The sequence below is a fragment of the Phyllobates terribilis genome, unplaced genomic scaffold (assembly GCF_046119375.1).
Source record: "Phyllobates terribilis strain yellow unplaced genomic scaffold, ASM4611937v1 Scaffold_1__5_contigs__length_1240528914, whole genome shotgun sequence".
Taxonomy (NCBI): Eukaryota; Metazoa; Chordata; class Amphibia; order Anura; family Dendrobatidae; genus Phyllobates; species Phyllobates terribilis.
Genome location: NW_027362761.1, coordinates 1,000,905,104 through 1,000,977,192, shown reverse-complemented (window position 1 = coordinate 1,000,977,192; position 72,089 = coordinate 1,000,905,104). Strand labels below are relative to the sequence as shown.

Sequence of the window (72,089 nt, the reverse complement as noted above, 5' to 3'; positions counted from 1 at the left end):
TCGCTACACCCGCTAGGAAGGCACCACATAGGGTCAGGGAAACTGGCGCCAAGTTTACCAAGAGGAGGCCCGAGGCAGCCGGACAGAAGGGTTGGTAAGAAAGGCCAGACAAAGGACACACAAAGGGGGTCCTGTGAAGCGCTCCAAAGTTATCTGGGAGTTGTCTGAGCCCCTCACCTGGTGAGCACAGTACGACGTGGGCAGCCGTTACCTGCAGACGTGGTCTGGATAATAAGAACTGTGAGTAAAGGCCCTGGACTGCATCACTGACTCCGTGTCGTTACTGCTGCTGCCCTGCACCATCACCCCCATCCTCCGCATACACTGCCCTGAGGCTATACTCCTCCCGTGGGGAGTTAAGCTACGCTCTGCTGCACCCACAACACCAGCCTCAGCGGTCTGCCCTGGAGCGGCGGTTCACTCTGACCGCAATCCATGGGTGGCGTAGTCGGACATTTAAACATCAAAACCACATAAATAGTTCCGCCACTGGTTTGACCGCCCTGAGCCACGGAACCGGGTCGCCGCCACGGAGACTACAACCACCAGCATCCACCAAAAAGGGTCCGGCTCCGGGTGTCCCAAGGCCCAGGGGGCGCGTCAGAACATTTTCATCACCTTTCACAATCACCAATGGGACAAGGCAGGGATGTTCTCTGTCCCCTCTCTTATACATCCTAGTGACGGAGCACCTGCTCTCATCAATTCGCCATAACCCCAATATTAGGTGGATTGAGGTGGGAGGCACCGAGTACAAGTGCTCTCTATTTGCTGATGATGTCCTAGTATATATCACTCAATCACATATATCCATCCATGCTGTTATGGCTGAAATAGATCACTTTGTTACATGGTCAAATTTTAAAATCAATGCAGCGAAGTCTGAGGCCCTCGATGTCTCCCTCCCCAAATCCATATAGGATTCCATCCAGTCCAACTTTCCCTTTGCCTAGTCCTCACAGGGTATCAAATACTTAGGAATTCCTATTCATAGAGACCTCTCCCATCTATGTTATCTTAATTTTGGGCCCTTTATTGAACAACTCCATACAGACCACGGTTGGCAAGTTAGAACTGTAAGATTCACTACGTGAACCACTGGTGTTTTGTGGAAAAGCACATGTACACTGTGTTCCAAATTATTATGCAAAAAGTGTTTAGGAGTGATAAGGGAAGAATTTGTTTGTTTGTCAGTTAAACTCATTGATGGTGATGTGTGTCAGTGCTCTTTATATCACTGTAAGCAATTGCAGACACCTGTGCTAATTAGTTTGGCAGGTGTGTCCAATGAAAGGCAAGACTACTTAAGAAGGCTGTCTCACATTATTAAGCAGCCTACATTTTCTGCCAAAATGGGAAAGAAAAAGGATGTGTCGGCTGCTGAGAAGCAACAAATTGTGGAGTGTTTAGGTCAAGGCATGACTACAATCAACATTGTGCGATGATCAGGATGAAGTGTCTTGGCAATCAAGAAGTATGTAGCTGATTCACAGTACACACGTGTGCGTGCTGATAAGGGCAAATTGAGGACTCTTTCCTACAGGCAATTACGTCAGGTTGAAAGAGCAGCGGCAAAAAAGCCTTGTCATAGCAGCAGACAAGTTTTTGAAGCTGCTGGTGCCTCCAACGTCCCCCGAACAACAAGATGCAGGGTCCTTCAGATGTTTGCAGCTGTGCATACGCCATCCTGTCGACCTCCTCTATCCACTTCACACAAGCAGAAACGGCTCCAGTGGGCCAAACATTACATGAAGACTGATTTCAAAACTGTTTTGTTCACGGATGAGTGCCGTGCAGCGCTCAATGGTCCAGATGGATGGAGTGGAGGATGGCTGGTTGATGGACACCCCACGCAAACACGGCTACAGTGCCAACAAGGAGGAGGTGGAGTAATGTTTTGGGCTGGAATCATGGGGAGAGAGATTGTCGGCCCCTTTAGGATCCCTGAAGGCGCTAAAGATGAACTCCATAATGTATGTGGATTTTCTCAAACAGCACTTCCTGCCATGGTTCAAGAAGAAGAACCGTGTATTTCACAGCAAGATCATTTTTTTGCATGATAATGTACCATCTCATGCTGCACATAAAACATCTGCATCTCTGGCTGATATGGGCATAAAAGGGGACAAACTTATGGTGTGACCCCCATGCTCCCCTGACCTCTACCCCATTCAGAACCTTTGGAGCATCATTAAAAGGAGTGTCTATGATGGCGGGAGGCAGTTCACATCTAAGCAACAGCTCTGGGAGGGTATTCTGTCCTCATGCAAAACAATTGAAGCAGAAACCATCCAAAACCTGACAAATTCAATGGACGAGAGAGTTCAGAAGCTCCTTTCGAACAAGGGGTCCTATGTGAAAATGTAACATCACCTACAATAAAGTTTTGAGTTGAAAACTGTTTGATTTCAGTTTCTAACAACCTGCTAATGCTTATAATTTCAAAAATGACCATTTTTTTGGTCTTTATTAAAATGAAAAGGTTGATCGAAAAGTTTGGGGGATCTAAGAGTGTGGCAACCCAGTAGTCATGATTACTTCGAATTCTGACAATATGAGGGTCATGCTGCAGGTAGTGCAGCAAGAAGGCACTTATGTGTCTTGCGCATCTCGGAGCCCCAAAATTATTTTCCGGGCTAGATGCAGCTAAAAATTATTATTAATTTTAAATCTGGTGAAGCTTTAGTATAGATGGCCTAATAGGATCAGTGCTGCACACTGCTACAAAGCCCAAATTATTTTCCAGTCAAGATACAGATAAACATGATTAGTAATTTTAAATCTGGTGGAGCTTATTATAGATGGCCTAATAGAATCAGTGCTGCACACTGCTACAAAGCCCAAATTATTTTCCAGCCAAGATACAGATAAACATGATTAGTAATTTGAAAGCTTAAAACGGTTGGTAGGGTGATTTTAACCAATCATCAAGCTTTTGCTCTCCCCAGGATGACACAGGGGTAGAAAAGTCGTTTCGGATCCATGATTTGTTCATCTTTATGAACGTGAGTCTGTCTACATTATCAGTGGAGAGCCGCGTGCGCTTATCTGTCAGCACACCACCAGCAGCGCTGAACACACGTTCAGACAGAACGCTGGCTGCGGGGCATGACAAGATCTCCAAGGCGTAAGTGGCTAGCTCCGGCCATTTATCCAGATTGGAAGCCCAAAAAGAGCAAGGGTCCAGTGACACAGTCATGGCTTCAATGTTTACTTGGAGATACTCCTGTACCATCGTCTCTAGGCGTTGACTATGTGTCAGACTTCTTGTCTCCTGTGGCCTTGCAAAGGATGGGCTAAAAAAGTGGTGAAATGATTCCGCAAAATTGATGTTACCAGCAGATACTGTGGTTCTGTTACGGTTTGAGTGCTGAACACTTGACGGTCCCACGGTTGGCAAGTTGGAACTGTGAGATTCACTACGTGCACCACTGGTATTTTGTGGAAAAGCACATGTAAGATTCTGCAACAGTCTCTGCTGATACTCCTGCATGCGTGCATCCCTTTCTATGGCAGGAATAATTTCTGCAAATTTACTTTTGTACCGGGGATCTAACAGTGTGGCAACCCAGTAGTCAGGATTATTTCTAATTCTCACAATTCGAGGGTCATGTTGCAGGTAGTGCAGCAAGAAGGCACTCATGTGTGTTGCGCATCCAGGAGCACCAAGTCCCTGTTGTGTTGGTGGCGAGGTAACAATCATGCTTCCTTCCTCTGTCCTCTCCCCCCAACCTCGCACAACAGAAATGTGATCAAGGTCTCCCTCATCTGATGAGTCTTCCATCAGTTCGTCCTCCACTTCTTCCTGGGCTCCTGCACCTTCCTCACTAGTTTGGCTGCTACCATGCGCCCTGGTAAAACCATCTCCCCCACCCTCACATGCCTGCCGCCTTGGTGCTGCCGACCGTCTGGACCTTGCAGATGTTAGCCCTTCCGCATACAACTCCTCCTCCTCTACTTCCTCCACCTCCTCTTGTGCCACCACCTGACTCCGAATTCTGTTTAACATGTGCTCCAGCATGTAAATCACCGGAATAGTCATGCTGATAATGGCATCGTCAGCACTAAACATCTTCGTCGCCATTTCAAAACTGTGCAGAAGGGTGCATAGGTCCCTGATCTGAGACCACTCCTCCAGCGTGATTTGCCCCACCTCTGGATATCGTTGGCCCAGGCTATACGTCAGAACGTATTGCACCAGGGCTTGTCGGTGCTGCCACAGTCGCTGCAACATGTGCAGAGTTGAATTCCACCGGGTAGGCACATCGCATTTTAGCCGGTGAAGTGGCAGGCCCAACGACTTCTGTAGAGATGTAAGTCGCTGAGCTGCGGGATGCGAACGGCGGAAGTGAGCACACAGCGACCGTGCCCTCTGCAGAAGGCCATCTAGTCTGGGATAGTGGGCTAAAAATTGCTGGACAACCAGGTTCAACACGTGAGCCATACAAGGCACGTGTGTGACATTGCCCCGGCGAAGGGCCGCACCCAGGTTTGCAGCATTGTCGCACACGGCCTTCCCTGGTTTCAGGTCCAGTGGAGACAACCATTCATAAAATTGGTTCTCCAGAGCTGACCACAACTCCTCAGCTGTGTGACTCACATTTCCCAGACATTTCAATGTAAAAACCGCCTGATGACGTTGAGCCCTACTGCCAGCATAGTAAGGAGGTGTGCAGGATCCCTTCTGCGCAGTTAGAAAGCTTGTGGCATGACCAGACAGGCTTTGGGTGCAGGTGGAAGACCGAGAGGAGGTTGAGGAGGCAGAAGCAGTGGAGGAACTTTGACATAAAGAGGATTGACGCACAACTCGTGGGGACGGCAAGACTTGGACAGCAGCCCCTTGTCCTGCTGTCACCATAGTTACCCAGTGCCCAGTCAGCGACATGTAACGCCCCTGTCCATGCCTACTCGTCCAAGTGTCTGTGGTGAAATGCACCCTGTCACACACAGAGTTTCTCAAAGAAGCGGTGATGTTGTGTGCGACATGCTGGTGGAGCGCAGGCACACCTTTCTTTGAGAAGTAGTGCCGACTGGGCATCTGGTACTGGGGCACTGCGACGGACATAAGGTCTCGAAAATCCTCTGTGTCCACCAGGCGGAAAGGCAGCATTTCTGTAGCCAAGAGCTTGCAGATGGTGAAATTCAACCTCTTAGCTTTCTCATGGCTAGGAGGAAATGGTCTTTTACTTGTCCACATCTGAGGGACCGAGGGCTGGCTATTGTGCTTAGACGGGGTTGATAAGGGTGTCCCCGGCAAACTGCCGGTCTGTGAGGAAGATGCAGGCGGACATGTTAGGTTGCCTTGATCCAAAGGTGGTGCTATCGATGTCGGACAGCGCTCAACACCAGCTGGTGTTACCACCTCCAAAGAAAATGATGACCTGCCAATCACGCTGGCTATTGCGGGTAAAGAGGTGGCAGGTCTGCGCCCCAAAACAGGTGTGACTGCTGTCCCCCCAGTCACAGAGGATGAAGAGGCCGCGGATGCACAAGATATGGCAGACGGTGGTTGGCCCGGCCGGCTAGGCCGCATTGTAGCACACTGAGCTTCCCACTGCAACTTATGCTTCATGTCCATGTGCCGGTTCATGCATGAAGTACTCAAACTATGTATTTTTTGGCCTCTACTTAGCTTTTGCTGACAAATGCTACAGATAACACGAGTTGGGTCATCTTTATCGATCTGAAAAAATGCCCAGGCTATGCAAGGCTTAGCACCCATGCGACCTGAAGAGCCACCACGACTTGTGGTGAGAGGCAGAGTTGTGTTTGAGGATGCAGTTGTTGACGTGCTTCCAGTACTACGTCTCTGTCCAGGAAGGCGCAACCTGACCTCGTCGTCACTAGCATCTTCCTCCACCTCCTCTGCTGACCTCATCTCTTGGCTGACTGTGGGTTGACAGTAAGTGGGATCTCCAACCTCATCATCATCACCCTGTGCGTTATCACACCCGTCGTCCTCAGAGCCAACCTGTTCCTGCCCTGACAAAAAACTAAAGTTGTCGCTCCAATCAGGTATTTGAGTCTTATCATCGTCTTCCTCATTGTCTCCACCAACAGGAGTTACAGTTTGGGAATGAGGGTCTACATTATGGTCAGAACCTTCTGCGTCTGGTCCTGGATCCGACTCATAAAGATTCTGGGCATCAGTGCAGATCATTTCCTCGTCTGGATTCACAGAAGCGCTGGAGTCGACCTCTGATTCCCAGGCTATAGTATGAGTAAACAGCTCTGCAGACTCAACCATCTGTTCTACCTCATACTCAGATGGGCAGCTGGAGATTTGGGAGCTGTGAGGAAGCAAGTGCGATTGGGGTGACACCTTTGAGGACTGGAGTATTTGTGATGTTGAAGTTGATGTGGAGGAGAGCCCACTTAAAGGAGCACTTGATATCCGTTGAAGCACCTGCTGTTTTTGTGCCTCATCTGGAATTTGTAGCGATTGGCGTGGCCGTAAGAAAGGGATCTTATCACATTGTCCGTTAAAAGAAGTAGACATTTTAGTTTGGCTGGAAGATGGTCTTTCTTCTGCAGATGTTACTGTTGCTTTAACACCTACCCCACGGACACAACCTTTTTTACCCTTCCCAACACGCCTATTCCCCTTTCCACCAGCAGCAGGCCTTTTTCCACTCATTTTGGTGGTTAACTAATTCACAACTCTGGAGTTGTTTGCACCAAAAAACAATGGATGGGAACCGAGCAGAGCTGAGTGGCCAAACTGTGGTATTAGGCCAAAACTATTGGCTGGGTTAGATGCAGAAAAAAATTATATTCAATTTGCAACCTGATGGAGGTCAGTATAGATGGACTAATAGAACAAGTCCCACACACAGCTAGAAGCCCAAATATTTTTTCAGAGGTAGATGCAGAAAATTTTTTCATTCAGTTTGCAACCTGATGGAGGTCTGTATAGATGGATTAATAGAACAAGTCACACACACAGCTACAAGCCCAATATTTTTTCAGAGGTAGATGTAGAAAAAAAATATATTCAGTTTGCAACGTGATGGAGGTCTGTATAGATGGATTAATAGAACAAGTCCCACACACAGCTAGAAGCCCAAATATTTTTTCAGAGGTAGATGCAGATAAAAATTATTTTTAATTTGCAACCTGATGGAGGTCAGTATAGATGGACTAATAGAGAAAGTCCCACACACTGCTAGAAGGCCAAATATTTTTTCAGAGCTAGATGCAGATAAAAATTATTTTTAATTTGCAACCTGATGGAGGTCAGTATAGATGGAGTAATGCAACAAGTCCCACACACAGCTAGAAGCCCAATATTTTTTCAGAGGTAGATGCAGAAAAAAATATATTCAGTTTGCAACCTGATGGAGGTCAGTATAGATGGAGTAATAGAACAAGTCCCACACACAGCTAGAAGCCCAAATATTTTTTCAGTGGTAGATGCAGATAAAAATTATTTTTAATTTGCAACCTGATGGAGGTTAGTATAGATGGACTAATAGAGAAAGTCCCACACACTGCTAGAAGGCCAAATATTTTTTCAGAGCTAGATGCAGATAAAAATTATATTCAATTTGCAACCTGATGGAGGTCAGTATAGATGGACTAATAGAAAAAGTCCCACACACTGCTAGAAGGCCAAATATTTTTTCAGAGCTAGATGCAGATAAAAATTATATTCAATTTGCAACCTGATGGAGGTCAGTATAGATGGACTAATAGAACAAGTCCCACACACAGCTAGAAGCCCAAATATTTTTTCAGAGGTACTGTAGATGCAGATAAAAATTATTTTTAATTTGCAACCTGATGGAGGTCAGTATAGATGGACTAATAGAGAAAGTCCCACACACTGCTAGAAGGCCAAATATTTTTTCAGAGCTAGATGCAGAAAAAAATTATATTCAGTTTGCAACCTGATGGAGGTCAGTATAGATGGACTAATAGAGAAAGTCCCACACACTGCTAGAAGGCCACATATTTTTTCAGAGGTAGATGCAGAAAAAAATATATTCAGTTTGCAACCTGATGGAGGTCTGTATAGATGGATTAATAGAACAAGTCCCACACACAGCTAGAAGCCCAATATTTTTTCAGAGGTAGATGCAGAAAAAAATATATTCAGTTTGCAACCTGATGGAGGTCAGTATAGATGGACTAATACAACAAGTCCCACACACAGCTAGAAGCCCAATATTTTTTCAGAGGTAGATGCAGAAAAAAATATATTCAGTTTGCAACCTGATTGAGGTCTGTATAGATGGATTAATAGAACAAGTCCCACACACAGCTAGAAGCCCAATATTTTTTCAGAGGTAGATGCAGAAAAAAATATATTCAGTTTGCAACCTGATGGAGGTCAGTATAGATGGACTAATACAACAAGTCCCACACACAGCTAGAAGCCCAATATTTTTTCAGAGCTAGATGCAGAAAAAAATTATATTCAATTTGCAACCTGATGGAGGTCAGTATAGATGGACTAATAGAATGATGCTATGCCCAAAAGATTTTACTTCACTAGGTGCAGTAAAAAAATTGGTATTCTATACACAGGTGGTATATCTTGCAACACAGATAGGCTACTCCACTGACTAACACACTCTGCAATAGGCCAAAAAGGATTAGCTTTGCTAGATTCAGCCAAATGCTGTGAAAAAAACTTGCACAGCACTGGCACAGACCTGCCTGGCAAAAACTGATAGGAACTGATGTAACCTAGTCCTGAAAAGGACTCCAATTACAATTAGTCTTTACTCCCACAATCTATCTATTTAAGAGCACAGACCTGCCTGATAAAAGTCGTAGGAAATGCTGTAACCTAGTCCTTAAAAGGACTGCAATCACAACTATTCCCTACTCCCAAGGTATCTGTAGATTTGTGCGAAAATTGGCTTGAAATTAACAAGGTATAGCGCACACAGCAACAGCGGTGCCGTCTAACACGCAGCTGCAGCAGTGAGAAAATGGTGGCGACGGGGAAAATGGCTGGGTCTTATAGGGCAAGGACATGTGACATACACTGCCAATGACACATGCCCTTGCTTGTGTGAAAAAAAGCACTTCGCTCCGTGTGTGCGCTGCTGATAGGCTGACAGATTGCACCTCCCCACTGTAAATGCGGGAAAGTGAAAAAAAAAATGGAGATCTTCATTGTTAATGCAGAGATCCATCCCCTGCCCCTCCCCCCACCCCGCTGTACACTCAAACTGCGTATTAACATTAATTTTCATCATTACTGAGAAAAAATCCAGTTATGATTTTGGTGCACGAACAGTTATCGAACATAACCTCGAACAGCCGAATTTTTCTCAAATTGTTCGTGTTCGCCGAACGGCTCGAACACCGCCCAAAACAGCTCGAATTTGAGATTGGCGAACAGTTCGAGTAGAACAACGCTCATCTCTAGTTGAGATATGTCTGCACAACATTTATGAAGGAGAAGAAGGTTGTTTATCCAGCAGCAACTATAGCGGCTGCTGGATGAACAACCTTGTCTCCTGCATATTCAACCCAGGAATCCGCCTGGGGCTTATCCGTGCACTGCACCACACCGCATCCTCCTTCACTGGTGAGCTGATGATTTTTCCTTTTTTCCCCTTCCTCACATTATTTTGATCATTTATGAAGTCTGTTAGCTGAGGTGCTGTCAATTTACAGTTCCTGAGGCTGATAACACTGACGAACTTATCCTCTGTAGCAGGGATTCTTGGTATTCTTTTCCTGGGACAGTCCTCGTGAGAGCCCGTTTCATGGATTGATGGGTTTCATTGCTGCACTTGAGGTCTTCAAAGTTCTAGCAATTTTTTGGACTGACTGACCTTCATGTCTTAAAATAATGATGGACTATCTTTTCTCTTTACTTAGTTAAATGTTTCTTTCCAGTTTTTGAATAGGGCTCAGCACTGTATGTAACCATGTACCAACATTGCCCCTGTGAGACACATCAGATGGTTGCGAACACATTCTGAAGGCAGATGATATCACAAATTAAATCTTGATGAGGCATTCTTATTCAATGGAAGCCTATCCAGGTGATTACCTTGTGAAGTTGCTTGAGAGAAAGCCAAGGCTATAAAAAATTGTTTCAGGAGAGTAAATGAGAGGGGGGTGGACTTTGAGGAATCTAGGGTTTAACACATACACCGCATGCAGAATTATTAGGCAAATGCGTATTTTGATCACTTTGATACTTTTTATACATGTTGTCCTACTCCAAGCTGCATAGGCTTGAGAGCCAACTACCAATTAAGTAAATCTGGTGATGTGCATCTCTGTAATGAGGAGGGGTGTTGACTAATGACATCAACACCCTATATAAAGTGTGCTTAATTATTAGACAACTTCCTTTCCTTTGGCAAAATGGGTCAGAAGAGAGTTTTGACGGGCTCTGAAATGTCCAAAATTGTGAGATGTTTTGCAGAGGGATGCAGCAGTCTTGAAATTTCCAAACTTTTGAATCGTGATCACCGAACAATCAAGCGTTTCATGGCAAATAGCCAACAGGGTCGCAAGAAATGTGTTGGCCAAAAAAGGCGCAAAATAACTGCCCATGAATTGAGGAAAATCAAGCGTGAAGTTGCCAAGATGCCATTCGTCACCAGTTTTGCCATATTTCAGAGCTGCAACATTACTGGAGTATCAAAAAGCACAAGGTGTGCGATACTCAGGGACATGGCCAAGGTAAGGAAGGCTGAAAAACGACCACCTTTGAACAAGAAACATAAGATAAAACGTCAAGAATAGGTCAAAAAATATCTTAAGACTGATTTTTCAAAGGGTTTATGGACTAATGAAATGAGAGTGACTCTTGATGGGCCAGATGGATGGGCCAGATGCTGGATCAATAAAGGGCAGAGAGCTCCACTCCGACTCAGACGCCAGCAAGGTGGAGGTGGGGTACTTGTATGGTCTGGTATCATCAAAGATGAACTTGTGGGACCTTTTCGGGTTGAGGATGGAGTGAAGCTCAACTCCCAGACCTACTGCCAGTTTGTGGAAGACAACTTCTTCAAGCAGTGGTACAGGAAGAAGTCAGTATCGTTCAAGAAAAACATGATTTTCATGCAGGACAATGCTCCATCACATGCATCCAACTACTCCACAGCGTGGCTGGCCAGTAAAGGTCTAAAAGAAGAAAAATTAATAACATGGCGCCCTTGTTCACCTGATCTGAACCCCATAGAGAACCTGTGGTCCATCATAAAATGTGAGATCTACAGGGAGGGAAAATAGTACACCTCTGGGATCAGTGTCTGGGAGGCTGTGGTGGCTGCTGCACGCAATGTTGATCGAAAACAGATCAAGCAACTGACAGAATCTATGGATGGAAGGCTGTTGAGTGTCATCATAAAGAAAGGTGGCTATATTGATCACTCATTTTTTTATTTTTTGTTTTTGCATGTCAGAAATGTTTATTTCTAAATTTTGTGCACTGATATTGGTTTACCTGGTGAAAATAAACAAGTGAGATGGGATTATATTTGGTTTTTATTAAGTTGCCTAATAATTCGGCACAGTAATAGTTACCTGCACAAACAGATATCCTCCTAAGATAGCCAAATCTAAAAAAAAAAACACTCCAACTTCCAAAAATATTAAGCTTGGATATTTATGAGTCTTTTCAGTTGATTGAGAACATAGTTGTTGATCAATAATAAAAATAATCCTCTAAAATACAACTTGCCTACTAATTCTGCACACAGTGTATTCTGGTTTATGTTCCTACATGGTTTTCTGCCTTCAGTCAAAATTTCTGAAAATATTTCTCCACAGGCCAGTGAAAAAACATTAATTTATTAAATTATAATGTTCACCAAATTGCAAACATCAACAGTGGTTATAATTTTTCAACAGAAATTGTGCATTTTATCAGCTCTGTGGCTTTTTGAAGATTTAATCTCTTTCCTTCAGAAATGTTTAACAGTTTTGCATTGGGACATTGTCTGAATGAGGAAATAAAATTATGTAAAAAGCGAACAGCCGTAGAACAGAAGTACCAGACACAGAAAGTCGACCAGAGAATCAGAAATCCCATCAGGTGAGGTGGTTTATCTAGAAGCCTAGAAAAACAGTGTTTGTAAGAATAGTCTTTAACTAAATATATGAACTATAATATTACTATTATTATTACTTACATTTCCTGCAAAACTGTGCACCTATTTTCAATGAGCTAGCTATTTGTAGTTCATCTCTAATAATGCTGTGGAAAGGCACTGTAAAATTTAGTAAGTTACAGAAAATTTGCAAAACGTATAGACCTAGACTTTTTTGTCTTGTCTTGTGTGTAGTTTTAATATGTACAATTAAAAACTCAACGCACATGCATGAGAAATTGACATGTTGCGGATTTGAAACACGAACCGCAGGTCAGTTTATGCAGAGTAAAAAAGAAGCACAGTGGGCATGAGATTTCTATAAATCGTATCCACTTTGCTGGAGCTCTAATACACAGCGCTTTGGGTGCAGTATGAAAAACTCACCAAGAACTCATCGTGGAAATACAGCCTTAAGCAATTTGCATCACTATGAAGATTAGTTATATGTTTATGCAAGTCTATGGGTCCATGAATAAGTCGGACATTACTCAGATGCCATTTTTGTGCTGCTTTTTGCAGACTACTTGATAGAAGAAGCTTGAGAAACCTCCATCATTTTTTTTTGCATGCATAAAAAAACTGATGAAACTCTGATGGTAAAAATTGGCATACTAACCAAGTACTGTTGAAAATCTGATCAGAAACACTCATGAAAAGCCAACCATTTTTTTGCATATGAGAAAAATTACTGACGCCTGAATGAGCCCTTACTCTTCTTCATAAAAATAGTGAGGGAAAAGCCTTTTCACCTTACACAGACCTCAACATGGCTGTGCATTCATTATACTATAAATCTAATAAAAATTTAAGAGGAACTTCTGACTATACCTTTCTTTTGCAGATATAAAGAATATAAAATGATTAATTGGAAGATATTTGTGCTCATCCTTCTTACCTTTCACATGAATATTCTTCTGGCACAGGTATTGTACCAAATTTTTAATTTGTAACACATAGAATATTTAATAACCCTACAGGTATATATCATCAACCTACTAATGCAGGAAAATGAGAGGAAAAGGTTAAAGAGGGTGAACTGTGTACTGATATATAACCCAATTAAAATATCACTTTTATTGGTTACAATTCAATTATGTTATCACATCACTCTAATTACACATACTAGATACTCTTTATATACTAGGCTATAGATATCTTCGGCGTCAATGCGTGTTGAGCACCCATTACCAGTTTACTAGTTGCATATTACCTTACAAAATTCACTATTTTTGAGAGGATCTGCTTCAGCCATCTACACATTTCAATCAGACCAGGGGCGGACACTGACACTGGAGGGCCTCTGTGTAAGAAGTGTGCTTGGGATCCCCTCCTTTCAATACCAAATCTTCAAAATATACATACATACGGTATTTACAGATGTACAAATTGTAAACTTGCTGTTGTCTCAGACGTGCAGTTTGAAGTACTACAAATCTATATGTAAAGTAGCCTTATTCAATGGGGATACTCTGCATGTAGCATGTGTGCTATTCCCTGCACAGAATCCACCTCAATAGGTGACCTGTCACTAGGGCAGGGCATTTAAAGAGGCTTTTCAGTACCTTAGGATTTGAAATCAATTACAGATCGGTGTGGGTGTGACGCCCGCTGATCAGCAACCACCAATCAACTGTTCCTGGGACCAGCGGCAGCCGGAAGGGCTAAGTTGCTGAGCAAAACAGTACAGCTCGTTAAATGTATAGTGTCCACGACTGGGTACTGCACATCTGCCTCTATTCTAATCTAAATAGGTGCATCTGCAGTACCTGGCCGTGACCACTAGAAAATTGACAGAGCTGTACTGTTCTGCTCAGCAACTGCACAAATATACCGATGCAGGCCATGGTCTTCTGCAGATTGTGACCTGCCAGATTTCTACAATGTTTATGGGTGAGCTGGAGGTCACGTTTCAGTGACAGAACGAGGCTCATAGACTTACATTGAGAGCTTGTGACCATTACCTATGACATCCGGTTAGTCAGAAGTCATGATCACAAGAAGAGCAGAAGACAGAGGCTGGTTAGTATATTACCAGGGGCAGGGAACTTACATTAGTGATACCACTTTGGCAGTGAAATAAATAAAATGCTGGAGTGGTGCTTTACAGAACTGACTGGTGACCATAAAATACATTAGGGTTATCCACTGCCATGTCCATCTGGCTTCTCCTAGCATGAATCCAGTTGATTGACAGGTACACACATGAAAGATCTGTTGGGCAGCATGATGGCTCAGTGGATAGCACTGCAGCCTTGCAGCTGTGGGGTCCCACCAAGGACAACATCTGCAAGGAGATTGTGTGGGTTTCATCCCACACGCCAAAGACATATTGATGGGGAATCTAGATTGTGAGCCCCAATGGGGACAGTGTCGATAATGTCTGTAAAGCACTGTGGAATTAATGGCGCTATATAAGGGAGTAACATAAATAAATAAATAAAATCTAGTGAAATGGGGGGAGAAGCCGGCCATTAAGCTATGTTTTCTCTGAAACTCTGCATTGTTTCAGAAAAAAATATATCTGACTGCAATCACGAAGTCAGGCTGATTCATGCTGCCCGTGGTCTGGTCAGCATGAATCGCATGGCAGATTCCCTTTAACGATCAAATTAACTATTTAGAAAAAAAATCAATTGTACACAATATTTAGTATTGCAAAAAGTATTGGTGTATTCTCAGATACCATGGGGAGCTCAAGTGAGATGACTCTATATTTGTACACTGACACTACTGGAGCTTTCAGACACAGTGGGTTAATGAGGGGCGTCTGTTATCTATAGGGTATTGTGGTAATCACTTGGGTTCTTTTACAGGGTAGTGTTCTAAACCTCTTTTTGTGCGTTATGCTTATTGGCCAGACCGAGAGCAAATAACACTCTTCAGCAGGGGCGGACACTGACTGCTTGGGGCCCCTGTGCAAGAAATGTGTCTGGGCCCCCCACCTTTTATGGCGACAAAGCTACAGATGTATATGTAGCACCCTGAGGATTCGGCTGCTACAGGGGTATTGCACCTCAACCCAGAGGTGTGATATTCCACTCCCGGGTAAGGATGGAGTGTGGAACTGAGCTCGGTAGGCTGCATGCACTACATACATCCCATTTCCGAGGAACAGGCCGACGGTACTCCCACTTAGAAATGTGCAGGTACGACCGAGTCTGTTCCTGGCTGGAGTGGGAGGGGGGTGGTACATCCCATGTAGTGTAGGGGCAGATAGGGGGAGCAGCCTGGGTAAAGTTAGGAGCTCATTGGGTGCTGGTCACCTGAGCTCACACATAGAGGGTGTATATAAGGTGGGCACCATCAAAGAACAGGGTCAGATGCAGAGGGTCAGATGCAGAGAGTCAGCTGCAGAGAACAAGTCAGGAGCAGAGGAGAGAAGAAAGACAAAGACCCAGAGTGAGAGAGGAGAAAAGAGAGAGACCCAGAGCACAGAAGAGAAGGACTCTGAGATCCCAACTAAAAGCACCGGGTGAAGAGTCGGCATCAGGGTACCGGAACCCAAGCTGGTGGGGGTAAAAACATTCCCCAGCCAGAGACCGGAGACCGTGGGCAGCGTTTGCCACGGTCACCCATCACATCCACCCCGAAGGCACACCACATGAAGGGTCAGGGAACCCAGGGCCAAGGGTGTCCCAACAGAAGGCCCGAGGGAGCTGGACCTAGGTGGATTACTGGTGGGGACGGCCAGAGTACGGGACAGAAAGAGAGCTCAGGGCCACGCTCCGGACTTGTTTGGGGGTTGGCTGGATCCAGGACCTGGTGGACGCAGCACGGCTCGGGTGGTCACTCGAAGCTGGAGTGACCAGCACAACATCTGCAGTAAGTAAACACCCTTAACTGCACAACCCGACTCTGTCTTCACTGCCGTCTGCACTACACCACCACAACCCCCATCCTCTGCGCCTGTCCCCTCTGAGGCTATACCCCTCCCGTTGGGGGTTATTCCACCAAGCTGCGCACCCACCATCAGCCTCAGCGGACCCTGCTGCAGCGGCGGCCACAGTGACCGCATCACAACGGGTGGCGTAGTCGACACAAAAGAACTCTTAATAACATCTGTAGGACTGCCACATAACACTGAGCTTGACGCCCTGGGCACGGGCCGGGTCACAGCCGCTCGGAGACTACAACCCCCCCCATCTGATCCGGTGCCGGGTATTCCCCTCAAAGAGGAATATGTCCCAGGGGGCGCGTCATATATATAGCAACACACGTGTATATACCTCTTACATAGCCTCCTATTTTATGTATATTGCTGTCCCTTATTATAGAGTGCCCTCTTTTGTTATGTACAGCACCGTCCCTAACATATTGGATTATCTATAGCGCCCTGTTCTTTATTATATACTGTCCTCTCTTGTTAGATATATAATGCAATGACGGCAGATGGAGCATGGGAAAGCTGCTTTGCTGATGGAGGAGCTGATGGACTGGTCTTCTGGTCACCGGCTGCTCCATCAGCAGTCATTTTATATGTAACAAAAGACGACTACTTAATAAAAGAGGACTCTGTGACTGACAAAAATAACAAGAATACGCTATGTAAGGGACAATGCTGTACATAACAGCAGAGGAAGCTATATAATAAGAGACGGCATCATATATAGCTATAGAGGATGGTACGTAATAAAGGAGGGTGTTATACATAACATAATAAGGCTATATTCATGTGCTAAGTGCACACGATGCAGATTTGAAGCAGAAATTTCCTGAGCGTTTTTGTCTCTCCTTGACAGAAAAAACACATGCGGTTTTTACTTGCGCTTTGACGCGTTTTTGATGCGTTTTTGCATGCATTTTTCATGCATTTTTTAAGCATTTTTTTAAGCGTTTTTGAGCATCAGCGAGTGATTTTTGGAGCTAAATAAAGTTGGTGGGACATTGCTTAAGCCCTTGGATTACCATAAGAACTGGGGTGAGTATATTGATTAATTTAAATGATTAAAGAATGGGTCTGCATTCAGAGAGAAGCCGCCGGACAGGTGAATATAACTTTATTTGTTGTTTTATTTTTTTTTTACAGGTACAATGGTACCCAGGTCTGGATGAGAGTCTCCTCTCCTCCAGAATTGGGTACCATCCGCACATAGAGACGCATAGAAGCCGCTTGTACAAATGTACAGTCGCGGTTTCTATGCGTTTCAATGCAAGTCAATGGCGGGAGTTCCGCTGCGCTTCCGCAAAATTAAATGACATGCTGCGGATTTTTGTACGCAGCATAAACGCTGCGGAAAAATCCGCAGCATGTGCATAGAACATGCGGAATCCCCTTGGGGACCATGGGGTGCGGATTACCTAGCGTTTAACAAGCGTTTACGCTGCGGAAATTCCGCAGCATAAACGCTTGAAAAACGCTACGTGGGCACCCAGCCTTAGCCTGGGAATGTGACACTAGGCAAACATTTTCCCTGGCCATAATTAACATCTCACAGCTGGTTCGTTAGCCCCTACGTCCCCCCTCCCCGATCAGCGCTCAGCAGCGCTTTGGACACAACGTATTTATGTTGCGTCCAAAACGCGGAGTAATAATGCCGCACTTTTGTTGTCGGTAAATGTGAATCCACCGCATATAATGACGCTCCAATTGGTCAAAATCTGCAGTGGAGACTAGCGTGTCCGCTACAGACGTTGATATGCTGCGGGTGAGTTTGGGTATGTGGCCACTGCAGGTTTGACGCTGCATGTATATACAGCGTCAAACATACAGCGTCCAGATGTTACAGCATAGTGGATGGGATCTCTAGAAATCCCATGTCCGCTATGCGTACATATGAGGCTGCGAATCACCCGCGGACACTGACATGCGGTGCGTCTTTCAGGACCCCAGCATTTCAAATTCTCTTGTGGAGTCGCTAGTCTCCACAACAGAAATGTGACCACTAGAAAGTATTGAATGCGGTAAATCCGCATGGTTAAGTGAACATGTGGATTTACCTGCATTCAATAGAATGCAACGGTTTGGAAGCAGCAAAAATTTGTGTCCAAAGTGCTGCTACGTCCGAATTCTGGGCACAAAGCCTAAAAAAAAAATGCCGTGGGCTTCCGCATCATTTTTATAACCAGCAGAGGGAAAGCCGACCACTGGGGACTGATATTAGTAGCGGTGAAAGGGGCCATTAGTGAACAATGTTCCATAGCTATTAATATCAGCCCACAGCTGTTTGTTCAGCCTTTACTGGATAGATTACAGGGGACCCCAGAAAAAAATTGACGTGGGGTCCCCCTATAAAATCTAGCCATCAAAGGCTAAACTAAACAGCTGCGGGCTGATATTAATAGCCATGGAAGGGGCCATCAATACTAGCCCCCTCTGCGGCTATTAATATCATCCCTCAGCAGTCCCAGAAATCCGTGATTTTCATGGATGTGTGAATGGATCTATAAAACTCTACGAGTCCGTGGACCATCCGATAAAAAAATCTGGCAGCACACGGACATTTCACACAAATGTGAGAATGCAGCTTTAGAGATTTTACAGATAACATTATCACTCCAAGTCACACAGTGCAGATGCGGAATAATATTTACATCCAGGCACTTACCGCTGACGTCTCATCTGATCAGAGTCGGTTTCTGCTGTTTCTTCTCCATCTGGTCAGACCTTCATGTCTACATCTCCCAGCCATGACTCATCTTGTCACGATGATCTCCAGCCTAGGAAATAACAAGGTCACATATATTGTATACATACATGTGTCTCTCCCGCACTGCATCCCTGAATACATATGCACCCCCCCATTAATATACTATTAGCCACTTACTAATCAAAATATAAAGTGATAAGCAGCACTGTGTCCCCATTAACTATAATCTCCACTGGCCAATAATATAAATTATTCAATTTCTGTGACTCTCCCCAATTAACTGTAAGGCTATGTACATACGGAAAATATACAGGGCTTTACAGTACAAGCAAACTGAAACCCCCATCATTGCTCTCTCCCAGCACCCCGTCATTGCTCTCTCCCAGCACCCCCATCATTGCTCTCTCCCAGCACCCCCATCATTGCTCTCTCCCAGCACCTGTGTCATTGCTCTCTCCCAGCACCCCCATCATTGCTCTCTCCCAGCACCTCCGTCATTGCTCTCTCCCAGCACCCCCGTCATTGCTCTCTCCCAGAACCCCCGTCATTGCTCTCTCCCAGCACCCTCATCATTGCTCTCTCCCAGCACCCCATCATTGCTCTCTCCCAGCACCCCCATCATTGCTCTCTTCCAGCACCTCCATCATTGCTCTCTCCCAGCACCCCCGTCATTGCTCTCTCCCAGAACCCCCGTCATTGCTCTCTCCCAGCACCCCCATCATTGCTCTCTCCCAGCACCCCATCATTGCTCTCTCCCATCAACTCCCATCATTGCTCTCTCCCAGCCCCCACGTCAATGCTCTCTCCCAGCACCTCCATCATTGCTCTCTCCGAGCACCCCATCATTGCTCTCCCCAGCCTCATCATTGCTCTCCCCATCCTCATCATTGATATCCCCAACCCCACCATCCTCATCATTGCTCTCCCCATCCCCACCATCCCCATCATTGCTCTCCCTATCCTCATCATTGCTCTCCCTATCCCCACCATCCTCATCATTGCTCTTACCATCCTCACCATCCCTATCACTGCTCTCCCCATCCCCATAATTGCTCTCCCCAGCCCCATCATTGCTCTCCCCATCCCCATCATTGCTCTTCCCAGCCCCATCATTGCTCTCCCCATCGCCACCATCCCCATCATCCATTATTGCTCTCCCCATCCCCACCATCCTCATCATTGCTCTCCCCATCGCCACCATCCGCATCATTGCTCTCCCCATCGCCACCATCCCCATCATTCCTCTCCCCATCGCCACCATTCCCATTATTGCTCTCCCCATCGCCACCATTCCCATCATTGCTCTCCTCATTGCCACCATCCCCATCATTGCTCTCCCCCACCTCCCCTCATTCCCCTGTTCCTCTCCCCAGCATTTCAGTATATTAAAAAAAAAAAAAAACTTACCTCTCAGCATGCTTCCCTGCAGCAACCTCCTAGTTGCCGGCAACTTTCTCCCTGACCCAGGCGCGCGCTGCATGATGACGTCATCAAGCTGTGTGCATCTGAGTCAGGGAGGAAGCGTCAGGCAGGAAGCAGAGGATGGATCCTTCCAGCTTCTCTGCCATTTTCCTCCTGTCAGCAGCAGAGCTGAAGGGATCGCTCCCTGCCCGCCGCATATGATGAGGGCAATCTGGCCATGGGTCCCCCGGAGCCTGGGGCTCCAAGAAGCAGGCAGCAGCAGGGAAGCAAAAGGCCAGAAAAAGCCATACAGCTGACAAATACTATTAAGATCTCTGCTACTGGAAGTGGAAAGGAAGAACAAAGACAAAACAATTTAAATAATAAAAATATGGGAGGAAGAGAAACCAATCACAAACTAAAATGTTTTTATACAAATGCACAAAGCATGGGCAACAAACAAGGAGAATTGGAACTACTAATGCAGGAAAAGGAATATGATGTCATTGGAATCACTGAAACTTGGTGGGACGATACACATGATTGGAATAAAAGGCTAAAAGGATACAACTTATTTGCAAGAAACAGACTTGATAAACGAGGAGGAGGTGTTGCATTGTATGTTAGAAAAGCGTATATCTGCACAGAGATTGAAGCTTCAGAGACTGGGAGTTCTGTGGAAACTGTTTGGGTAAGAATACAAGGAGAGAACAACGGAAAGGACACCATTGTAGGCATTTACTACAGGCCACCTGGGCAAGCTGAAGATATGGATGAACTCTTTATGTATCAAATGACCAAGTTCTCCAAAAAATATGACGTAGTGGTCATGGGAGATTTCAACTATCCAGACATTTGTTGGGAATCTCTCTCAAGTAAAACTAACAGGTCAAGCAAATTCTTATCCTCTCTTGCTGACAACTTTATCTTCCAAAAGGTAGGGGAGAAAACAAGGGGATCTGCTACTTTGGATCTAATCCTTATAAACAGGGAGGAAATGGTTGAGGAGGTAAAGGTGGCTGGGACCCTAGGAGGCAGCGATCATGCTATTATAGAATTTTGGATAACTAGAGGAGGAAGACATGTGAAGACTCAAACTTCAAGGTTAGATTTTAGAAAGGCAGATTTTAAGAGACTCAGAAAGAGAATAGGAGGGATCCAATGGCTGGATGTCCTTAAGGACAAAAATGTCCAGGAAGGATGGGAAATTTTTAAAAATGAGATTCTCAAAGCACAATCGTTAACAATCCCGAAAAGTAGGAAGAATGGGAAGCATTTAAGGAAACCAGGATGGATGAACACAGAACATGCTAAAAAGAAAGAAAGAAAGAAATGTTTATTAAATGGAAAGAGGGAGGCATATCTAAAGAAGATTATAATGCAGTCTGCAGATCCTGTAGGGCACGTATCAGGTTAGCTAAAGCTGACAATGAATTAAGGCTTGCAAGAGATGTCAAAAGCAATAAAAAAGGATTTTGGGGGTATGTCAAAAGTAAAAGAAAAGTCAAAGATGCTATAGGATTTTTACAGGATGAAAATGGAGAAATGGTAAGAGAGGATGTTGAGAAGGCCGAACTTTTTAATTCCTATTTTGCATCTGTTTTCTCTCAGAAAGAAAATGTAACATCAACTGATCTTCACTGTCCTTTTAAAGGAATAGAGGAATCCAAGTTATCTGTAAACATGTAAACAGAAAGATTGTGAGGGAATATTTAGCTAACATAAATGAGTTCAAGTCTCCAGGTCCAGATGAATTACACCCCAGAGTACTGAAGGAGATCGTAGAAGAAATTTTAGAACCACTCTCCATAATCTTTGAAAATTCTTGGAGAACAGGAGAAGTCCCAGAAGACTGGAGAAGAGCAAATGTTGCTCCTATCTTCAAAAAGGGGAAGAAGGTGGACCCAGGGAACTATAGGCCGGTGAGTCTGACTTCTATACCAGGAAAGATCTTTGAACAAATTATTAAACAACATGTATGTAAGTACATGGATAAGAATGAAGTGATTAACCAGAGTCAGCATGGGTTTGTAACTAACAAGTCATGTAAGACTAACTTAATTTCCTTCTATGACAGAATCACTGACTGGGTGGATCAGGGAAATGCTGTAGATATAGTATATCTTGACTTCAGCAAAGCATTTGACAAAGTATCTCACACCATCCTTATTGAAAAAATGACCAAGTATGCAATGGACCAGGCAACTGTTAGGTGGATTCATAACTGGCTTAGTGATCGGACTCAAAGGGTGGTTGTAAATGGCTTCATATCCAGCTGGATGAATGTCTCAAGTGGGGTACCACAGGGCTCCGTCCTGGGACCTGTATTGTTCAACATCTTTATCAATGATTTAGATGAAGGAATTGAGGGTAAACTGATTAAATTTGCTGATGACACAAAGCTAGGAGGGATAGCTAATACTAGAGAAGAGAGAGAGAGGATTCAAAAAGACCTAAATAAACTGGAGCAGTGGGCAGCAACCAACAGAATGGTTTTTAACAGGGAAAAATGCAAAGTACTACATCTGGGCAATAAAAATGAAAAAAGCATATACAGAATGGAAGGAATAGAGCTAAGCAACAGTACATGTGAAAAAGACTTAGGTATACTAATAGATCATAGACTGAACATGAGTCAACAGTGTGATGCAGCAGCAAAAAAGGCAAATACAATTCTGGGATGTATTAACAGAAGCATACAGTCTAGATCACGTGAAGTCATTATCGGTCTTTACTCCTCTTTGGTCAGACCTCATCTGGAATACTGTGTACAGTTTTGGGCACCACATTTTAAAAAAGACATAGACAAACTGGAGCAAGTTCAGAGAAGAGCGACCAGAATGGTGACTGGTCTGCAAACCATGTCCTATGAGGAACGGTTGCAGGATTTGGGAATGTTTAGCTTGCAAAAAAGAAGACTGAGAGGAGACTTAATAGCTGTCTACAAATATGTCAAGGGCTGTCACATTGTAGAAGGATCATCTTTATTCTCATTTGCACAAGGAAAGACTAGAAGCAATGGGATGAAACTAAATGGGAGGAGACACAGATTAGATATTAGAAAATTTTTTTTGACAGTTAGGGTGATTAATGAGTGGAACAGGCTGCCACGAGAGGTGGTGAGTTCCCCTTCAATGGACGTCTTCAAACAGAGGCTGGACAGACATCTGTCTGAGATGATCTAGTGAATCCTGCTTTGAGCAGGGGGTTGGACCAGATGACCCAGGAGGTCCCTTCCAACTCTACCATTCTATGATTCTATGATTCTATGACTGCCCTCAATATTAGCCTCTCGGCAAGGGCCCCCCTGCACCACCGGGCCCTGGTGCAGTTGCACCGGCTGCACCCCGGCGGTATGTCCGCCCCTGCTCTTCGGGCCTCCATCTGGCAATACAAGGCTATTGACATATTTAGCACTTTTCAAACATACATGCTAAACATGGATGAAAACAGCATGTGAATAGGGCCTAATGGTCATGAAACTCTGGCCACCAGGTACAAAAAGCTACGGTATAAAATCTTCATGTAAAACCACAATCATACATACACAGGAATGCAGATACATAGCCACATACAATCATTTACACAGAGAAAAGCACACATTATAAATGTACACAGCTTATACACATACAGTATATACACATACTAATACATTTACTTATTTAAGAGCATCTCACACAGTCTCTGGAGCAGCGGGGGCCTCACAACACATGTTGCACAGAAGCCATAACCAGGTATATACAGAAAGGAGGACACAGCACAGAATGGAGAGGACTGAAACTGGACCCCTCTCTTCTTGTCCTGTCTGGCTCTGCAGACCCTTTGACCACCATCCCTCTTTCTCCCTTTCTCCTTCTGTTCCAACAGCCTCCAGTTCCGGAATGCTGCCACCTGCTGGCCAACGTAATTATGTCTCAAACATAGGAGACATAATAATGAACTTTCTGGTGATGGGCCTCCCTCCCCCTCTGGGCCCCTGTGCAGCTGCATCGGCTGCAAAGGCTGTTTGCCCGTCCCTGAATCAGACCCTTATCAATGTCACCATGATCCTTACGCTTGCCCATTTTTTCTGCTTCCAATGCATCAACTTCAAGAATTGACTATTCATTTACTGAAAAGTGTGTTCCACCCATTGATAGGTGTAATCAGAGGCAGATCTAGGTTTTCCGGTACCATTGGCAAGAACTCAGTTGGGCGCCCTCCTCCTATACGCAACTTAAGCGGTTTGAGTAGTCATCATGTGACCAGTCATATGCGATTTGCATACTCACAAACACGTGCCGACTAGCTGCTCTTCATAATTCTCTCAATTTTCTGTGAAATACTAGAGCTCCATCTTCATTGAGAGAAGCAGGATGAGAAGCTAGTGGCCGTAAGTATGAAAATCACAAATGAATGGTCATGTTATGACAGCTGGAACTGGCAAGCAGAGCCAAATCTTGACAGTGAGTATATTACATGCTGTTATAATTAAAAGGGTCCAAGTTTGTGATGAAAGTCTGCAGTCACACAATCACATCTAGGGAGACGCTGCTCCCTTTTTCATATAGCCAAACATATTAGTGTCTAAAAGACGCAAATATATTTGAACACTGTGTCCAGAGCAGAGTTACCCAACGTGCAGCAATGTGATTGTGATGATGTCAGCACGCTACTGACATCATCACACTGCAGTCGTGGCTGCAGAACAGGTAAGGACGCGGCAGGTATTGATAAGCGCTCCGTGGAGCAACTGAAGATGAAATGTGCTTTAATTTTAGATGAGGGGGCCGGGGATGGGAGATAAGAGTGGGGGTTACTGCGGGGTTACATCATGGGGCAATGGTTCATATTATGGGGCAATTGGAGGATTGTGAAAGCGTGTATAGTATAGCAAGGGACAGTGGGGATATTATGGAGAGGGCCATTGTGGGTGAGATATTTTTAAGGGTATCATGTCAGGAAGTGCTGCTGTATACAGAAAAGAGGGAAATCTACAGAGACGAGCTTTGGGTGTGGAATCTCATCATGGTGCCTGGACAAAATGGAGAAGAAAAGAAGGAGAAAGACTCCAATCAGAGAAGATGTCGTCTATAAGGTAACTGGATGTAAATGTTTGTGATAAGTAATATGTCTCATCAATTCTATAGTTCCTGTATGGTCTGCAGTCTGATGATGACTGATAACAACAACTCCCAGTATCTCCTTACTATTCTGAAAGACACAGTGGGAATCATAGGTTCATGTGATATAATTGTATATGGGCTGATCTGACATTGCAATTGATCGCTGTAATAAGCTTGGTGCTATATACATGTACTGACGGTCGTCTGGCGCTGCATTCATGTACTGCCGGTGTTTCTGGTGCTGCATTCATTTACTGATGGTGGCTCTAGCGCTGCATTCATATACTGACTGTGGTTCTGATGCTGCATTCATGTACTGACGGTAGCTCTGGTGCTGCATTTATCTACTAATGGTGGTTCTGGCGCCACACTCATGTGCTGACAAAAGTTTTGATTTTGTACACATGTAGCAATCCATAACATGTTTCATGGCTATGTTAGAACTTACAAATCATCAGAACTTAAAGATTTGAGATTATGAGGAGGATTTGGCAAGTTTCTGCTACCAAAACTCAGTTTGAGTTAGTGTAGTTTTTTTTAGCAGAAACTCTCCAAATCCTCCACAAATACTCAAAGCTTGGCTCTGGTGATGTATTAACCCCTTCATGACCTTGTGATTTTCCGTTTTTGCGCTTTCATTTTTTGCTCCCTTTCTTCCCAGAGCCATCAATTTTTTCTTTTTCTGTCAATTTAGCTATAAGAGGGCTTGTTTTTTTGGGGATGAGTTGTACTTTTGAATGACACCATTGATTTTACTATATAACATACTGAAAAACAGGAAAAAAATTCAAGTGTGGTGAAATTGCAAAAAAAAGTTCCACAATAGGTCTTTGAATTTTTTATTTTCCATGTTCACTAAATGCTAAAATTGACCTGGCAATATGATTCCGCAGGTCAATATGAGTATGCAGATACCAAATATGTATAGGTTCTTTTTTATTTGGTGAAAAAAAAATCCGAAATTTGTAAGAAAAAAAATTAGAGACCCGTAGCATCTCCATTTTTTGGGATCTGGGGCTGGCTGATGGCTTATTTTTGCTCCCTGAGCTGACATTTTTATTAATACCATTTTAGGGGAGATACAATGTTATTACATCTTATTGCAATGTTGCGGCAGCCAAAAAAACGTAATTCTGGCGTTTCACCTTTTTTCTCGTTACGTTATTTACCGTTTAAATGAATTTAATATTTATATTTTGATAGATCAGACATTTCTGAATGCAGTGATAACAAATATGTGTATTTTTTTATTATTTTATTTTCCATGGAGCAAAAGAGAGGTATTTGAACTATTGTGCTTTTTTAAAAAATTTTTTTATATTTTTTAAAACTTTTTTTTTACTTTTTACTGGCTTTAATCAGTTTCAGCACTGCTACAACACGTGTTGCAGAAATCATGATCTCCCATGAACGCTGGCCACAGTCCGGCATTCATAGGAGATTCACAATGACAGGCATGGAGTCTTCTGCAGACCCCCGACTGTCATGTCAATCCATCGGTGACCCAAAATAACATGACAGGGGCTCGAATGGGCAAGACTTGTGACGTGATTCAGGCCTGCGCTGGTTAAATGCTGCTGTCAGTGATTTAATAATAATAATAATAATAATAATTTTTATTTATATAGCGCCAACATATTCCGCTGCACTTTACAATTAAGCGGGGACATGTACAAACAATAAATTCAATACAAGGTGAGACAGTTTAAACAGTTACATTAGGAGTGAGGTCCCTGCTCACAAGCTTACATTCTACAAGGAAATGGGGGGACACAATAGGTGGAAAGTGCTTGTTTATTTCAGGTCTGGCAATTATAATAAGTCGGGATTATCATATAAAGCTGTATGATCCGGTCATCAGCCTGTATGTTCAAGTGCAATACTTAATTACTGAGTGCAGTTATCGTGTGCATGGAGGGTGGGGAGACAGATGAACAGTAGGGAGCAGATTCTGAATAGTATTTAGGAGGGAACAGGGGAAAATTAGTTTACTTGGTATTTGAGGTGGTAGGCTTGTTTAAAGAGATGGGTTTTTAACGCGCGCTTGAAGACATCGGGGCTAGGCATCAATCCGATCGTCTGGGGTAGAGCATTCCAGAGAACTGGCGCAGCATGAGAGAAGTCTTGGAGACGGAGATGCGAGGTTCGGATTATGGGGGATGTTAGTCTTAGGTCATTTGTGGAACGGAGGGCACGTGTAGGACGATAGACTGAGATGAGAGAGGAGATATAAGGTGGTGCAGAACTGTGGAGAGCTTTGTGGGTGAGAGCAATGAGTTTATATTGGATCCTGTAGCGAATGGGTAACCAGTGTAATGACTGGCACAAGGTGGAGGCATCGGTGAAGCGGCTGGACAGAAATACGACCCTGGCTGCCGCATTCAGGATGGATTGGAGAGGGGAAATTTTGGTAACAGGGAGACCGATCAGAAGAGAGTTGCAGTAGTCCAGACAAGAGTGAATAAGAGCGACAGTAGGAGTTTTAGCAGTTTCAAAAGTGAGAAAAGATAGGATTCTGGAGATGTTTTTAAGATGCAGGTGACAAGAGCGAGTGAGTGATCGGATATAGGGAGTAAAGGAAAGGTTAGTGTCGAATATGACCCCAAGGCAGCGGGCGTGCTGCTTGGGAGTTATGGTTGAACCTTCCAAGGTAATTTCGATGTTAGGTACAGTTAGGTTAGTAGAGGGGGGAAACACAAGAAGTTCAGTTTTGGAGAGATTCACTTTAAGATAGAGGGAGGACATGATGTTAGACACAGCAGACAAACAATCCTTGGTATTTTGTATTAGGGTAGGGGTGATGTCAGGGGAAGAAGTGTATAATTGGGTGTCGTCAGCATAGAGATGATACTGGAACCCAAATCTGCTGATTGTTTGTCCAATAGGGGCAGTGTATAGAGAGAAGAGGAGGGGGCCTAGGACTGAGCCCTGCGGAACCCCGATAGTAAGGGGATGAGGAGAGGAAGAGGAGCCGGCAAAAGATACAGTGAAGGAGCGGTCAGAGAGGTAGGAGGAGAACCAGGAGAGAACGGTTTCTTTGAGGCCTATAGAGCGGAGCATAGTGAGGAGGAGCTGGTGATCCACAGTGTCAAATGCTGCAGAGAGATCCAGGAGAATCAGCAGGGAGCAGTGACCTTTGGATTTGGCTGTTAGTAGATCATTAGAGACTTTAATGAGGGCAGTTTCAGTGGAATGTAAGGAGCGGAAACCAGATTGTAGAGGGTCGAGGAGAGAGTTATCTGAGAGATAGCGGATTAGACGGGAGTGGACCAGGCGTTCCAGAGGTTTAGAGATGAAGGGAAGATTAGAGACAGGTCTGTAGTTAGCAGTGCAGGTCTGGTCCAGGGATGGCTTTTTAAGTAAAGGGGTTATGATGGCATGTTTAAATGAGGAGGGAAAGATACCTGAAGAAAGAGAGAGGTTAAATATTTTAGTCAGGTGAGTGGTGACCACCGGTGAGAGGGACTGCAGGAGATGTGAAGGAATGGGGTCACTGTTGCAGGTTGTAGGCCGAGAAGAAGCGAGGAGCTGGGTAACTTCTTTTTCTGTAACAGGCTCAAAGATGGCAAGTGAGCTTGAAGTGCGGCAGGGAAGGGGATCCAGGCACTGAGGAGATTGGGCTGAGATGTCCTGATGGATGTGGTTGATTTTTTCAAAGGAATAAGTGGCCAGATCCTCCCCGCTGAGGTTGGTGGTGGGGGCCTGTGCTTTAGGTTTCAGGAGGGAGTTTAAGGTTTCAAAAAGTCGTTTTGGATTGTTGGATATTGAAGTGATGAGGGTGGTGAGGTAGGATTGTTTGGCCAGATGAAGGGCAGAGTTGTAGGTTTTGAGCATGAATTTATTGTGGATGAAGTCCTCTGCTAAAAGAGATTTTCTCCACTGACGCTCAGCACACCTTGAGCACCGTTTAAGAAAATGTGTTTGCATCGTGTGCCAGGGCTGCCGTTGTCTGTGTCGGGTCTTTCTGTGTGTAGAAGGTGCGGCTTCATCTAGGGCACTCTGCAGTGTCTTATTATAGTGCTACTACAGTGCTAAGTCTGGACAGGAGAAGGAGGAGATGGGGGCTAAAGATGTGTGGAGATTGTCCATAAGCTGCTGGGTATTAATGGTACGTGTATTCCTATAAGTGTGGTAAGTGGGGGTGTCCCGGGTGAGGAGACAATTCTTAACAGAGAAGGAAGGAAGGTTGTGGTCTGAGAGCGGGAGAGGGGAGTTGGTAAAGTCATCCAGCGAGAAGAGACTGGAAAAAAACAGGTCCAGAGTATTCCCGTCTTCATGGGTAGTAGAATTAGTAAACTGTGAGAGACGGAATGAAGAGGTTAGAGAAAATAGATGAGAGGCAGATTGGGAGAGGGGATCATCGATGGGGATGTTAAAGTCGCCCATGATGAGGGTGGGGATGTCGCAGGATAGAAAGTGAGGAAGCCAGGTGGCAAAGTGATCCAAGAACTGGTGGGAGGAGCCTGGAGGGCGATACACAACCGCCACTCGCAGGGAAAAGGGTTTAAAGAGTCTGATGGTGTGGACTTCAAAGGAAGGAAACATAAGTGAGGGAACCGGGGGGATGACCTGGAAAGCACATTGTGAGGAAAGGAGCAGACCAACACCTCCACCCTGTCTGTTGCCTGGTCTGGCGGTATGTGAAAATTTCAGCCCACCAAACGAGAGAGCGGCAGCTGCGGTGGTGTCTGGCTGCTGAATCCAGGTTTCTGTGATAGCCAGAAGGTTAAGGGAATTAGAGAGGAAAAAATCATGGATGTAAGTTAGTTTGTTACACACAGACTGTGCGTTGCAGAGAGCACAATGGAAATCGATAGGAGAGGGCATGCACTGAACGTTAATAAGATTAGCAGGGTTTCTATATGCAGCTGGAGAAGAGTGGTGTATGCTAGTGGAGGGGGGCCCAGGGTTGGAGGAGATGTCGCCTGCGACTAGTAAAAGGAGAAGAGAAAGAGCAGGCGGTGCAATGATTTGTATGAACGTTTTGAGTGCTGTATGGAGGTAGAGGATGGTTTGTGGGTGAGGAATGTCAGTAGAGCCTCAGAGTTATACATGGGAGAGGGGAGAAGGGAGGGGTTGATATAGAGTGAGTGCACAGAATGTGTTAAATAAATAGCAGATTGATAAGACTAATGCATAATGCATTATGACTGACCGAAAAGCATGTTTGTATGAATATCTTATGCACGTTACCTGTCTCCTGCCCTGTCCAACTGCCATTGTATAACTGCAATTTTAACTATTGCACTTCAAATCTATTGCACGCGTGACTGGTTAATAGCTGTGGGTGATCTAGTTTCCACCCGTGGCTGTTAGAGGCACATGATAGCTGATCAGATCAGCTGTCATGTGCGGGGAAAGATGCGTAGTCAGCATTGGAGCCTGCATCAAAGACAGGGACATGATCTTTGACGTACCTATACGTCAAAGTTCACAAAGGGTTTAATGTACAGATTGTGGTTTTGGTGATGTATTCATGTAAGTGCGCCTTTAAAATGTTTGTGGCCCTTGGGATTGACTGAGTATGGTAATGTGGCCCTTGGACCAAAAAATGTTTTGCACTCCTGGTGTACAGGATCAGAACCAATAGCTGTACAGGAATACATCATCAAAGCCACGTCACCGAAACCACCAGCAGTACAGAAATACAGAATTAAAATCCTTATCAGTACAGAAATACGGCATCACAACCTCCATCAGTACAGAAATACATCACCAGAACCATCATCAGTACAGGAATACATCACCAAAACCACCATCAGTACAAAAATACATTACCAGATCCACCATCAGTACAGAAATACACCATCAGAACCACCATCAGTACTTAAATTCATCACCAGAACTATCATCACTACATAAATTCATCACCAAAACCACCATCAGTACAGACGATTGAGAAAACCATAAGAAATCATTAAGTTTTTAAGTGATATATGTCTACAGCCCATAGTTCTGATATGACGCATTTTCTGCAAACTGTAAAATGCTGATTATTAGTCATCATAATCTGCACAAGTTTCTCCAGCTTTAAAAAAATCATGGATGCATCAAATTTTTTTTATGGATGGGCGAAAAATGCATCCCATTTTTATGGACTGACAAGGAATTTTTGGATGGTTTGCTACCCTGGTCATCAATGTTATTCATCTCATCTGTCAGTGTTTTTACTGTTATGACAGATGGGTGTATGAAGCCATTACCATGCAGCCTTTATGTCAAGTTTCATGTCCACATGGGATGCAAAATTGGATAATTGATAAGTGTCTGATGGTTGGAGGTCCCATAGCTGAAACTCCTGGCAGTCACTAGAATGGGTGTCCTAAGCCCTCCGTACATCTTTACTGCATGATTCATGCGCCCTACACTCTATTGAGGACAGCAATATAATGTCTCCCTCTGCTGTTGGAGTAGTTGGGTACATGCGTGACCATTACTCAATTTAATCTGCTCTTCCATGTGATCACTGCATTGAGAAAGAATAAGGCTCATGTTTTAGTGATTGTGGGGTCCCAATGGTGGGGTAACAACATTCAGACTTATACTGTGGAAAGGTGATAATTTTTTATATTGTGGCATAATCCTGTTAAAGGGAATGAGATATTTAACTAATCAGAGTATAAAGCGGATTGTACCTCATTATAAAGTTAAGGCCCCCACATACATTCTATAAAAGTTGTTCGGATCACGATAGACCAACCATCTACTGTGTATGATGACATGATCTCAACTGTCCCCGACATTTCTGGGAACATAAGAATCAGACATTTGGAATTCAATAACCTGATTCTTTTTTTCTGTAGTGAGATAAGCCACTGCCAGATAATTCTAGCAGCAGGTCTCTAGTAGAGAACATATGTACACTTCTCTGAGATGAGCACTCTGGTGTATTGGTTAGTTGGGAGAGAGAACTGTCGAGCAATAGTTTTGCTGACAGATATCTCATGTGTATATCCAGCTGTCGTTGTGCTGTGGGCATATAATGGCAGCTTTTTCAGCCTTTAGAGGGGCATCCCAGTTTGGTTGATCTTGTGGGTGTTGTGGCTATTCACATGATCTATTGGTCATATTATGAAAAAGGATAACATGAAATGTGGGCTTGTTAACCAGCATAGGGAGGGTACTTGTTTTACACCTATTTACACATAACTTATTTACTTTATTTTTTTACTAAAATGTAAAGTGCTGGAGAATATGTTTGCGCTATAGAAATAAAAAATGATTTTTTATTTCTCTTCTAGGCCTTTATTCATTTTGATTTTATTACACTAAAATTTTTGTTCCTAATTTACATCTGAGACCTGTCAGTGGAGGTAGATAATTACATTGAAAAATTAAAGATCCTTTTTCTTCTGTCTAGGAGATACCACTTGATGACAATCCTAGGATTTTTGATGATCAATATAAAGGTTGCAGACAGAAAATGGCTAAGATCATCCCAGGTATATTGCAATCTGAAATGCAATCCAATCAGGGATTTAAATATTCCTGGGAGTATGCCACAAATCGTTGGAAAGCAATCAAACCACAAATGAAGCTTCCAAAATATTTTAAAAATGAATATGGAATTGCAGTGATTGCTTATACAGGTAATATGTATTCGGCTTTCAATAAAGCAACAAGAGATGTCGGCACTTCAATACAAAATTACAAGAACGTATTCCGTTTTAAGGCAATGCACTACTACTTGACCATGGCTATGGACTTGTTAGGCAACAAGAGCAAAGCAAAACTGGTATATAGAGGCGTGAATAATATTCGCTTTGTACCTTCTAACAGTTCAAATGGTGTCATCCGATTTGGCCAGTTTACTTCAAGCTCTGAAGATCTAGCAGTAGCGAAAGGATTTGGCACCACATCATTCTTCAAAATTCAAACACGTTATGGGATTAATATAATGAAGTTCTCAATGTTTCCCAATGAAAAAGAAGTACTAATCCCTGGATATGAGTTATTCAAGGTAGCATCGTTCAAAAAAGTAACTCACGAATTCACCTTAATCAGTAAAGGAAAAACTAAAAGTCGCTTTAACTGTGCCTATTTTAAAGGTAAGACATGTAGGGATAATCTCAGACTCATTTTAATGTTTCCGTTAATGTGATTATGCAAATTATCTCTTCAAAGAGGAATAGGACTTGAACTCTAGTGCCACCTGCTGGAAGTAGCAATCCTACTAGTCATTATAGACCCTTTAACGAGCCTTGAGATATGGCTTAGGATAAAAGTCAAATCAGAATCTAAATTTGCAGACACGGTGATTCGGGGTATTGCCCCTCGTCAGTACAACATATGAGGCTAAGTGAGAGGCTAAGACTGGGATCTAAGGGGTAAGGTTTCTCCTTGTGGAGAGTAACATGCCAGATCTGGCACGCCAGTATGAGGAGACTTAAAGTGCACATGTCAGCAGGATTGTGCTCAGTAAACTACATACACTGTGGAGTGGGCGCTAACTGGTGCTCTGCTTCCATATTCATCTGTATGCTCTTATGACAGCTCATTGTGTCTTCACTGACCTGCCTCCTATTTTACCTAGCCCCACAGATGCATTATGTAAAATAGGAGGCAGGTCAGTGAAGGATCAGTGACCTGTCATAAGAGCATACAGATGAATATAGAAGCAGAGCACCACATAGAGCGCCCCCCACAGGCCACCCCAGAGCATGAGCATATCATTATCTCCAAAATGAAAGTAAAGATTACACAAGAACCACAGGACAGATTTCAACAACCGAGGTATCATTTTAATCAGTGTAATGTCGCCCACCTGACAGTGTATGTAGTTTACTCAGCACAATTCTGCTGACAGGTGCACTTGAAACACCTTTCATGCTCCTCTAGGAAATTAAATATGCAAATTGTCTCTTCATTGTTAATGTGAGGGTATGTTTTTTGTGGGATGAGCTGTCATTTTTATTAGTATCATTATGGGTAATATATGACTTTTTGATTGTATAGCAGCTCACACTTCTGGCTTTTATTTTAAGGGTTCGGTCACATGAGCGTAAAACACGGCTGAGTGCTATCCGATGTTTTATTGGATAGACCCAGACCAATGTTATTGTATGGGGCAGTGCAGATGTCAGTTAAAAAAATCACAACATGCTGTGATTTCACTTTGAAATCTGATGCTATTCACGCATTCAAGTCTATGGGTGGGTGGAATACATTGGACTGCACTCAGATGACATTGAGTGCAGTCTGATTTCCATGGGCTCACAGAATGAAGAAGATGGAGAAGTTTTGTTTTCCATCTTCTCTTCTTCCAAGAGAATCGAATAACACTATGTGGACTTTTGGGTCAAACTCTGATCAGAGTTTGATCAGAGTGTTATTAGCATAATCGACCCAATTCTCTCGGATGAGAGACTCTATGGTCGTGTGAGCGAACCCTAAAGCTGATAATCTCAGCTTTAAAATTAACCCTGAATTACTTTTAAAGCTACAATCCTGGCTGAGATACTGCTTGTAAAAGTGCTTCCCCTTTCCTCTGACTTTAGCTAGTGGGAATGCGGAGTGGATAGATTGTGGGAGAGCTGATAGGCTGCAGGAACAAAAGAAAGAAGAGGTGTGAGCTACTCCTGTAACCTGCAAAGTAAAAAAAAAATTTTTAGAAAATGAAATAAATATAAAAAAAGTAAAAAAAAAACTATTTAAGAAGGAAAAAAACTACACATATTTGGAATTGGTTGTTTCTCCAAATACCCAAAGTGTGAAATGAGCTTTCCACTTGACTCTTTATGTAAACACCATTAAAAAAAGATGGAATTGCTGTATTTTTTGTTTCTTTGCATTGAAAAAAAGTCACAAGCATAAAAAAAGCCTTCATATACAGTTGTGCTCAAAAGTTTACATACCCTGACAGAATTTTTCCTTTCTTGGCCTTGTTTCAGAGAATATTAATGATAACAAAAAAACTTTTTCACCACTCATGGTTATTGGTTGGGTGAAGTCATTTATTGTCAAACTACTGTGTTTTCTCTTTTTAAATATTAATGACAACTAAAAACATCCAAATTACCCTGATCAAAATTTCACATATCCTGGTGATTTTGGCCTGATAACATGCACAGAATTTGACACAAATGGGATTGAATGGCTACTAAAGGTAACATCTTCACCTGTGACCTGTTTGCTTGTAATCAGGGTGTGCATAAAAGCTGAGAGAGTTTCTGGGATCCAGACAGACTCTTGCATCTATTATCCAGCCACTGATGTTTCTGAATTGTGAGTCATGGGGAAAGCAAAATAATTGTCAACGGATCTACGGGAAAAGGTAGTTGAACTGTAACAGGAAAGTGATACAAAAAGATATCCAAGGAATTTATAATGCCAGTCTGCAGCGCTCAAACTGTGATTAACAAATGAAAAACCAAGGGCTCTGTAAAAACCAAACCATGGTCAGGTAGACCAACAAAAATTTCGGCCACAACAGCCAGGAAAATAGTTCGGGATGCAAACAAAAAACCCACAAATAACATCAGCTCAAATTCAGGACTCTCTGAAAACTAGCCGTGTGGCTGTTTCAAGATGCACAATAAGAAGGCACTTGAACAAAAATGGGCTGCATGGTCAAGTCGCCAGAAGAAAGCCATTACTGTGCAAATGCCACAAAGTATCTTGCCTACAAAGTATCTTGCCTACAATACACCAAACAGCACGGAGACAAGTCTCAAAACTTCTGGAACAAGTTAATTTGGAGTGATGAGACCAAAATTGAACTTTTTGGCCACAACCATAAACGTTACATTTGGGAGAGGTCAACAAGGCCAATGATGAAAGGAACACCATTCCTACAGTAAAGCACGGAGGTGGATCGCTGATGTTTTGGGAATTTGTGAGCTACAAAGGCACAGGAAACTTGGTAAAAGTTGAAGAAAAGATGAATGCAGCACATTATCAGCAAATACTGTAGGCAAATTTGCACTCAACAGCCCGGAAGCTGCGCATGGGACATACTTGGACTTTCCAACATGACAACAATCCAAAGTACAAGGCCAAGTTGACCTGTTATTGTCTACAACAGAACAAAGGGAAGGTTCTGGAGTGACCATCTCAGTCTCCTGACCTCAATATCATTGAGCCACTCTGGGGAGATCTCAAGCGCGCAGTTCATGCTAGACAGCCCAGGAATTTACAGGAACTGGAGGCTTTTTGCCAAGAAGAATGGGCAGCTTTACCATCTGAGAAAATAAAGAACCTCAGCCACAACTACCACAAAAGACTTCAAGCTGTCATTGAAACTCACTCAGCTTTTATGCACACACACTGATTACAGGCAAACAGGTCACAGGTGAGGATGTTACTTTTAGTAGCCATTCAAACCAATTTGTGTCAAATTCTGTGCATGTTATCAGGCCAAAATCACCAGGATATGTGAACTTTTGATCAGGGTCATTTGGATGTTTTTCGTTGTCATTAAGATTTAAAAAGAGAAAACACTGTAGTTTGACAATAAATGGCTTCACTTCATTCATATTCACTGAAACAAGGCCAAGAAAGGAAAAATTCTGCCGGGGTATGTAAACTTTTGAGCATAAACGTACCTCAATCATATTTTGTAGTAATAAAATATAAAGTGATAAAATATAAATAAACTATACATATATGTGATCACTAACAACCCAAACTATAAAAATGATCAAGCTATTTACTCTACTCAGTGCACACCATAAAAACATAAAAAAACAAGGTCAGAATCACTGTTTTAATGTCATACTGTCTCAGACAAGATGGAATAAAATTGATCACTTGCATCCAAAACCAATAAAAACTACAACTTGTCCTTCAAACAAAACTAGCTCATACAACTCATATCAACAGAAAAATAACAAGGTTATGTCTCTCAGAATCTGGCAACATAGAAATATTTTAGTTTTTTACAAAGTATTTTTATTGTGCAAATAAAAACTATATAAATTGTGTATCTTGTTAGTTGCACTTGCCCACAGAATACAAATAATATCTCACCAATGCTCCACAGTCAATGTAAAAAACCAAACCCTAATTAGGAATAAAAAGACAGATTTCATTTTTTGGCATCTACAGTGCATTAATTCATTAATTTCCTAAAGACAGTTTTGGGGTTAAATAGTCAATACACCCCTTGATAAATTCCTCGAGGGGGATGATTTCCAAAACGGGGTCCCTTCTGGAGGTTTTCCCTGTATTGCAAATGCAATACGACAATAGGAAACCACTCCATAAAAATGTGGGAACTAAACTACATTTTAATGAAAAACATGGAATTTCACAATTTTTCTTTTCACTTTGCAATAGTTCATAAGAAGCACCTTAAAAGTTACAAAACTTTCTAAATACACTGCTCAAAAAAATAAAGGGAACACTTAAGCAACAGAATATAACTTCAAGTAAATCAAACTTCTGTGAAATCAAACTGTCCACTTAGGAAGCAACACTGATTGACAATCAATTTCACATGCTGTTGAGCAAATGGAATAGACCATAGATGGAAATTATTGGCAATTATCAAGACCCACTCAATAAAGGAGTGATTCTGCAGGTGGGGACCACATACCACATCTCAGTACCAATGCTTTATGGCTGATGTTTTGGTCACTTTTGAATGCTAGTTGTGCTTTCACACTCGGACTCTACAACCCACAGAAGTTGCTCAGGTAGTGCAGCTCATCCAGGATGGCACATCAATGCGAGCTATGGCAAGAAGGTTTGCTGTGTCTGTTAGCGTAGTGTCCAGAGGCTGGAGGCTCTATCAGGAGACAGGCTAATACACCAGGAGATGTGGAGGGGGCCATAGGAAGGCAACAACCCAGCAGCCTTTGTGCAAGGAGGAACAGGAGGAGCACTGCCAGAGCCCTGCAAAATGAACTCCAGCAGGCCACAAATGTGCATGTGTCTGCACAAACGGTTAGAAACCGACTCCATGAGGGTGGTATGAGGGCCCGACATCCACAGATGGGGGTTGTGCTCACAGCCCAACACCGTGCAGGACGCTTGGCATTTGCCACAGAACACCAGGATTGGCAAAGTCGCCACTGGCGCCCTGTGCTCTTCACAGATGAAAGCAGGTTCACACTGAGCACATGTGACAGACGTGACAAAGTCTGGAGACGCCATGGAGAGCGATCTGCTGCCTGCAACATCCTTCAGCATGACCGGTTTGGCAGTGGGTCAGTAATGGTGTGGGGTGGCATTTCTTTGGAGGGCCGCACAGCCCTCTATGTGCTCACCAGAGGTAGCCTGACTGCCATTAGGTACCGAGAAGAGATCCTCAGACCCTTTGTGAGACCATATGCTGGTGCGGTTGGCCCTGGGTTCCTCCTAATGCAGAACAATGCCAGACCTCGTGTGGCTGGAGTGTGTCAGCAGTTCCTGCAAGATGAAAGCATTGAAGCTATGGACTGGCCCGCCCTTTCCCCTGACCTGAATCCGATTGAGCACATCTGGGACATCATGTCTCGCTCCATCCACCAACATCACGTTGCACCTTAGACTGTCCAGGAGTTGGCGGATGCTTTAGTCCAGGTCTGGGAGTAGATCCTCCAGGAGACCATCCGCAACCTCATCAGGAGCAGGCCCAGGCATTGTAGGGAGGTCATACAGGCACGTGGAGGCCACACACAATGCTGAGCCTCATTTTGACTTGTTTTAAGGACATTACATCAAAGTTGGATCAGCCTCTAGTGTGTTTTTCCACTTTAATTTTGGGGGTGTCTCCAAATCCAGGCCTCCAATGGTTAATACATTTGATTTCCATTGATAATTTTTGTGTGATTTTGTTGTCAGCACATTCAATTTTGTATAGAACAAAGTATTCAATGAAAATATTTCATTCATTCAGATCTAGGATGTGTTATTTGAGTGTTCCCATTATTTTTTTGAGCAGTGTACTATTTTGAATACTATAAGGAGTGCACTTTTTAAAATGAGCTGATTTGTGTGAAGCTTCTACAGTAATACATCGGCAATTCAAAGGCACTTCAGTGCTGAATCGACTCCTAAAAACATAGGTTTCTGAAAGTTTGTTGAAAAAATTGCTGATAAACTTATAAACTAAATAGACTTTTAAAATGCAACGTCAACATATATTAGACATATGGGAAATGTTAACTATAATTAATAAGAATAATTAACAATATAATAATAATATCATTAATAAAATATCTAAAATATAATATAGATATAATATATAATACTATATACTGTAATATATTATAGTATATATAATATAAAATAAATAAAAATAATAATATTATTAATAATTACCTATTTCATGTTATACTATTATTCGTTTCAAAGGCATACACTTTCAATTAGCAAATCAAATTTTGGGGAAAAATACGGAGAAGCTGGTAAAATTTGAATTTCAAAAGATTCGCTCATCTCTAAAATTTGAAGACTTAGAATTTACTGTAGATGAATGATTCACTAACGTCATCAGATTATCCTGTCAAATTGAGCTAATACTAAATAACATTTGAAATATGATGATATACTTGGCATCGGTTACATGTTGTCATTTTATGTTAATGTGTAAGAACCTTAATTGTGACTGACAGTAACACACTGTTTTTAATCGGCAGCACAAATGGATGAGCGCCTGTATAATCTCACCTTGCCCATGCCGCAATAGTCTGTAAAAAGCTGACCGCTTGCAAAATGGATGATGAGAAAAGCATAAGAAGAATCTGAGCCAGCTCTCGTGGACGCCTGCCTGCGCACTTGCTTTCTAATTTCGCATCCTTGTCATTAGGTTATCTTTAAATATGAATTAATGGAGTTTTCTAGTTGAAAACAAGTAACTTTTCAATATACTGCGGAGGAATTTATTAAGGGAGGTGTTTCAGAGCTGCACTTCTAAAAATTTGGCCCGTCTTTGACTATGCTTGCCCGATAATTGTAAGTACAAGGCTGACCTCTGGCTCCGAAAAGGGACCTCCTGCTTGCCCAGCACTGGAGTAATCCGGCTTGTCACAAACTGCCGGAGACCGACTGCAGCGGCGTGGATAAAAGGTGAAGATGGAGGCTGGTAATTATGAGAGTAGGGGCAGGGAACTTACATTAGAAGCACCACTCCAGCACTGAAATAAAAAAAAAACACTGGATTGATGCTTTGTCTATGTTGGTTTTTAGCCTATGAATAGCAACAAGGCAGTTCCAATTCTAAGGCAGAAAACAGAGATCTTAAAATTGTGTGCAATTAAATCTTAAAGTATATTAGAAAGTTGCAGATTTAAGGCTATGTGCCCACGATGCAGAAATGCCCCGGATTTTTTCCTGAGCGTTTCTGCATCTTCCTGGCAGAAAAAACGCATGCGGATTGTACATGCGGATTGTACATGCGTTTTCCTGCCAGGGACAAGCAGAAGTGAAGCGTTTTTCACATGCATTTCCGCATGCGGGTTGTCAAGCGCTTTCCAAGCGATTTTAGCATCACTTGGAAAGTGTTTGACAACTTGGTCACACTATATAAATCCATGCAACCGGCATGGATTTCTATAGTGTGACCGAAAGAATGTTAAAAAATAAAAAAATAAATATATACTTACCTTCTGATGGCCCCCGGAGTCTTTATTCGATGCGTCTTGGCGTGCCAGCAGCTCGCGGTACACTGAAGGACCTGCCGACGTCAGCGGTCGCGTGACCCGTCACATGACTAAATGACGTCATGGCAGGTCCTTGAGTCCACCGCGATCTGCCGGCAAGCCAGGACAAAGACACCGAGGGCCATCGGAAGGTAAGTATAATGTTTATTTTTATTTTATTCTTTTTTTTATAGGTTCTATGGTACCCGGGTCCGGAGGAGAGTCTCCTCTTCTACAGACCCAGGTACCATCCGCACATTGAAACACATGTAATCCACATGTACAGATCCAGTGATGCGGAATCCAAGCGTTCCAATGCAAGTCAATAGCGGCAAAAATGCAGCACTTCTGCAAAATAATTGGTAGTGCTGCGTTTTTTTCCGCAATGATAATCCGCAGCATAAATTCCCGTAGCATGTGCACAGCACATGCGGATTATCATTGGGGAACATGGCAGACCTCCTACCAAGTGTTTTTTAAGCGTTTATGCAGCGGAATTGTTGCTGCGGAAACGCTTAAAAAACGCATCGCGGGCACACAGCCTAAATAAGTAATACTTTGCCAAACTTTTTAGCACTTTGCAAAATCTTTATTTTTCTCAATGGCATATTGTGATGCTATTAAAACATGTTCAATATATATGTTCCTATCATTCATTCTGGACCAGAAGTAAGCGAACTGAAAAGGACACTGACTATAATAATTTCAGTACTATCAAAACTAATAATGAATAAGGCCCCAAATCATCAAGACCGGTGATTTTCTCTCCACTCTTGATGATAGGGCATGTAGGAGTCAGATGCTCTTTATTCATTAACAGACGCCTATTAATGAATCAGGAGCTTTTAACCAGTGACGGGTGCCTCTGTGTGCACGCCAGGAATTTGGAGTAATATTTCTGGCATAAGTAACACCACCTTATGTGCTGGAATAACTAATCTGTAGAGACTTGTATCGGACCAGCAAAAACGCAGTCACAGACACAATTTGTGCAAGCCACCACTGCTAGACAAGTCCTTAAGGGCCGGAATATTCTTCACTCACTCCCGAAGGGGAGAAGGGCATTACAGAGCCCTTCACAGACTGCTGTTGCAGGATAGCTGGCGTCTGGTGACGTAAACGATGTGGCGTCAGATACAAGAGTAAATCCAAAGCAAGCAGCATAAAACCCAAATGAAAACCAAAGGGAAACCTCGGGACAATAGCTAATAAATAAGAACCACTAACGAACATTAGCAACTACTGAGATGCAAGCAGAGCTCAACCAGGAAACACTCACCATACACTACGCAAGGTAACTGAATAAACAGCACTGGACTAAATTAGGAGCAGGCCTTAAATAGCCAGCCCAAATCGAAAGATAACAATCAGGTGATGCATTACTCCTAGTCATGTCCAGCGAGCCACCCCCTGCTCACCTGCACAGCAGATGAGTAGTCGCACCACCTACAGGTGCATCTCATTAAATTAGAATATCATCAAAAACTTTATTTATTTCAGTTCTTCAATACAAAAAGGGAAACGCATATATTATATAGAGTAATAACAAACAGAGTGATCCATTTCAAGTGTTTATTTCTCTTAATGTTGATTATTATGCCTTACAGCCAATGAAAACACAAAAGTCATTATCTCAGTAAATTAACATAATTAACAAAAAACACTTGCAAAGGCTTCCTAAGTGTTTAAAAAGGTCCCTTAGTCTGTTTCAGTGGCCTCCACAATCATGGGGAAGACTGCTGACTTGACAGATGTCCAGTCATTGACACACTCCACAAGGTCCCAGAGTTCCAATTTTCATTTGGAAATCAAGGTCCCAGAGACTGGAGAAAGAGTAGAGAGGCACACAATCCGACCTGCTTGAGGTCTACTGTGAAGTTTCCACAATCACTGATGGTTTGGGGACCCATGTCATCTGCTGGTGTAGGTCCACTGTGTTTTATCAAGACCAAACTCAGCGCAGCCATCTACCAGGAAATTATAGAGCACTTCATGCTTCTGTAGTAGAGGCGAGATAGCCTTTAAGATAACTCTTACATGATGCTTCAAAGATGGAGAGAGACTGCCATCTGCTGGCCAGACACAGTCAAGCAGAACCAAGATATACAAGAGAAGTTGAAGGGAGAGCAGATTTAGATGCTGGACCCGGTCAGGTGACTCCCAGGAAGGAGTTCCTGGAGATAAGAGGCCAGTGCACCAAGCCTGAGGAGTTTTTGGCGCCAAGCAGCAGAGAGGAGCAGACGTGCTCCCTGCGTGCTGAGAAGCCCCGAGTGGCAGGCCTAAGCCGGAGGCCTTCGAGGTGCCACAGCCGGGCGCCTGTGGATGAGCTCCGGATCCCTCACAGATGTGACCCGAGTGCTGTGCCTACTGAGGAGAGTCAGAACCTGCTTGCGGTGCTGAGTGAGCTTGCGGAACCCGACGTCGCCCGCCGACAGACGAGGTCTGGACCCCCCTATCCACGACTTCAGAGACTGCCTCCAACGGCCAGGAAGAGAGGAGTTGGGAGACTGCTGAGCCAGGAAAGTCACGCCAGTGGAAGCAGAAGAGCTGCATACGTGAACAGGGCCATCACTTCTACTGTGTAGCATCGGCGTCTCTGCCCCCTGCCAGGCAGAGATGCCGTCCCACTCACCTCCTCGCTCCCCGGGCTTCCCGCTCTGCGTTCACCAGCGCTCCTCTTCCTGCTGCCGGCGCGAGAAGCTCCCCGGGCACTGTGCTTAGGGCGTGCACGTGCTCCCTCCCTCTTAAAGGGGCCGTGCGCGCCGTCCTAAGGAGTCCCCGGCCAATAGCCGAGGGTCCTCCCATATATAAGGCTCCTCCTCCAAAATGGAGGTGCCCGAGCAAAAGTTGTTGCACAGTGTTTCTGACCTCTGCTTCAGCCCTCAGGTCCTGCTGCTAGCCTGACTTCCAGTCTTGCCCACCAGCCTGTTACCTGCCTGTTACCTGCCGTACCTGCCAGCCCGCTCAGCTGGGAGCACTTGCCTGTTACCTGCTGTGCCTGCCAGTCTGCTCACCTGGGAGCACTTGCCTGTTGCCTGCCTGTTACCTGCCGTGCCAGCCAGCCCGCTCACCTGGGAGCACTTGCCTGTGACTAGCCTGTTACCTGCTTGTTACCTGCCGTGCCTTCCCGGAGGCTCCTGCCGTCACTTGCCGTGACCACCTGCCAGCCCACCTAGAGACTCCTGCCGTCACTTGCCGTGACCACCTGCCAGCCCACCTAGAGACTCCTGCCGTCACTAGCCGTGTCTACCTGATAGCCTACCTGGAGGCTTCTGCTCGCCAGCCTGCCTGCTGTGCCTACCTGCTATTCCGGTCAGTTCTTGCCATCTGTACCGTGGGAGTCACCTGCTCCCTTACAATGTCGTCCCCAGAGTAGCACCTGGTCCCTCGGCTCGGTCCCTCCCTGGTCACGGAGTCGTTAGCCGCCGTACGACCAGGGTCGGTCCGGGTTGATACTTAGTTACGCCTCTCTGGGTCCCTCCTTGCACCGTAGCACAGAGGTTCCACCTCCCGGACCCGTAACAGTTTGCTCGGGCCATGGAACTGGTGGCCCCCAGACCCCCTCAATCTCCGACCTGCACCAGGAGGTCTTACGTCAGAGAGCTCAACAGGAGTCGGTCCTGTCCGTCCTGTGGACTGTTAACTCTCGCCTAGGCGCATTGTCCGATCCATCTGTGTCCGTCTCTGGTCAAGCAGCGCCTGCTTCCGCGGCACCACAACCTAGTCCTATCATGGCGTCCGGCTATGGACCCCGGCTCTCGGCACCTCCACGTTTTGCTGGCAACCCCGCCTTAGCTCGAGGTTTCATAAACTAGTGCACCCTGCACTTTGAACTCTTGGCACATCAGTTCATCTCCGACCGGGCCAAGGTGGCATTCATCATGTCCCATCTCACTGGGGAAGCACTGGCATGGCTAAATCCCCTGTGGGAGAGAGGGGATCCCCTGGTGTCCGACCTATCGTCTTTCCTCGCTGCTTTCCGGAAAGTCTTCGATGAACCAGGACGAAAATCCTCTTCAGCCTCCTCTCTGCTACGTCTCCGCCAATAGAGTCTCACCGTGGGCCAATATGCCATACGGTTCCGTACCCTCGCTTCTGAGCTTGCCTGGGACAACGAGGCTCTGGTGTCCATCTTCTGGGAGGGTCTTTCCGGTCGGATTAAGGACGAGTTAGCCGGTCGGGACATTCCTACCACCCTGGATAACCTGGTGTCACTAGCTACCCGGATTGACATCCGTTTCCAAGAACGTACCAAAGAGACTACCCGGGAGAGAAAGTTTCCTCGCCTTGCTCCTACTTTCCAGAGACCTGCCTCTCAACCAGTCACTCCCCGGGCGCACTCGCCCGAACCTATGCAGATCGAACAGACCAAGATGGTCAAATCTCGCCAAGAGTCACGCCAAGCCGAGGGGAGCTGTTTCTATTGTGACAGTAAGGAGCACTTCATCCGTTCCTGCCCGGAGAAGCTGGGAAACTCCAGTGTCTAGGACCGCTCGGAGAGGTCGTCCTAGGCAAAAGTAAGCCCTCTCCGTCCCTGACTTTATCTGTCTCTATCTCCTGGGGAGAGAACCGTCACTTTGAAATTGCTCACCTGGATTCTGGAGCTGCTGGTAACCTCATTTCCCAGTCCCTGGTAGAGAGATACCGGATTCCCGCCAAACCTCTGGCTGAACCATTGTCAGTCGCCTCCTTGGATGGAAGACTCCTTCCGGTGACCATCCTGCTCGTCACTGAACCCATAACCCTGCAGGTGGGAATGCTGCACTCTGAGAAGATCTCCTTCCATGTGCTGTCCGGATTCTCTCATTCCCTATTGCTAGGTCTACCCTGGCTCTAGACACATGAACCCGTGCTGGACTGGCAATCCGGTGAAGTACTCCGGTGGGGGCAGGATTGCCATAGGACCTGCCTAGTTCCGGTTCGCCCGGCTCGTCCTCCACCTACCCCGGCTAATTTACCCAGTCTACCGGCACCTTACTGGTCCTATGCAGATGTCTTCGGTAAAAAGGAAGCAGAGACACTGCCACCTCATAGGCCATATGATTGCCCGATAGACCTGGTACCCGGCGCCACTCCACCCCGTGGGTGTATTTACCCATTGTCGTCGGCCGAGACCCGGGCCATGTCGGAGTACATCGAGGAGAATCTGGCCAGAGGATTCATCTGGAAATCTACCTCCCCGGCTGGAGCCGGATTCTTCTTCGCCAAGAAGAAAGATGGTTCATTACATCACTGTATTGACTATAGAGGACTCAACCAAATCACGGTAAAAAACAAATACCCCCTGCCTCTCATCTCCGAGTTGTTTGACCGTCTTAAGGGAGCAAAGATCTTTACCAAGCTAGATCTACGTGGGGCGTATAACCTGGTCCGAATCCGTCAAGGAGACGAGTGGAAGTCGGCATTCAATACCCGGGATGGTCACTATGAATACCGTGTGATGCCCTTCGGTCTCTGCAATGCTCCCGCCGTCTTCCAAGAATTGGTCAATGACATCTTCCGTGATCTTCTTTACTTTTGCGTGGTAGTGTACCTGGACGATATCTTGGTCTTCTCTCCGGATCTTCCCACACACCGGAGGGATGTTCGTCAGGTCTTGCTTAGGCTCAGGCAGAATCACCTCTATGCAAAATTCGAGAAGTGCCTCTTCGAGCAGACCTCTCTTCCTTTCCTGGGCTATGTTATCTCCCAGACGGGCCTACCAATGGATCCTGAGAAGCTCTCTGCTGTCCTAAAGTGGCCCCGTCCGGAGGGGTTGAAGGCGATTCAGTGATTCCTGGGCTTCGCCAACCACTATCGTCTTTTCATCCCGCACTTCTCTTCCCGGACTGCTTCCATATCTGCGATCACCCGTAAGGGAGCAAATCCCAAGGAATGGTCGCCCGAAGCTGAGGAGGCCTTCCTTTCCTTAAATCAAGCTTTCTCCTCTGCCCCAGTGCTGCACCGTCCGGACTGCAACAAACAGTTCTACCTGGAGGTTGATGCTTCCTCCTCCGGAGCCGGAGCGGTGCTCACCCAAAAGTCTTCATCCGGGAGAATGGTAACCTGCGACTTCTTCTCCAAACTCTTCTCCTCGTCTGAGCGCAACTACTCCATAGGAGACCGGGAACTGTTAGCCGTTAAATTGGCGCTGGAGGAGTGGCGTTACCTGCTTGAAGGGGCTCTATACCCGGTGATCATCTATATGGATCACAAAAACCTGGCATATCTCCAGAATGCCCAAAGACTCAATCCACGCCAGGCTCGGTGGTCTTTGTTCTTCGCCCGCTTTGACTTCGTCCTACATATCCGCCCGACGGACAAGAATGTCAAAGCCGACGCCTTGTCCCGATCCTTCCTGTCCTCCGATCAAGAGGAGGAGCCTATGCACATCATCGACCCCTCCAAAGTGATGAATGTGGCCCCCTTGGATCTGACTCGTCTTCCACCCAGTAAGACGTTTGTAGCGGTACCAGATCGTGAGAAGGTTCTTCACTTGGGTCATTCATCTAAACTAGCCAGCCATGCTGGCCAAAAGAAGACCTTCCTACTCATTACCCGGCATTACTGGTGGCCTACCCTGCCCAAGGATGTGGTAGACTTCGTCTCGGCCTGTTCGTCCTGTGCCCGCAACAAAGTTCCCAAACATCTTCCAGCCTGTCGCCTCCTGCCTCTTCCCGTACCTGCTGCCCCGTGGCAGCACATTGCCATGGACTTTATTACTGATCTCCCTGTTTCTGCCGGTTGTACAGTCATTTGGGTGGTCGCCGACCGCTTCTCTAAGATGGCCCACTTCATCCCTCCGCCTGGTCTCCCATCTGCATCGGAGCTGGCCAAGGATTTTTTCCGTCATATCTTCCGTCTCCATGGCCTACCCCTCCACATTGTGTCGGATAGAGGGGTTCAGTTCACCTCACGTTTCTGGAGAGCTACCTGTAAGCTACTGGATGTCACCCTGGATTTCTCCTCCGCCTACCATCCTCAGTCCAATGGCCAAGTGGAGCGTATCAACCAAATCCTTACCAGCTACCTCCGGCACTTTGTTAACGTTCACCATACCGATTGGGTGGAGCTCCTACCATGGGCTGAATTCTCCTACAACAACTATATGAGCGAATTTACTTCTAAATCGTGGTCTACGGTCAACATCCTCGGATTCCGTTTCCCATCTCCGCCTCGGTGGACAACCCTGCCGCGGAGGCTCTTGTCAGCGAATTCTCCACTATTTGGGAAAATACTAGGTCCGCACTTCTTCTGTCCTCCGAGCGGATGAAGAAACATGCTGACAAGAGACGTCTGGATCCGCCTCAATTCCGCCCGGGAGATAAAGTCTGGCTCTCTTCCAAACATGTCCGACTCAAAATACCCTCCGATAAGTTGGGTCCTCGGTTTATCGGTCCATTTGAAGTTCTCAAACAAATCAACCCAGTGGCCTACAAGTTAAAACTCCCGGCCACCTTACGGATTCCCAACTCCTTCCATGTATCTCTGCTCAAACCAGTTGTGTTTAACTCTTTTTCCAATCTAGGTACTCCCCCTGCTCCGGTTTCTGACGGACGTTTTTGAGGTAGAGAACATTCTGGCCACTAAGAGGGTAAAAGGAAAGACCCTTTTTCTAGTGGATTGGAAGGGGTTTGGCCCAGAGGAGAGAACTTGGGAACCCAGGGAGAACATTCATGCCCCGCTTCTCCTTGAAAAATTCCTTTCTGGCCTAAAAAAGAGGGGGTGTAAAGGGGGGGTAATGTAGCATCGGCGTCTCTGCCCCTTGCCAGGCAGAGACGCCGTCCCACTCACCTCCTCGCTCCCCACGCTCCCCGCTCTGCGTTCACCAGCGCTCCTCTTCCTGCTGCTGGCGCGCGCAGCTCCCCGGGCACTGAGCTTAGGGTGTGCGCGCGTGCACTCCCTCCCTCTTAAAAGGGCCGCGCGCGCCGTCCTAAGGAGTCCCCGGCCAATAGCCAAGGGTCCTCCCATATATAAGGCACCTCCTCCAAAATGGAGGTGCCTGAGCAAAAATTGTTGCACAGTGTTTCTGACCTCTGCTTCAGCCCTCAGGTCCCGCTGCTAGCCTGACTTCCAGTCTTGCCCGCCAGCCTGTTACCTGCCTGTTACCTGCCGTGCCTACCAGCCCGCTCACCTGGGAGCACTTGCCTGTTACCTGCCTGTTACCTGCTGTGCCTGCCCGCCCGCTCACCTGGGAGCACTTGCCTGTTGCCTGCCTGTTACCTGCTTTTTACCTGCCGTGCCTTCCTGGAGGCTTCTGCCGTCACTTGCCGTGACCACCTGCCAGCCCACCAAGAGACTCTTGCCGTCACTTGCCGTGACCACCTGCCAGCCCACCTAGAGACTCCTGCCGTCACTTGCCGTGTCTACCTGATAGCCTACCTGGAGGCTTCTGCTCGCCAGCCTGCCTGCTGTGCCTACCTGCTATTCCAGTCAGTCCCTGCCATCTGTACCGTGGGAGTCACCTGCTCCCTTACAATGTCGTCCCCAGAGTAGCACCTGGTCCCTCGGCTCGGTCCCTCCCTGGTCACGGAGTCGTTAGCCGCCGTACAACCAGGGTCGGTCCGGGTTGATACTTAGTTACGCCCCTCTGGGTCCCTCCTTGCACCGTAGTACAGAGGTTCCACCTCCCGGACCCGTAACATACTGTTCACTCACGGTACCAGGGCCAGTTGGGTTTAGGTACTCAGGTTGGGAGGGGAACAGTTGGGGTGGAAGATGCTAAACTTGCTTTAATTCATTTTGTCCGGAAAAGACTTTCAGCCTAGCGGGAATAACCGGTGACCCCCCCTAGGGCCATATACAGAGATAAAGAACTGACATGGTGACTCCCTGGCTGGGTGCACCACATTATTTTGAGAGACTTCGTATTTTGCTAATATTTCAAATTACCGTTCAATACCCTTGTTGTTATCCCCTTGTTCAGAATACCTGTTATATATATAAATTGTTTATAATCATCCCCGACTGTCCTTGCCTTGTGTCTCTGTGCGTTGTATTACATTTGGTGTAGTCGGCAGGATGCAACATTCAGACGCATAGATGGCAGATCAGTCTGGGGCTGGGTCTGGCCGGAACCGTATACCCCTGGGGGTATGCTCAATCATCTTCCCAAATTCACGGGAGATGGCATGTCACTGTGGGACTGGGTAGAAAGACTGAGAAGTATGCTACGTATGTATCCCCTCGATCCCCCAGCCCAGGCGGAACTGGCCCTCCTAACCCTTGATGGAGAAGCCCGGCAAACTGTGATGTACCGCCCATGCACGGTGACGCCACAGATCTGGGACATTTGCGCCTACGGTTGATTCAGCGGGTCCAAGGGGAAAATGAGACCATAAATCAGTATGTTAATGTATTACAGGAAGTGACCGCCCATATCACTAAGAAGGCTCGAGATGGGAACCGAGGACTGGGACCATTGGATGAAGTGTTGCGTGACCAACTGATTGCTGGCTTGAAAGACCCTTCCCTGAGGCAGATCTTGAAGGAGCGGCTGCGTTTGAGCCCTGATCTGGGCTTCCTGGAGGTAGGGGCTGAAGCTAGAGTCCTGAAGAAAGAAGTTCCTGTTCTCAAAGCCACAGTTAGAAGTCATGAGGCAATTACCCCTAGATTCACCAACAAGGAGCCTGATTGTGTACGGGAGATACGTCAGGAAATTCGAGATATTCGGGGTGAGCTGAACACTATTAGAAAGGCCCCTGCTGCCTCCTTGCCGATGGATCCTACTGCCCCATGTGGGCGGAGACCAGAGCGAGAAAGACGTTCCTACCAGGCCCCAACACGTCATGTACCCGACCTATCGGTAGAACGAGGACCAGAGTGTTAGACCTGCGGTGGTAGGGGGCATATCTCCAAAGACTGTCCAAACCGAGAAAGGAGGAGGCGGGGGCAGCCGTTAAACTAAGATGCCCCACGGTTGTGGAGCATACCGTGGGGTCTCGAGCTTCAGAGAGTGGAAGAGGGAGCTCTGTAGACATTGTCTCCGAGAGGCCCATTATCTGGGCTGAATTTAATGGGCAGCGGATCCGCTGCTTAATGGACACTGGGTCTCAGGTGACCACTAAGCCTGAGGTGTATTTCCAAAGCCACTTTCCTGAAGTTGCTCGTTCCTGGCGGGAACCCACTGTCAAGCTGGTCGCTGCTAATCAACTACCTATCCCAGTAGCGGGAGTAGTATGGATGTCTGTCCGGGCATGTGGAAAGGACCTCGGTCGGAAATGGATAGTACTGACCACAGGGCCCGAAGGCGATGGGCCCATTGTAACCCTGGGCATGAATGAGCTGAAGGAGGTCGGACATTTCCTGGCCGAGGGCTGTAACAAAAACAACTGGACCCACGCCACTCATGACCCAGCTAACAAGAGAGTATTCCAGCATCTCGTGCGGGTCAGTCAAATTCAAAAATTGCCCGCTACCTCTCAGTACCTTGGTAAGGTATCGATACCACCCGAAGCCACAATGACACTGCCAGTGGGACAGACTGTACTCACTTTACCGGTGTGGCGCATGTGTCCTTAGAGGGCGTGGACATTCAAATTGAACCAATGGAGGGAGAGGAAGCGCCCTCTGGACTCCTGGTTGCTCGGACCCTGGCCACCGTGTGGCAGGGTCGAGTGCCCGTGCGTTGCATCAATCTAAGTGGCACGAGTTTACAGTTGTTGCCCCGACAAGAGGTGGCGCGAGTTTGTATAATGCCAGAGGCCCTTACCAGAGCTGACGCTATAGGGCTGGCACCTGTGGAAGGAGAGCCATGGACCCTAGATGTGTCCCTCAACAGCCAAGAGAATGGAAGAGAACCGTTGGCTGGGTGCCACCTCTTGGAGAAAATGGAGGCTAATCTTGCTGAGTTTTCTGCTGGACAAGTAAGGCAGATCGAACAACTTCTACAGAAATATCAGGGCGTGTTTGCACAACAGAAGACGATTTTGGGTGCACTCGGGACATTCAGCACGAAATACCCACCGGATATTGGCAGATCCCGCCTCAAATGTACCAGGAGGTGAAAGAGCTGTTGGCCCACATGTTGCGGAACGGCGTGATCCGCGAAAGTCAGAGTCCTTGGGCAGCTCCTATCGTGTTGGTCCGGAAGAAGGATGGTACCCTGAGATTCTGTGTAGACTATCGGAAGCTGAATGCCTGTACAGTACGGGACTCCTATCCACGCCCCTGAATAGAAGAGTCTCTATCTGCGCTAGGAAGTGCCAAGTTCTTTTCTTCCCTCGACCTGGCCAGTGGCTATTGGCAGGTCCCAGTAGCTGAGAAGGATCGTCCGAAGACAGCTTTTGTTCTCCCTATGGGCCTGTTTGAGTTCAATCGGATGCCGTTCGGGCTAACAAATGTGCCGGGAACCTTCCAAAGACTGATGGAGAGATGCTTGGGTGACCTCAACTTTAATACAGTTAGGTCCATATATATTTGGACAGAGACAACATTTTTCTAATTTTGGTTCTAGACATTACCACAATGAATTTTAAACAAAACAATTCAGATGCAGTTGAAGTTCAGACTTTCAGCTTTCATTTGAGGGTATCCACATTAAAATTGGATGAAGGGTTTAGGAGTTTCAGCTCCTTAACATGTGCCACCCTGTTTTTAAAGGGACCAAAAGTAATAGGACAATTGACTCCAAGGCTATTTCATGGACAGGTGTGGGCAATCCATTCGTTATGTCATTCTCAATTAAGCAGATAAAAGGCCTGGAGTTGATTTGAGGTGTGGTGCTTGCATTTGGAAGGTTTTACTGTGAAGTAAACATGCGGTCAAAGGAGCTCTCCATGCAGGTGAAACAAGCCATCCTTAAGCTGCAAAAACAGAAAAAACCCATCCGAGAAATTGCTACAATAGTGGCAAAATAGTGGCAAAATCTACAGTTTGGTACATCCTGAGAAAGAAAGAAAGCACTGGTGAACTCATCAATGCAAAAAGACCTGGGCGCCCACGGAAGACAACAGTGGTGGATGATCGCAGAATAATCTCCATGGTGAAGAGAAACCCCTTCACAACAGCCAACCAAGTGAACAACACTCCCCAGGAGGTAGGCGTATCAATATCCAAATCTACCATAAAGAGAAGACTGCATGAAAGTAAATACAGAGGGTTCACTGCACGGTGCAAGCCGCTCATAAGCATCAAGAATAAAAAGCCTAGACTTGACTTTGCTAAAAAACATCTAAAAAAGCCAGCACAGTTCTGGAAGAACATTCTTTGGACAGATGAAACCAAGATCAACCTCTACCAGAAAGATGGAAAGAGAAAAGTATTGTGAAGCTGTGGTACAGCTCATGATCCAAAGCATACCACATCATCTGTAAAACACGGCGGAGGCAGTGTGATGGCTTAGGCATACATGGCTGCCAGTGGCACTGGGTCACTAGTGTTTATTGATGATGTGACACAGGACAGAAGCAGCCGAATGAATTCTGATGTATTCAGAGCCATACTGTGTGCTCAGATCCAGCCAAATGCAGCCAAACTGATTGGTCGTCGTTTCATACTACAGATGAACAATGACCCAAAACATAAAGCCAAAGCAACCCAGGAGTTTATTAAAGCAAAGAAGTGGAATATTCTTGAATGGCCAAGTCAGTCACCTGATCTCAACCCAATTGAGCATGCATTTCACTTGTTAAAGACTAAACTTCAGACAGAAAGGCCCACAAACAAACAGCAACTGAAAACCACCGCAGTGAAGGCCTGGCAGAGCATCAAAAAGGAGGAAACACAGCGTCTGGTGATGTCCATGAGGTCAAGACTTCAGGCAGTCATTGCTAACAAAGGGTTTTCAACCAAGTATGAACATTTTATTTACAATTATTTAATCTGTCCAATTACTTTTGGTCCCTTTAAAAACAGGGTGGCACATGTTAAGGAGCTTAAAACTCCTAAACCCTTCATCCAATTTTTATGTGGATACCCTCAAATGAAAGCTGAAAGTCTGAACTTCAACTGCATCTGAATTGTTTTGTTTAAAATTCATTGTGGTAATGTCTAGAACCAAAATTAGAAAAATGTTGTTTCTGTCCAAATATATATGGACCTAACTGTATATCTGGACGATATCATTATCTATTCCGCTACGTTTGAAGATCATCTCCGCCAACTGGAACAAGTGTTAGAACGGCTTCGGAGGCACGGCCTGAAGATTAAGCCTTGTAAGTGTCGTCTCTTCAAGCGGGAAATTGAATATCTGGGGCACACTGTGTCCAGTGAGGGAGTGCACCCCACTGCGGATAAAGTAGCTGCCGTGCAGAAGTTTCCCACACCCGCCAATCTAAGAGAACTGAGGGCATTCCTGGGGCTCGCTGGATACTACCGCAGATTCATTAAAGACTTCGCTAAGATTGCGATCCCGCTCAAAAGAATTGCTGAGAGGAACGGCTGGGGAAGCCAAGCGGCAGGCCATTCAGTGAGGCCCACGACAAGAAGAGGCATTCCGAGCATTGAAAATGGCGCTAACGGATGCCCCAATTCTGGCCTATGCTCACTTTTCGCAGCCTTTCGTGTTGTACACTGATGGAAGCTTGCATGGACTGGGAGCAGTGCTGGCTCAAGTGCAAGGAGGAAAAGAGCGGGTGATTGCGTATGCCAGCAGGTCGCTCCACGATATGGAGAAGAATCCGGACAACTACAGTTCATTCAAGCTGGAGCTACTGGCACTGGTGTGGGCCATGACCAAGAAATTTGATAAGTACTTGTCGGGGTCAGAAGTGCAAGTGCGGACAGATAACAACCCTTTGGCCCACTTGGAGAACGTCAAGCTGGGCACGTTAGAGCAGCGGTGGGTCGCAAGGATGTCCAAATACCAGTATAAGATTGCACACTCATGCAGATGCCCTGTCCCGGGTTACTCAGACGGGCCCGAAGAGGGATAGAGATGAGGAGCTAGAAGGCGACGAGATTCCGGATTTCAGCCAGTTTGCCACTACTGTGGTCGAAGCCCAGGAGACCAGAGAGGAGCCGAGGCCCACTCAAATTCTGGGCCACTCAAGAGACAAGTGGATACATCTGCAGCAATCTGACCCAGAGCTGGCAAAGCTGAAAGAATGGGTCGCCCTTGGTCAAAGACCCGACCAGGAAGTCAGGGCCGCTTCCCTTCCAACTACCCTACAAATCCTAGGCCAGTGGGAGAGGCTCTTCCTGAAGGATGGCTTGCTATGCCGAAGAATCCAGCTACCTCGAGAGTTTGATGTTACCTGGCAGGTAGTAGTTCCAGAGGCGCTGGTAACGCAGCTAGCCCAGTAAGCTAATAGAAGAGGTGCTCACTTCGGTGTGGAGAAGACCTTTCGGTGGTTGCAACGGCTGGTGTATTGGCCTTAACTGCGGCAAGAAGTCGAAGGGGTCTGCCGAACATGTCGCCAGTGTGAGTTGAACAAGCCCCCGGAACAAAGGGCACCCATTCAAGCCATCCGAACTTCTGCACCCTTGGAAGTCCTGATGATTGACTATCTGATGATCGGAACTTCATACAATGGTTACGGACACTGTTTTGTAATGACTGATCACTTTACCAAGTTTGCAGTAGTGACGCCTACCAAAGACCAGATAGCAGAATCCGCATCTAAGCCCGAGGACTGGCGAACAAAAAGGAGGGAGGAATGTAGTAGAGGCAAGAGAGCCTTTAAGAGAACTCTTACTTGATGCTTCAAATATAGAGAGAGACTGCCATCTGCTGGCCAGACACAGTCAAGCAGAACCAATATATACAAGAGAAGTTGAAGGGAGAGCAGATTTAGACGCTGGACCCGGTCAGGTGACTTCCAGGAAGGAGTTCCTGGAGATAAGAGGCCAGCGCGCCAAGCCTGAGGAGTTTTTGGCGCCAAGCAGCAGAGAGGAGCAGATGTGCTCCCTGCATGCTGAGAAGCCCCATGTGGCAGGCCTAAGCTGGAGGCCTGCAAGGTGCCACAGCCGGGCGCCGGTGGATGAGCTCCGGATCCCTCACAGATGTGACCCGAGTGCTGTGCCTACTGAGGAGAGTCGGAACCTGCTTGCGGTGCTGAGTGAGTTCGAGGAACCCGACGTCGCCCGCCGACAGACGAGGTCTGAACCCCCCTATCCACGGCTTGAGAGACTGCCTCCAACGGCCAGGAAGAGAGGAGTTGGGAGACTGCTGAGCCAGTGGAAGCAGAAGAGCTGCATACGTGAACAGGGCCGTCACTTCTACTGTTCACTCAGGGTCCTGGGGCCAGTTGGGTTTAGGTACTCAGGTTGGGAGGGGAACAGTTGGGGTGGAAGAAGCTAAACTTGCTTTAATTGATTTTATCCAGGAAAGACTTTCGGCCTAGCGGGAATAACCGGTGACCCCCGCTAGGGCCATATACAGAGATAAAGAACTGACGTGGTGACTCCCTGGCTGGGTGCACCAAGTTACTGTACTTTGAGAGACCTCGTATTTTGCTAATATTTCAAATTACCGTTCAATACCCTTGTTGTTATCCCCTTGTTCAGAATACCTGTTATATATATATATATAAATTGTTTATAATCATCCCCGACTTTCCTTGCCTTGTGTCTCTGTGCGTTGCATTCCGGCACCTGCATTACACTTCCCTCTGCCGACAAGCTTTTTGGAAATGGAAATGTCATTCTCCAGAGGGACTTGGCACCTGTCCACACTGCCAAAAGTACCAATACCTGGTTTAAAAACAACAGTATGACTGGGCTTGATTGGCCAGCAAACTCACCTGACCTTAACCCCGTAGAGAATCTATGGGATATTGCGGGGTCGGCTCCAGGTTTTTCTGGGCCCCCATACCACGATTCATGATGCACAGATACCGCAGAGAATATATATATATATATATATATATATATATATATATATATATATATAGTACAATGCCAAAGATTTCACTTTTTACATTACATGAGTGACATCTATTGTAAATTCTACAATAGCTCAGAAACGGCGATTCGCTCCACACAGTATACTGGCCCCCATAAAATGCTCCATACAGAATACTGGCCCCCATATAACGCTCCATACAGGATATTGGCCCCCATATAATGCTCCATGCAGGCTGTTCCACCCACATAATGCCCTATGCAGGCTGTCCCCCCCACATAATGCCCCATGCAGGATGTCACTCCCCATATAATGCCCCATGCAGGATGTCACTTCTCTCCCCCATATAATGCCCCATGCAGGATGTCACTTGTCCCCCACCATATACAGTAATGCCCCATGAAGGATATCACTTCTCTCCCCCATATAATGCCCCATGCAGGATGTCACTTGTCCCCCCCCATATAATGCCCCATGAAGGATGTCACTTTCCCAACCCATATATTGCCCCATGCAGGATGTCCCTTTCCCCCCCATATAATGCTCCATGCAGGATGTCCCTTCCCCCCCATATAATGCCCCATGTAGGATGTCCCTTTCCTCCTCCATATACTGTATTTCCCCATGCAAGATGTCCCTTCGCCCCCCATATAATGCCCCATGAAGGATGTCACCTCTCCCCCCATATAATGCCCCATGCAGGATGTCACCTCCCCCCCCATATAATGCCCCATACAAGATGCCCCCCCCCATATAATGCCCCATGCAGGATGTCCCTTTCCCCTGCCATATAATGCCCCATGCAGGATGTCACCCCCCCATATAATGCCCCATGCAGGATGTCACCCCCCATATAATGCCCCATGCAGGATGTCACCCCCATATAAAGCCCCATGGAGGATGTCACCCCCCATATAATGCCCCGTGCAGGATATCACCCCCCCATATAATGCCCCATGCCTCCATACATTAAAAAAAAATCAAATACTCACCTCACTCCTCACCTGCTGCTGCTGCTCAGGTCTGGACTCCAGCGTCGCCAGTGTCGTCCCACTCTGAGCTGCCTGTGATGGCTCAGGGGAGGGCATGGTGGAAAGACGTTACCGCACCCTCTGACCTGAGATGGCACAGGGAGCACACAGCAGGAAGACAGCGGATCTGCGGAGGCATGAGGAGAGGTAAGTAACTGGCTGCCGGGGCCCTAAGCAAGCTGGGGAGAAGGGCGCTCTCCTTCACCCATAGTCCGGCGGGGTGCCAGACCGAGAGTGGGTCCCCCGCCTGCCCAGGGCCCCGGCACTTGCCCGGGTGCGCTGGGTGCTGAGGCCGGCCCTGGGATATTGTCAAGAGGAAGATGAGAGACACCAGACCCAACAATGCAGACGAGCTGAAGACTGCTATCAAAGCAACCTGGGCTTCCATAACACCTCAGCAGTGCCACAGGCTGATCACCTCCATGCCACACCGCATTGATGCAGTAATTGATGCAAAAGGAGCCCCGACCAAGTATTGAGTGCATTTACTGAACATACATTTCAGTAGGCCAACATTTCGGATTTTAAAAACATTCTTCAAGCTGTTGTTATAAAGTATTCTAATTTACTGAGATAATGACTTTTGTGTTTTCATTGGCTGTAAGCCATAATCATCAACATTAACAGAAATAAACACTTGAAATAGATCACTCTGTTTGTAATGACTCTATATAATATATGCGTCTCACTTTTTGTATTGAAGAACTGAAATAAATTAACTTTTTGATGATATTCTAATTTAGTGAGATGCACCTATAAGTTTGTGTTAGCTCCACCCCCAACACGGACAGACCAGCGGAGCAGTCTGGAAACCGGAGGAGGATGATTGCATCCACAGCTTATTTTAAATTAGATGAGCTATGGCATCATGCCTCTGCTGTGTCTCCATCTTGCCTCAGCTCCGCCCATTTTAACAGAGATAGGAGAAACTGGCGTGAGAACACCACAAGTTGCAATTTTTGTGCAACTCAGAGTTGCACAAACATTTTCCAACTTTTCAATACAATTTAAGCCAGAATTCTAACAAAATTACTAAGATGAATTAGGGCCTAAGTGTACAAACACTCAAGAAATAAGCAATACCATCTGCTGCAGATATCAGAAGGCTCCAATGTATGCTAGTCTACAGACATATAGTGGTCTTCTAGATATAATTTCATTTTTATTTCTGATGTCTCTATATAGGAAATATCAGTAAAAAATGTATAGTCCATACATATTCCATTCCATAATTGGTAAATGGGCACTTTGGACATGTTGGTAATCTGCATATATTAGGGTCAGTTCATCACTTTGCACCAGAAAACTGTTTGACATATTGCAACATTTTGGTTCAACTTGTCGTTGTGATTTTTGCCATTTTTATACCAGCTCCACCAACTTTTTTAAAAATGACCAAAGTTTAGTGTGACGGCACAGGCCAAAAAATGTATCATAATTTGTACCACGAAATAATATAAATTTAGACCGAAATATACACCATGCCGGCACATGGCAGCTAAAAGATATGCCAAATTCGGAGCACACGTCTTAATGAATTAGGTGCATTTTACCCCAATGCAGCCTGGACCAAGATTGGCACACAAAACTCCAGTCTTACTGAATTGGATCCCACAGTTTTTATGATACGCATACAGAAAAAACATAATGTAAAACAACTACACGTTTGGGTACATCACCTCTCATTGTCTAAGGTGTCAGCTGCACAATGCATTACATCTTATAATAGCAAAATGATAATAACACTGTCCTTTACTTACAAGTGATAAAGTTGTTAATGATTAGACATAACTGAATACTTTGCAGCCACTGTAGTTGAACCGCTGCTAATGTTTGTTGACGCCTTGTAGTCTCAGTTTGAATGGTGATGTTTGTCTCCCCCTAGTGTAAATCTTAATTATTGCATTTCTAAACCATAGTTGATTTTAAATACAAAACAACTTACATAAAGGGAAATAAAAAAAAATTAAAAAAACTGCACCTATACTCAAGTCAAACTGTTTTTTCTTTTATTAGGCCTGTTATATGATCTAAACTTGTTACAGTCTGAAGTAAATAGGATAAAATATACCTTCAATATATAGTACCTTTATTCAATCTGTTTCTTTATCAATTAAGCCCTTCTATAAATATTGTGTCCAAAAGCTCATGCCTAGATTCAGGCATAAATGTCTGTGGCTCAGGGTGGCCACTTAATAAAGGATATCTGGTCCTCAGCTCAAGGCTTTATTGAATCTATGCATCATCATAGTTTTATAGCTTAACAGTTGGTACGGGTGGCATATCGCTAATAGCAGCAGACCATGCAGCTGCTACGGGGACTATGCATGTGCGAAGTCCAGTGCTGTGCAGATCTACCTCCACCCCCCCACCTAGCATCACAATTTCAATGTTACCTGCATCCTCAGGATACAGATACAGTTGGACAACCTCCCTGTTCCACCATTCAGCCTGTTTATCTGAGTCTCAGTGCAACAGGCTCAATGATATAACTAGATAGAACCTGCTGTAGGGAGACTCAGTTTACTCATTGGAAAGAGTGGGGCAGCACATCAGGGGAACTGGGCTAGGTGAGTAATTCGCATTTTTACTATTTTAGCAGATATAGCAAATTGTATTTGTAGGGGACTTTGGGGCCTCTTACTGTGAGGTGTAGACTTTGAGGGTCATCATACTGTGTGTGGGGGGCTTTGAGGGCATCATACCATGTGTAGATTTGTGGTGGAAATCTAGGGATGGACATATTGCCGATGCAACTGTAAAGATGTGGAGGGGGTCCAACCGGCACCAGCCATTATTTCAGTTGGATGTACTTCCCAGGACGCACATTCAGCTGAAATGTATTACGACGAAGGGGACCCACAGGCTCCCTGGACTGCAATACATGCTGCCGGCCAATCAGAGGCCAGCAGCTGATGTCGGCATGCCCATGACTGGAGGTGCATGGCAGTGACAACAAGCACCATGGTGGGGATGCCGAAGTAAGCTGCCGGCTCCTGAGCCAGCTGTAGAAGAGGATCCCGCACGGTGTGGGAGTGTGTGAGAAGATGAGTTGTATCGTTTTTTTTTAATGTATTGGATAACGGAATATAACACATTATACCAAGATCGGTCACAGTCTACCAGGATGGGGCACAGTATACCCGAAAATGGACCACGATGGGGCACATTATACCAGGATATGGCACATTATACCAGGATGGGGCACATTACACCTGGACATGGACCGATATGGGCCATATTATACCAGGATGGGGCACATTATACAAGGATGGGGCACAATATACCAGGAAATGGACCAGGATAGGGCGCATTATCCCAGGATGAGGTACATTATCCCAGGATGGGGCACATTTTCACAGGAAGGGGACCAGGATAGGACACATACCAGGATGAGGGACATTATACCAGGAAGGGGACCAGTATAGGGAACATTATACCAGGATGGGGTTCATTATACCCGGAAGGAGATCAGGATGGGGGACATTATCCCAGGGATGGGCCCAGTAAGGGGACATTATTACTGAAAGGGGCGTCCCTTATGTATCACCCTCTGTAGTTATGTATGGGGCTGTCCCTTATTATGTAGCGTCCTCTGTTGTTATGTACAGTGCTGTGCCATTATTACATAGTATCATCTCTTGCTCTATATAGCACTGTCCTAAATTCACATATTCTCGTAATTTTTGTTATTCTCAGTGCCCTTTATTTATTACATAGAGTCCTCTCTTGTCAGGTATAAAATGGCTGCTGATATAGCAGCATCTGACCAGAAGAGCAGTCCATCAGCTCCATCATAAGAAAAGAAGATTTATCATGTTCCATCAGTGGTCATTTCAGTTTATATCTAACAAAAGAGGACGCCATAAAATAAAGAACAGGGAGCTATAAATAACAAGAAAATCCAATATGTAAGGAATGATGCTGTATATAACAAGAGAGGGTACTGTGTAATAACTGACAGTAATATAAATAATGAGAGGAGACAATGTAATTTTATATATATGTATGGCCTAGTCAAAGTCCTGACCTTAATCCAATTGAGATTCTGTGGCATGACCTTAAAAAGCCGGTTCATGCTTGGAAACCCTGCAATGTGGCTGAACTACAACAATTTTGCAAAGATGAGTGGGCAAAAATTCCTCCAGAGAGTTGTAAAAGACTCATTGCCAGTTATCGCAAACACTTGATTGCAGTTGTTGCTACTAAGGCCACCAGTTATTAAGTTTAGGGGCAATCACTTTTTCACACAGGGCCCTGTAGGTTTGGATTTCTTTTTCCCTTAATAATAAAGACCTTAATTTAAAAACTTCATTTTGTGTTTACTTGTATTATCTTTGTCTAATATTTAAATTTGTTTTGTGATCTGAAACATTTAAAGAAGTTGTACAGTACTTTATTTTACCCCCTCAATATATCCCCCCGGGGCCCCTAAAACTTTTTGTAATTTCCTTACGTTGCTGATAATGCCTGTGAGCGGCGCTATCGGTGGCCGCTCACAGGCATCATGTGACCTCGCGCTGGCGTCATGACAAGTGAGGTGTGACTCAGCACTGGGGTCCCCACGGTGGCTGCTGGGTTGTGGGTGGGGTTACCCCACACGTCACACTCAGCATCCACCGCGTGCTTTCCCAATGAATGGGGAGAGGCAGAGCGCGCAGTAGATGCTGGGTGTGACACCGGGGGCAACCCTGCCCACAGCTTGGCATCCACCTGGAACGCGGAAGACAAAGACCCCCGGCTGCTGTCAGCACTTGTCGTGACATCAGCGGATGTCAGAGCCAGCTGCAGCCGGGGGTCACGTGATGCCTGTGAGTGGGCAGTGATAGCGCCGCTCACAGGCATTATCTGCAACGTAAGGTAATTACAAAAATCCTTAGGGGCCCCGGGGGGACACATTGGGGGGGGTAATATAAAGTACTGGACAACCCCTTTAAGCGTGACAAGCATGCAAAAGAATAAGAAATCAGGAAGGGGGCAAACACTTCTTCACACCACTGTATATATGGCTAACCATTGTATACCTGACTAAAAATTGCTAGGAAGAGGGAGAGAAAAAGAGAGGATGACTCTAGTACTGGTCTATCCTGCCCCTGCCTAGCCGCGAAGTTTGGCACCCTAGAAATGCTAATGGCGTCACCACTCACCGAAGGCTCACCCTAGGCCTTATCAAACCCTACAAGCCAGAACCGGCAGTTGATACTAAAAATACAATGGCCACCATCGCCATCTAAATTGGTCAAGTCACAAAGTGAGATGTAGCATTGGTCAGGTTAAAAAAGTATATAGATAGACCATCCACATAGTAACAGTGATCAGTAGGTACTGTACATTACAATGAATAGACCCAGTGTGACCCACTAAAATAATCTAATTAATAGCATTACATCAGACATGTAGTAGTACAGGAGTGAAGGATAATACCCACAGGGATACAAAGATGTCATATTCTCACAAATATAAACAATCCCAAACCAGTTTCTATCCAATGTATGGGTGTCCACATCCAGTTGGCGTATACATCCAAAAATGGTCCATGTGAGAGCGCACGTTCGCTCTGTTGGCAACATTATAGTCTATGGCCCTGTCAGCCCACATGTTCAAATCCCATTTTGCAGGGGGTTCGGACGTAAGCCCCGACGGGAAACTGAATGGGTGCCTAAGTGCAATGTGAAAGCACCTTTATATACATATATCAAACAGGGATACTCAGCTTAAAATAGATGTACAAACCATTTGTTAAGTAGTATCAAGGTCAAAAAGGATGACGTCCATCAGGTATTGCAAGAGGGATGGTACCTAAACAATCAGCATCATCATCATATTTCTTCTTGCCACTCTTCAATAAAGGCCAGATTTGTGGAGGCCAGATTCTACAGGTGGTTTCCATTTGTTAATTATGTGACTTTTGGAGGCAATTGGTTACTCAGGATTTAATTTGGGGGTATTACACATCAGGGGGCTGAAAACAAATGCACATCACAATTTTCAGATTTATATGTTTAAAATATTTAGAAAACCATTTATCATTTCCTTTACATATCACAAATACTTGCAAATTTTTGTGTTGGTTTATCACATAAAATCCCAATAAAATACATTTAACCCCTTCACCCAGCCTGTTTTCACCTTCCTGACCAGGCCAATTTTTTCAATTCTGTCATTATAGGAGATAATAACTCTGGAACTCTTCGAATGATCCCAGTGATTGTGAGACATGTTGTGCTTCATGTTAGTGGTAAATTTTGGTCAATATGATTTGCGTTTTTTTATGAAAATATACAAACATTTATTTATTTTTTTTTAAGATTTTGGAAGTTTGCCATTTATAATTTTTATGCCCTTAAACTAAACAGTTATACTGCACAAAATAGTTAATAAATAATATTTAGTTCATGCCTACTTCACATCAGCATAATTTTTGAAACATAATTTTTTGTTTTGTTAGGAAGTTGGAAGGGTTTATTTATTTAGTTAGAAATTGTTTATCAGCAATTTCTTATTTTTCTAACAAAATTTACAAAACCAATTTTTTTAGGAACCACATCAGATTTGAAAGGACTTTGAAGTGAAAGAAAATATCCAAAAGTGACTCCATCTTTAAAACTATACCCTTCAAAGTGCTCAAAACCATATTCAAGAAGTTTATTAACCATTTAGGGGATTCCCAGGAATTAAAGCAATGTGGAAGGAAAAATTGAAACTTTCACTTTTTCCACCAAAAATATTGCTTTAGCCCCAAATTTTTCATTTCCAAAAGGGTAACAGGAGAAAATGGACAATACAATTTGTTATATTAATTCTCCTGAGTACACCGATACCCCATATGTGGTAGAAAACTACTCTTTGGGTGAACGGCTGGGCTCGGAAGCGAAAAAGCACCATTCTACTTTTGGAGCGTAAAATTGGCCATGTCACATTTGCAGAGCCCTTTATGTGCCTAAACAGTGAAAACCCCCCACAAGTGACCCCATTTTGGAAACTACATCCCTCAAGGATGATTCTAAGCGGTATGTGTGGAAAAAAACAGGCACTGCTCATCACCTGCCCAATACAATCCCAACAGTGAAACATGGTGGTGGCAGCATCATGCTATGGTTTTTCTTTCAGTTGCAGTGACAGGACGACTGGTTACAATTGAAGGAAACATGAATGCGGCCAACTCTGTGACCATTCTTGACTTGCCACAATTCTGTCTCTGAGCTCCTTGGGCAGTTCCTTTGAGCTCATGATTCTCATTTGGTCTGACATGCACTGTGAGCTGTGAGGTCTTATATAGACAGGTAGGTGTCTTTCCAAATCAAGTCCTATCGGTTTAATTAAACACAGCTGGACTCCAATGAAAGAGTAGAATCATCTCAAGGAGGATCACAAGGAAATGGACAGCATGTGACTTAAATATGAGTGTCTGAGTAAAGGGTCTGAATACTTATGACCATGTGATATTCCAGTTTTTATTTTTTAATAAATTTTCAAAAATGTCTACATTTCTGTTTTTTTCTGTCAAGATGGGGTGCAGAGTGTACTTTAATGAGAAAAAAAATGAACATTTTAGAATTCACCAAATGGCTGCAATAAAACAAAGAGTGAAAAATTTAAAGGGGTCTAAATACTTTCCGTACCCATTGTAGATAGCTGACACCATGTCATGTTTGCAGTGCCCCTGATGTGCCTAACCAATGGAATGATTCAGTTGAAACCCCTGAGGGATCCATTCACTAAAATGCGGCAGCAGAGTTACTCTGGACTTCTTATGGCCTCTGTTCAGTGGTATCTTTTCAGAGGTGTAAAAAACCGTGGCCAACCATGCTTTTATGAACACTTAAAAAGATAGGCACAGCTGGAACATAGGCCAGACGGCACCACACTGTCTCAATTTGCCTCATTATAGGGTATTCTGCCATAGAGTGCAGGATAAGTGTGAGCCAAGCCTTACCGCAATCTCTGGGAGGCAAAATGAACAAATAAAGAGTAGGTCAAGAATTAGTTTTATTAATTTTTTACGCCGCACCTTATGCAGCATAAGTAAGTAGATGACTTTATTCTCTGAGTCCAGTGTGATTTAAGTGATACCAGATTTATATTGTTTTTTTTTTATGTTTGGCTGCTAACACACTAAAAAACACTTCTTTTTGTTTGCAAAAACAAGTTTTATCATCGCCATATTTCGAGAGCTCTAATTTTTCTATATTTCTGCCGACAGAGTCATGTGAGGGCTTGCTTTTTGCGGGACGAGTTGAATTTTTTATTGGTACCATTTTTTGTGAGGCAGAATGAACAAAAAACAGCAACTCCGGAATAGTTTTTTTTCTTCTTTTTTTTATGCCGTTCACCATGTGGTAAAAGTGATACGGTAACTTTATTCTTCTGGTCAGTACGATTTTTTTTATGTTTTGGTGCTTTTACACTATAAAAACTATTTCATAGAAAAAAGAATTGTTTTTCATTGCTATATTCTGAAAGCTATTGCTTTTTTATTTTTCTGCTGATATAGCTGTATGGAGACTTGTTTTTTTGCGGGACAAAATGACGTTTTCGGCAATACCATTTTTATTTCCATTCGACTTTTTTTTCCAACATCTTGTCTTGGCCAACCAAAGTGATTGGTAGCATGAAGTCTCTAGGGGCGTAGCGCCCCCATAGATGAAGGCCACCCACCCAGCCAGGACCCTCACCTTCTTGTAACATGCTGGTGCATATGAGACGAGTAACTTTCCCACGGCTACTGCCCCATGCCACATTACAGGTGTATACCCAAGTATAACACTCCGATACAGCTAGTGGTAAATCCTTCATAATTCCCTACATGCTGTACAGTAGATGCATAGATCACAGTCAGAGAAGAACTGCTTAGAGCTATAGTATGCAACAAAGGAAAAAAAGTAGAAAAAGCCTCACCGTGCATGACAAATACAAGGCAGCTCCCAATTAGAAATGCCCAGATCCTGTTCCGTTGACCTCCGGTAAATGTACAAAAAATGAAAAAAGGATCCGTGTAGCGTGAAATCCATGAAAAATTTAAGCTTATTCCATTTTGTTAAAACCAAGTAGGGATATCCATACATTAAAAGAAGATAGTCATTTCACTCTAGTATGTTCACAACAGATATCATTCAACGGACAAACACAATGATGGCGATCTACAAATGACACCGGCAACATATAGCGTTGATGAGGCTGTGCTGTTTCACTATACAACTGTTCACATCTGCCCGGCGGTGATAACTGTGCATTGGTGGGTGTTCCAGATGTTGCACCCCAACCAATCTGCTATTGATAACCTATCCTAAGGATAACAACCCCTTTGACAGGGGCGGACAGCTAGCCACAGCAGTGGTCCACTGGGAATCTGTCAGATCATGAATACAAATTTAACCATACATACACAAGCTTTGATTAATCAGGCCCTTTGTGTTTATATATGTTCACGAGTGCATGTGGATGTACAGTATATATATATAAAGTCACATCATTTTGGCGCAACTAGAGGCTGTGCTAAAATTTTGCAACTTTTGGTGTTCATGTCAAGCAGTGGTGTTCGCTACACCACAAATCCTAGTCCAGCATGAACTAGAGTAGGATTTGTGGCGAGGTACATCCCTTCAAGACCGGCGTAAACAATGTTGATCCTGATGAATTTGGGCCCTTAATATATACTTTGCATAGACATTATTACATCCAATAAGCAAACAATATAACATACACCATCTACTAAAGCTGCAATATTACATACACTGTATACCATACAAAACACTATGCAATATATACCCTATTCCATACACTGCATTCGACATACACACTATTATATACACTGCATACTATTTACACAAACCAATATACACACTATACACCCAAATATATATACTGTATACTACTCACACCAGGATGCAGGGCCGGCTCCAAGTTTTTCTGGGCCCCGGGCGAAAGAGTCTCAGTGGGCCCCTTTAACACATGCCACGATTCATGATGCAGAGATACGGCGGAGAAATATATATATATAGTACAATGCAAAGATTTCACTTCTTACATTACATGAGTGATATCTATTGTAAATTCCACAATAGCTCAGAAACCGGTGAATCGTTCCACACAGAATACTGGCCCCCATATAAGGCTCCATACGGAATACTGGCCTCATATAACGCTTCATACGGAATACTGGCCCCCATATAAGGCCCCATACGGAATACTGGCCCCCATATAAGGCCCCATACGGAATACTGGCCCCCATATAAGGCCCCATACGGAATACTGGCCCCCATATAAGGCTCCATGCGGAATACTGACCCCCATATAAGGCACCATGCGGAATACTGGCCCCCATATAAGGCTCCATACGGAATACTGGCCCCCATATAAGGCTCCATACGGAATACTGGCCCTCATATAAGGCTCCATACGGAATACTGGCCCCCATATAAGGCTCCATACGGAATACTGGCCCCCATATAAGGCTCCATACGGAATACTGGCCCCCATATAAGGCTCCATACGGAATACTGGCCCCCATATAAGGCTCCATACGGAATACTGGCCCCCATATAAGGCCCCATACGGAATACTGGCCCCCATATAAGGCTCCATACGGAATACTGGCCTCCATATAAGGCTCCATACGGAATACTGGCCCCCATATAAGGCTCCATACGGAATACTGGCCCCCATATAACGCTCCATACAGGATACTGGTCCCCTTATAAAGCTCCATACAGGATACTGGCCCCCATATAACGCTCCATACAGGATACTGGTCCCCTTATAAAACTCCATACAGGATACTGGCCCCCATGTAACGCTCCATACAGGATACCGGTCCCCTTATAACGCTCCATACAGGATACCGGTCCCCTTATAACGCTCCATACAGGATACTGGCCCCCATATAATGCTGCATGCAGGCTGTTACCCCCCACATAATGCCCCATACAGGCTGTCCCCCCCCTTTTAATGCTCCATGCAGGCTGTTACCCCCCACATAATGCCCCATACAGGCTGCCCCCCCCTTATAATGCTCCATGCAGGCTGTTCCCCCCCACATAATGCCCCATACAGGCTGCCCCCCCCTTTATAATGCCCCATGCAGGCTGTTCCCCACCTTATAATGCCCCATGCAGGATGTCCCCCCTTCTCTTTATACTGCCCCATGCCTCCATACATTAAAAAAAAAAAATTAAATACTCACCTCCCTTCTCCTCACCTGCTACCTGCTAGCTGCTGCCCGTTGCTCGGGTCCGAACTGCAGCATTGTCGGCGTCTTCCCGCTCAGCGCTCCCTGTGATGGCTCAGGGGAGGGCGCGGTGTAAAGACGTCACCGCACCCTCTGACCTGAGACGTCACAGGGAGCGCTGAGCGGGAAGACAGCTGATCTGCGGAGGCACGGGGAGAGGTAAGTATCCGGCTGCCGGGGCCCTGAGCAAGCGGCGGAGAAGGGCGGGCGCTGGCACCGCTCTCCTCCGCCCATAGCCCAGCGGGGTGCGCGACCGCCAGTGGGCCCCTCTGTCTGCTCAGGGCCCCGGCATTTGCCTGGGTGCGCCGGGTGCTGACGCCGGCTCTGCCAGGATGTAAACTATATACTAGACACACCAGCTTGTACTCTACACATCACAGTATATATATATACTACACACACCAGCATACACACTGTATACTACACATACCAGTATATACACTATTACAGTACATACTACATGCACCTGTACATACAGTACATAAACTATATACTACATACATATACACATTATTAGAGATAATTACCTATTCTGTCTACAGAAGCAGCCCAGGACAGTAGCCATGAGCAGTGAAAATGTCAATGGTCAGTAAGAAATGGAGGACACAACACAGAGCAGGACTATGGATCGTACTGCTGCTCCCTGTCACGGGCTCTGCAGCCACAAAGGCTGCCATGTCCTCCCCTTCCCTCTCCCTCAGTCCCGACTGCCTGTAGTGATAATGGAGAGGGAGGGAAAGGAAGAGCCGTGGTCTATATGCCACAGCAGCTTCTAAGAAGCGATAGGGATGGGGGTGTTTACTTTTGCAAAGTGTTGGTGGTAAAGCCTGGGCAGCCTCTAGACAAATTTCCCGGGCTCCTTCCTTTGCCCCATGTACTGTTGGCAGCCCCAGCTTCAGGCTCCTCACGGTCCAGTAGGAAGCAGCATCAGTCTGTGATGCTGTCATCTGCTGGATATCATAATTATGTTTTCTAGCAAATACAGAAAACATTCCTGAAGCTTCCTGATGCCGGGTCCCGGCGGCTGCTGCTGCAAATTGTAGCCCAAGGGTGCACAACATTTTTTGTTCAAGGACTGCATTGCCATACTGAACTAATCCCAAGCGCCGCAAATACATCAAAACACCATAACCACCATCAATACATTAATACATTACCAGAACCAATTTTTGAGTCTTTTGGGAGGATTTGGAGACATTCTGTTCAGTTTCTGCCCTAAAAAATATGTGTTAACATATGCTAACTTATACTGAGTTTTTGGAGCATAAACTCGCCAAATCCTCGTCATAATGTCAAAACTCTAATTTTTGAGAATTTTTAAGTTTTAACATAGCCATGAAGCACATTTTGGATTGCTATGAACCACATGAATACAGTGCCCGATCCACCATCAGCACATGAATGCAGCACCAGAACCAACGTCCATGCATGAATGCAGTGCCAGAACCACTATTAGTACATAAATGCAACACCAGAACCACAGTCAGTACAAGAATGCAGCACCAGAACCACAGTCAGTATATGAATGCATTGCTAGAACCACTGTCAATACATGAATGCAGGGACAGAACCACCATCAGCACATGAATGCAATGTTAAACCCATCGTCAGCACATGAATGCAGCACCAGAACCATCGTCAGTACATGAATGCAGAGCCAGACCCACCATCAGCACATGAATGCAGCACCAGATCCACCGTCAGTACATAAATGCAGCACCAGACCCACCATCAGTACATGAATGCAGCGCCAGACCCACCATCAGTACATGAATGCAGCGCCAGACCCACCATCCTTGCATGAATACTGGACCACAACCACCGTCAACTCATGAATGCAGCACCAGAACACCCCATACACATACACTGCCCCTCTGCAAAATGTTGCAAACACACAAACACTGCCCCTCTGCAAAGTATCTCCCAGCACACACATTGCACCTCTGCAAATTATCACCCCCCCAACATACACACACACTTCCCTTCTGAATAAAGTGTCCCCCATCCACTCACACTGCCTCTAGCAAAATTGTTCCCGCATCCACAATTGTTCCCGCTTTGTGTGCCCTCACAGTAACATTATTTCCACCCGACATCCACAATTGTAAGGCACTTAATCATCGGCTCCTCCTGGAGCACTTACCAGTGCCTGCACTGTTTCTGCTCCTCTGCAGCCCTGGCGCCGGCAGTATTGTGATGAGGTGAGTAGCGTGCTGACATCATCACGCTGCTGCACATCGTGGCAGGGGCTGACAGGCGCTCCTCTGTCCCAGTCCCGGCGCCACACTGTTCAAATGTATTCACGTCTCAAAGATGTGAATATCATACACATACCACATGCGGCTCACGGTACTGTCTCTGGAGTACACATGAATGGCTCAGCGGCCCAGTGTCCCGGCAGCCCAGTGGGCATCTGCCCGATAGGGTAGATTGCTGGGCCGGGCCTGTACTTAAGTAGGTACTCCCTGCATTTGTGTGCCTGAATCAAATGTGCAAATTGCCTCTTCAGAGAGGAAGATGACTAGAATTGTATAGCGCCACCTTTTAGAAGCAGCAATCCTACAAGTCACTATCAACTCTTTATCGAGCCTTGCAATATGACTTAGGATAAAAACCAAATCAGAATCTCAATTTGCAGACACAGTGTTTCGGGGTATTGCTCCTCGTCAGTGCAAGGTATGAGATCTGATTTGGCTAGGCGAGAGGCTCTGGACTGAGGTCTGTGTGTGGTTAGGGAAATTTAACTCAGCTTCCCAAAGATGTGATAAACAGGTAATTTATGTTTTAAGAGGGGGGGTTGTGGGCAATCACTCTTTCACACAGGGCCCTGTAGGTTTGGATTTCTTTTTCCCTTAATAATAAAGACTTTCATTTAAAAACTTCATTTTGTGTTTACTTGTGTTATCTTTGTCTAATATTTAAATGTGTTTTGTGATCTGAAACATTTAAGTGTGACAAACATGCAAAAGAATAAGAAATCAGAAAGGGGGCAAACACTTTTTCACACCACTGTAGCTTAATGCATTCATTTTGTAAATCAGATGTATACCAATAATGTGATTCAGGCTTTAGTCTCTGTGTTCTCCAATCTACATACTGCTATACACATGCATAAGATGACATATGGTATGTTGCATATGTAGAGTCACAGGTGATTTTCTAAATGGGAGTTTTTTATGTATTCTGCTTGAAATAAAATATTCAATTTTAGTGTTCATGTAAGCACAAGTGATTCATCTATGAAGCAACCTTCACTTGTACGTTCTCTGTAATTATTACTATTATCCACAGTGGGAGATTGGTTTGACCTTTTCTATAAAGAATAAATGATTGTCGAAGAA

General features: G+C 45.1%; 1 protein-coding gene across 1 annotated transcript; it reads left to right on the top strand.

Annotated features, from left to right (window-relative positions):
• The first annotated feature begins 11,867 nt into the window (after positions 1–11,867).
• On the top strand, positions 11,868–41,366 carry LOC141157086 (T-cell ecto-ADP-ribosyltransferase 1-like). Its single transcript, XM_073643923.1, has 4 exons — positions 11,868–12,013; positions 12,913–12,994; positions 32,525–33,212; positions 39,726–41,366. The coding sequence occupies exons 1-4, from the start codon at positions 11,889–11,891 to the stop codon at positions 39,773–39,775; spliced, it is 945 nt and encodes a 314-aa protein (XP_073500024.1). The 5' UTR covers positions 11,868–11,888; the 3' UTR covers positions 39,776–41,366.
• The last annotated feature ends 30,723 nt before the right edge of the window (positions 41,367–72,089 follow it).

Excerpts from the sequence above, each read along its gene's own strand:
- LOC141157086 (XM_073643923.1), top strand. The coding sequence starts at position 11,889 with ATGTTTAACAGTTTTGCATTGGGACATTGTCTGAATGAGGAAATAAAA. Across the intron at positions 12,014-12,912 it reads AGAATCAGAAATCCCATCAG|ATATAAAGAATATAAAATGA; the intron begins GTGAGGTGGTTT and ends TTTCTTTTGCAG. Across the intron at positions 12,995-32,524 it reads TGAATATTCTTCTGGCACAG|GAGATACCACTTGATGACAA; the intron begins GTATTGTACCAA and ends TCTTCTGTCTAG.